This window comes from Podarcis muralis, chromosome 7, assembly GCF_964188315.1.
Source record: "Podarcis muralis chromosome 7, rPodMur119.hap1.1, whole genome shotgun sequence".
Lineage (NCBI taxonomy): Eukaryota > Metazoa > Chordata > Lepidosauria > Squamata > Lacertidae > Podarcis > Podarcis muralis.
In genome coordinates, this window is record NC_135661.1 from 84,014,662 (window position 1) to 84,085,636 (window position 70,975).

General features: G+C 49.4%; 1 protein-coding gene across 1 annotated transcript; it reads left to right on the forward strand.

Moving 5' to 3' along the window:
• Positions 1-4,219: 4,219 nt before the first annotated feature.
• Positions 4,220-59,195, forward strand: PRKD2 (protein kinase D2). The gene is made up of 18 exons (XM_028742146.2): positions 4,220-4,704; positions 26,120-26,258; positions 31,848-31,979; positions 36,238-36,392; positions 38,287-38,488; positions 38,931-39,011; positions 39,818-39,965; positions 42,005-42,122; positions 45,578-45,655; positions 47,461-47,719; positions 49,140-49,192; positions 49,342-49,414; positions 51,417-51,523; positions 51,667-51,828; positions 52,949-53,047; positions 55,430-55,697; positions 56,812-56,897; positions 58,716-59,195. The coding sequence occupies exons 1-18, from the start codon at positions 4,465-4,467 to the stop codon at positions 58,938-58,940; spliced, it is 2,625 nt and encodes an 874-aa protein (XP_028597979.2). The 5' UTR covers positions 4,220-4,464; the 3' UTR covers positions 58,941-59,195.
• The last annotated feature ends 11,780 nt before the right edge of the window (positions 59,196-70,975 follow it).

Genomic DNA, 70,975 nt, shown 5'->3' on the forward strand with positions numbered 1-70,975 from the left:
ACAGTTCAATAAAGATCAGGCTTACCAGCTGCTTTGCTTCTCAATATTCTCTGGTTGGCCTCTGTTCTTTTCTCCGACCGATGGAGAACCTGCAAAGGACTCTATAAGGGCTCTTGTGTCCCCCATAAGGGAATAAGGGCAGATTTTCGTTTATTACAGGGGAAACCCTTTCTCCTGCAGCAGCTCCACTGCAAGGAAGTGGACCGCGAAGACTTCCTCAAACCCTAGGAGAACTCTCCACTGCGTCTCGCCGCAAAAGGAAGAGTGTGTTAGAAAACAGGAAGCGTTTATTGGCATAAATGGGTATTGCTACATGTAAATGACCTGCTGCCAGATCAAGAGGTGGGCATTGCTGCTAGGTACTTGGGACACAGCCACCCCTCCAAAAATTTGCACATGCCAATTATAAACTTGGGCTGACTTTCAGAGTGGGTGGGGGGAACAAACTCTCAACCATGAGTAGGCAAAATAAGGTCCGGGGGGCGGATCCAGCCCAATCGCCTTCGAAATCTGGCCTGTGGACAGTCCGGGAATCAGTGTGTTTTTACATGAGTAGAATGTGTCCTTTTATTTAAAATCATCTCTGGGTTATATGTGGGGCTTGCCTGGTGTTTTTACATGAATAGAATGTGTGCTTTTACTTAAAATTCATCTCTGGGTTGTTTGTGGGGCATAGGAATTTGTTCATCCCCCCCCCAAAAAAATATAGTCTGGCCCCCCACAAGGTCTGAGGGACAGTGGACCGGCCCCCTGCTGAAAAAGTTTGCTCTTAACTATCAAGGCTTGCTTCTAAGAGGCCAGGAAGATTTTCTGTGCCCAGGACACTGGATATCAACATACGTAATTCAAGTCCTGCTGGGTCACACCAATGGCCCATCAGGATCCTGTTCTCACAGTGGCCAACAGATGCCTGTGAGAACCCTCTCCCTTACTATGTTGTTGTTGTTGAGTCGTTTAGTCGTGTCCGACTCTTCGTGACCCCATGGACCAGAGCACGCCAGGCACTCCTGTCTTCCACTGCCTCCCGCAGTTTGGTCAAACTCATGCTGGTAGCTTCGAGAACACTGTCCAACCATGTCGTCCTCTGTTGTCCCCTTCTCCTTGTGCCCTCCATCTTTCCCAACATCAGGGTCTTTTCCAGGGATTCTTCTCATGAGGTGGCCAAAGTATTGGAGTCTCAGCTTCAGGATCTGTCCTTCCAGTGAGCACTCAGGACTTCCTATAGCTTCCAGCAACTGAGATTCAGAAGTATTGCTGAATCTATCCAGCCATGGAGGCAGAGTTAGCATCATTTGAGAGCTTTACTGCTCTCCCGTGAATTTGACTATTCCTCTTTTGAAGCCACCCAGGTTGGGGGAGCCCTCCCTGCCTCCTGTGGCGGTGAGTTCCATAGTTTAACTACAAATTGCATGAATAACAACTTCCTTTCATCTGTCCTGAGTCTTCCAAGATTCAGTTTTACTGGATGCCTAGAAGTTTATAAAGTGGAGACAGAAAAGAGGAATATGCAGCTGCCCCATACAGGGATCGAACCTGCAACCTTGGCGTGATCAGCACTGCACGCTCTAACCCCTGAGCTCCCTTTGCCATTACATCGCCAAGCACTTAGGAACACAAGAATACAGAAAGTTGCCTTAATGAAGGACCAGGTGTGCAGCCTGGGAGTCATTCTGGACTCACAGCTGTCCATGGAGGCGCAGGTCAATTCTGTGTCCAGGGCAGCTGTCTCCCAGCTCCATCCAGTACGCAGGCTGAGACCCTACCTGCCCACAGACTGTCTTGCTAGAGTGGCGCATGCTCTAGTTATCTCCCGCTTGGACTACTGCCATGCGCTCTACGTGGGGCTACCTTTGAAGGTGACCCGGAAACTGCAATTAATCCACAATGCGGCAGCTAGACTGGTGACTGGGAGCGGACGCCAAGACCACATAACACCGGTCTTGAAAGACCTACACTGGCTCCCAGTACGTTTCTGAGCACAATTCAAAGTGTTGATGCTGACCTTTAAAACCCCAAACAGCCTCGGTCCAGTATACCTGAAGGAGCGTCTCCACCCCATCGTTCAGCCTGGACACTGAGGTCCAGCGCCAAGGGCCTTCTGGTGGTTCCCTCACTGCGAGAAGCCAAGTTACAGGGAACTAGGCGGAGGGTCTTCTCGGTGGTGGCACCCACCCTGTGGAAACCCTCCCAGCAGATGTCAAAGAGAAAAATAACTACCAAACAGGCAGCCCTGTTTAGGGAAGCTTTTAATGTTTAATAGGTTGTTGTATTTTAGTGTTTTGTTGGAAGCCGCCTAGAGTGGCTGGGGAAACCCAGCCAGATGGGCGGGGTATAAGTAATAAATTATTATTATTATTATTAATCGTGGACCATCTGTCTTAGTATTGTCTACACTGATTGGCAGCAGCTCTCGGGGTTTGGGGCAGGGGGTCTCTCTTAATACCTGCTGATGGCAGTGATTAAACCTGAGCACCATATGATCACAGGCTCTCCATCCGGGTGCAGAATGAGTGCATCGAAGAGAGAAAAGGAGAGAGAGAGAGAAAATCTTGACTGCAAAAGTACCTCTGGTTAACTTGGTGGCAGCATCGTACATTAAAATAATAATAATAATAATAATAATAATAATAATAATAATAATAATAATACAACAATCTTTATTACGGTCCAGAGACCCAACAAATCATTACAAAGCAATACACAACTCATACAGCCTACCTGCAGGTTAAACAAGCATTTTGTTCAGCATATAGGGATCATTGGTTCTTGCAACCACCAATAAAAACTTCGCCACTGCTAATGTTCAAGCGTTTGTCTGGTCTTCCAATAGGAACCTGACATGGTGAGCCTCTGATTTTCCCGGGAAAGGTACCAGCAAGGGTAGTATCAGTTCAGCCCTGGCTTGCTCACATTTTGCACAGTGCAACAAAATATGTTTTATGGAATCAATGTCTTGAGCACACGAGCAAAGTCTGTCCTGGTAGGGAACTCCTCTCAACCTGCCATCCAACACTGCAGAAGGAAAGACGTTTAGTCTGGCTTTGGTGAAAAGCCTTCGATAGTTTGGTATTGTCAGGTAATAATAATAATAATAATAATAATAATAATAATAATAATACTTCCCCCCCTGCAAACTGCAAGCGCAACAAGCTTTTAGTCCTCTGCGACTTCTTTCTCTAAGGCAGCCTCTACCTTGTTCTGAGGCCCTGTCATTATGCAGATTGGCATAGTGAAAATCTACCTGGAAATTCCTCCCTGGGCGGGGACCAGGTGAGGTTAACTCAGGTGAAATGTGAGCACTTTGTCCAGGCTCAGAGGTTCTCTTGGTTTTTTTTTAATCCCCGCCTTCCCACGCGGGTTGGGTTTTGGCATAAAGAACCGAAACAGGAGAGGCTGGAGGCCGGGGATTGCCAGCAGGGAGCGCTCTTGCACGACGTGCTGATCGAATGAGTGTAGCCGGCGAAGAAAACAGGGCAGCCTCCGGGGAGTCGTCTCCAGCAGCGAGGGAATTTTGGGATTTTCCTCATCCCAGCTGTCGTCGTCTCCCAATTAGGTTTGACACCTGCTGGCACGGTGTCGAAAGACAGGAAGAGGCTTCCACGCCCTTAGCCACAGCTGGAGAGGTTTGTAATGGCTACGGGGCAGAGACTCCTTTCAGCCTTTCCCGAATCCTGGAGAGAGGAGTCCTGATCTTCCTGGAAACTCGCTCCGACTTTGAGCAAAGCGTCCAGCCCCGACACCCACCCAGCGGCGCTGCAATGCAAACTGGAAGGATCTGCAACCCCTGCGGGGCAGAGACCGTCGCCTTTCTCTCCAACTTCTTAAACGGCGGACAAAATAAAGGCAGCAGCTACTCGCCTTTTAAAGAGAGGCGAGCCAGGGGGTCCAAACGAACTTGCAAACCAAATCTCCCCCCCCCCCGCCGCCCGGAATGAGTTGACTAACAGACGGCCGACATGCACTCTGCACGCGCTCAGGGGCACTCTTTCTCACATGCGCCCAAGGCTGGTTTTCCCCGACGCTCCCCCTCCCCCTGCGCTGAGCCCCCGTTTCGCTTGCCAGCGCCGCATCTCGCCTCCTTCTTCTCGGCGCGCTCCCCGGTGCCTCTCCAGCCGTTCCGGATCCACTCCGGAGCGGCGGGGCGGGGTGTCGTGACTTCATCGCCGCCGCCCGCCATTGGCGCCCTGCCTTGTCACTCAAGGCACTTCCTTCTCGGGGTGGGGGGAGGCGAGGGGAAAGAAAAGCGAGAGAGGGAGAGAAAAGTTTGTTGGCGCATCAGGAGCGCACGGTTTCGCCGGTGGCCTTTGGAGACGCGCGCGCAAAGCGCACGAAGGCGCACCGTCGGGCAGGCAAGCGGGCGCTCCAGCCTCCATCCATGTGAGACCCTCCCCGTTTTGCGGGGTGGGAGGTGGCGGGGAGACTCCGGCGACCGACGCCCCGACGCCACCACCAACAAACACCACGATGGCCTCTCCTCCCGGCCGCTCCTCGTCCTGCTCTCCAGCCCCAATGTCCCCGGCAGCGGGAGCAGCAGCAGCCCCCGAGCCGGCGCCGGCTCCGTCGTGCGCCCTGGCCGGCGCCTCGCCTTGCCACGGCGTCTCCTTCCAGATCCAGATCGGGCTGACCCGCGAGTTCGTCCTGCTACCCGCATCTTCCGATCTCGCCCACGTCAAGCAACTGGCGTGCTCCATCGTGGATCAGAAGGTGCGCAAGGCTGGGGGGGGGGTTGGCAGCAGGGGGTTCGCCATGGGGCTGTGGTCGGGGGAGAGCAGAGACCTCCGTCGGGGGGAGTCTCTAAAGCCTGGGGGGCTGGGATCGTGGATGCGTAACTCGTGCCTTTGTTGTTGTGTTATCTTTACTCCGGGTTAATAACTCCGGATTAACTGGAAAGGCGAGCCTATCGCTGCTGCGTGGATGCTTTGGGTTGCTTTACGTTTTGTATTTGGTCAAAAGCTGTCCGCAGCTCAGTCGGTAGAGCAGCCTTGAGTTCAGGGTTGGGTGTTCTAGCCCCATGTTGGGCGAGAGATTCCTGCCATTTGGGGGGTTAGACTAGATGACCCTCGTGGTCCCTTCCAACTCAGCAATTCTCTGATTCTATTGCAATGGTCTAAGGCAATATTTTGGATAACGCGTTATCCACGTGCTCCCTTGTTGGGTCATGTATAAAAGATAATGGACTGCTTTGCTTATTATAGCGTAACAAATATTTTTTAAAAACTGAAAGAACGCCAGGTTAGCTACTGCAGTTTTCGGCCACGAATGTGGATCTGCCTTCCGTTCCTGAAGTTTTGTGCTGGTAGAAAGGGCCGTGAGCAGGATGTGGGGAGCTTTTATTCCTCTCCGGTCGGTGAGCACTGAAGCGTGGTAAGAATTACGTGGTACTTTGGCATCGAAAGGGAAGCGTGGTACATGTCATGGCATCTGTTTGCAGTTCCTCCTCTCCTGGCGCTAGTCGAAGCCAGTTTGCTGGGTGGGAGCTGCCTCCGCTTTGAAAAAAAATAAATACTGTGGTACCTCGGGTTACAGACGCTTCAGGTTACAGACTCCGCTAACCCAGAAATAGTACCTCGGGTTAAGAACTTTGCTTCAGGATGAGAACAGAAATCGTGCAGCGGCGGCACAAGGCCCCATTAGCTAAAGTGGTACCTCAGGTTAAGAACAGTTTCAGGTTAAGAACGGACCTCCGGAACAAATTAAGTTCTTAACCCAAGGCACCACTGTAAATCCATCCCTGCTTTGATACAGGTGCCACAGAACATCATCACCACCAAGCCTGTGGCAAAGTCTCGTGAGACTGGATGAAGTCTCGCGAGATTTCTTTCTACGGCTTCTGAAGACTAGGGGGGAGCCATGCCACTTACGGGGCGGCCCTCCCCTCTCGGTCTGTGAGCGGTTCCTGCCTGGCTTCAGGCTCTGGCCAGCTCAGCCAAGTGCCAGTGGCCAGGGAGTGGCCGGTTGACCGGTAGCCGCTGCTCCCTTTCATTTCCATTCAGAGCACAGCCTTAGAAGCCATTGGTACTCCTTGGTCCAGCTGGCAGAATGCCAGCCTGGCTGCAGGGCACTGGGGCGGGCAGAAGCTATAAAGTGCCAAGGTAGAGCTTGTATGGGGGGGGGGGCACCAGTTTTGCTGCCCTTCCCAACCCACAACCAGAGACACACTGAAATTGCATGGCCTCCACAAGAATCCTGGGAACCGTAGCTCTGCAATTCCGGCAAACTACAGTTTCCAGGGTTGTCTGGGGTAAGCCATGCGCTTTATGCGATTTGATTGTGTCATGCTTCGTGTCTTCCCTCTCTTTTGTATTCTTTGGCAGCAAAATAAATTGCAGGCTCCTTGGGGCAGAGACCTTCGGGAGGCTTTTTTTAAAAAAAGAAGTGCATTTACTCTGCAAAGGCAGATGTGCTGCGTAAGATGAATAAAAAGGGAGCCTCGCGTCTGAAGGGCCTCAGTGTGGGTGCTGTGATTTCATTACTCACACGGCAACTGCGGTGTGGTGATTTGTGTGTGCGTTTTATTGTGTGTGTCGTGGGCCTGCCCGGCCCTTTGTGTATATTGGAGGCTGTTTGTGTACGGTTCATATCCAGCTGTGTGTTTATCTGTAGGTAAACACTGCTGTTTGTATGTGTACGACGTTGGAGGCCTTGTGCGCAGACACACTTTATCTGTCCCCACAAAGGTCTTTCGGGAACAAAAGTTGGCATTAGAATCATAGAACTGTAGAGTCGCAAGGGTCATCCAGACCAACCCCCTGCGATGCAGGAATCTGGGCTAAAGCAGCCATGACAGATGGCCCTCCAACCTCTGCTTAGAAACTTCCTTTTTTTAAAAAAGATATTTATTGAAATTTTAAACAATTAAACAAATTTCACAAACATTAAAAATACAAGAAAAAATACATAAAAATACAAAAGAAAAGAAAAACATAAAAATCCTGTTTCTTACTTATTACCTTCATAACCCTCTTTCCTGACTTCCTCTCATCTCCCTTTTCTGTGTTCCCTTTTACACAATCATATTCAGCAATATCTTACCCTCTTTCAAATCTTATTGTTTAGAAACTTCCAAGGAAGTCCACAACCTCCCGAGGGAGACTCTTACTGTCAGAAAGTTCTTCCTGGTGTTGAGTCGGAATCTCCTTTCTCGTAACTTGAAGCCATGGGTTCGAGTCCTACCCTCCAGAGCAGGAGAAAACAAGCCTGTCGCCCTGCAGGTGGCATTGGGCTCCCATCATGACTGGCCATGACTTGGGGGGGGTCACCGGTTTCCCTCTGCCTCGTGTGCTAATGTCTGTTGATCAAGCTGTTTCGCAAGGGCAGGCCGAGTAAAAGAATAATAATATAATAATAATATTTTTTTTTATTTATATCCCGCCCTCCCCAGCCGAAGCCGGGCTCAGAGCAGCTAACAACAATAAAGTAACACTTCATTCTAAAATCAATTCAAAATCAAATTAAGGGCAACCATTGGGCCAGAGTTCGGTGAGGATTACCAAAGGAGGGGGTCAGGCTGTGCCTTGGCCAAAGGCCTGGTGGAACAGCTCTGTCTTGCAGGCCCTGCGGAAAGATGTCAAGTCCCGCAGGGCCCTAGTCTCTTGTGATAGAGCGTTCCACCAGATCGGGGCCACAACCGAAAAAGCCCTGTCTCTGGTTGAGGCCAGCCTAACCTCTCTGTGGCCCGGGATCCAGGGACGCGGACTTATAAAAAATATTGGGGGGGCCCAGGAAAGCTCATGAATAATAAATAAGCTCATGAATATGCAAATAAAGTGGCGCCGCCTCCTCGTGAGCGAATAGGGGAGAGCGTGCTGCGCCTATTAATCAGCTCCAAAGGAAATTGGGTGGAGCTTTTGCTCGGGAGGGAGGGCAGGAGGCATGCAGCCCGCCCCTCCCTGTGCATTTTGGGCTGGGGGAGGGGCGGCGATGGCGCTCTGCTGGAGGGGCGCCAGAGATTATTGGGGGGCGGAGCCCCCCCAAACGAATTTTTGAGGGGGCTCGGGCCCCCTCAAGCCCCATGGAGTCGGCGCCTATGCCGGGATCTCCGAGTTGTTTTTGTTTGAAGATCGTAAGGTCCTCCGTGGGACATACCAGGAGAGGCGGTCCCGTAGGTACGCGGGTCCTAGGCCATATAGGGCTTTAAAGGTTAAAACCAGCACCTTAAACCTGATCCTGTACTCCACCGGGAGCCAGTGCAGCTGGTATAGCGCCGGGTGAATGTGATCCTGCAGCGAGGACCCCGTAAGGAGTCTCGCCACAGCATTCTGCACCCGCTGGAGTTTCTGGGTCAGTCTCAAGGGCAGCCCCGTGTAGAGTGAGTTACAATAATCAAGTCTAAAAGAAGTTTTCTCTCAGCCCTAAAGCCTGCCAGATGACTTTCTCCCAGCCTAATCTACTTTGCAGGGTTGATGGGAGGATGAAATGGAAAGGAGGAGAAGCATCTAGGCCACCTTGAGCTCTCTGGAGAAAAGGCAGGATATCGATGCAACGATAAAGTAATAAAATGATGTTGGCAGCCTTTGGGGGAATCCCAGTTTGGAGTCCTTGATTGGACCTGAATGCCAGCAGCTGAACTTCAGGGCAGTCATCCTCTGCTGGCCTGACCTATTCCCAGGGTTGTTGTACGTAGAAAATGGAGGAAGGCCTATATAGTGGTGCCCCGCAAGACGAATGCCTCGCAAGACGAAAAACTCGCTAGACGAAAGGGTTTTCCATTTTTTGAGTCGTTCTGCAAGACGAATTTCTCTATGGGCTTGCTTCGCAAGACGAAACGTCTTGCGAGTTTCTTTCATTTTTCTTAAAGCCGCTAAGCCGCTAAGTCGTTAATAGCCGCTAAGCCGTTAATAGCCGCTAAGCCGCTAATAGCCACTAAGCCGCTAATAGCCGTGCTTCGCAAGACGAAAAAAACCGCAAGACGAAGAGACTCGCGGAACGGATTAATTTCGTCTTGCGAGGCACCACTGTATTTCTGCCGCCCTGAGCTGTGGGGAGGGCAGGATAAGAACCAATTGATGGTCAATGTGTGTCTTGCTCCAGATTGTGTTGGAAATTTTGTTTGCGTGACATATTTTGAGGCAGCCTTCCCCTGTCTCCACACACACACACACACACACACACACACACACGGTACCTTCCAGATGTTTTGGACTACAGTTCCTATCTGGCAAAGCTGTTTGAAGTACCGTTCGCTTCTTAAGCCTTCTTTCGACAGCCCTCCTGCCTGTCCAGACTGAAGCCATGTTCACACCATACATATAAAGCACCCTAATATACCACTTTAAACAGCTCTGGCTTCCCCCAGAGAATCCTGGGAGTTGTAGTTTAAGGGTGCAGAGAGTTGTTAGATCACCCATATTCACAGAGCTGCAGTCTTCGGAGTTACCCGAGCAGAGGGAATTATCGATAGACCGCTCTGTGAATTGTAGCTCTGCAAACTCCTGACCCATTTCAGCTCCTTTAACAAACTACACTTCCCAGGATCCTTTTGGGCAAACTGTTTAAACTGGCATCGCAGTGCTTTAAATGCATGTGGCCAGAATCTAGCCCAGTTTTTAAAATGGGAGGTGCTGGGGCGCAAGGCCGCGCCTGACAGGCCCTCTTTCAAAATTCAGACAGGCATAGATTGGTGATGGGTCTCTCTGAGGTAGGTGAGAGGGACCTTAACGCATACTCAGAGGCACTCTTGTTTTGCATGCTCTCAAGGCTGGATGCGGCGGAAGTTAGTTCTGAGCTGTGTGGGGAACCCTGGTTAACCAATTACATAAATAAATGTAAAATACAAATTTCTAATCTTCAGGGGGTAAGTACCGCTAGTTTCCTAGGCCGAAAGAGCACCACCGTCCCATTTGTACGAGGCTGACACCTGCAAATTTGGGGGAACCCCTGGGGTTTGAGCAATCTTTATCTTGCGGGGGGAACCACCTCAAAGAGAGACAAAACCTCAAACTGAGAGGAAGGGAGCAAGCGATGGAGTCGCTGGAATCCTGCAGTAACTCAGCACTGCAACATTCTGTCGCAGTTCCCTTTCGCCGCAGCCCTAATATTTACATAGCTCTTTTTGAGTCGCGCTTTGCATAAATGATCTCGATAATCTTTGCAACGGTCTTGCAAGATAGGGTCAGGCGTGTTCCCGAAGCGAAGGGGGCGTGAGACTCATACCGAGAATAGCGGTTTCTCCAAAGGCCACGTACCGCATCTGTGGCTGAGAGATGGGTGGTGTGGCGATGTTGTGGCTCACGCCACTGCTGGCCACTGCACTGCCTGGACTCTTTCCCTTCCTCTCCCAGCCGGTCCAGGGCCCCTCGTGCTATATATACAAATATTTTATGTTTCAGCAAAGGAGCGGAAACAGCAGCCAAGACGCTGGCTGCCTCTCTCCCCTCTGAGCAGGAAAGGGAAGTGTCCCTGGTTCCGAGAGGCCGAGTGATAATCTTTGGGATGTCTCCCGGATGGGAGCGTCCCTCGTCCACATCCTTTAGGCCCGGGCTGGAGGAAACTTGGAAGCAGCCTTGCCAGGGAGAGTTAAGTCAAGCTGGGTATTAAGAGACAGGCAAGCCTCCTTCTCCGAGTCACACAGACCCCTCTGCCATCCCAAATTGCAGATTTGCAGCTGATAAACTGTGGAACTCCCTGCACCAGTTTTTAGAAACTAGAAGGAGTGGAGATTTGCTTGGGTCCTGCAAGCTCTTCTACGTTCTTAATGTCCATTCTGGTCTTTTTGCTCCAAACTATTCCGTAAACTTCATTCCCTAACACTGGGCTGTATTCCATACTTTAAAAAAAATCCATCTCGAATCAATAATATCAAAGTTCCGCCCTTAGGCAATCTGAACTCTGGGTTATGCAGATTGAGAGCCAATTTGCATAATCTTTTCTATTTTGCATTTTAACTTCCCTTTTTCTCGCTCATTCAATTCTGATTGTAGTTGTCATGGGGAGAGCAGAAGGCACCTCCTGCTACTACTAAAACTTGCTCATCCGCCTTCCCGGCTTTTGCAATGTCTATCAGCTTTCCATGAGGACTAGAAACCTGCTTCTTGTTGGCTTGAATTGAGGCTGAGGTTCTTGGAAAGCTGGATCCTGTCTCCGCTGCCACATTCTGGGCTCGTCTAAAGCCCCGCAGACAACTAAACTTCCTTAGTTCATTCTCTGCGTGGTCCATCTCTGCAATCTCTATTTCTGGGAGGCAAGGCATTCTGTAAATGTGAGCCACCACCAAGGAGGCCCTGTCGCCAGCACCTGTCAATCATATCTCCAGCGGAGATGGGGCAGGAAGGAGGGCCTTAGAAGCTCATCTTAACACCAGGGCAGGTTCACCCAGGCGAAAGCCAGTCCCTCTGTTCTTCAGTCCTGATCATTGCTTTGAAGCAAGCAAAACGGCAACGCAGAAGATGGTGCTTTTGAGCATGTGCAGAATTTTGGAGGGCTAGGCTTTGGGGAAATAGCGAGGGGCAGGAAGAGGTTTACAAACTGTCCTGGTCTGTTATTTTGCCCTCGGCAGCGTCCTTCCCCACACACTTGAATGAGGCAGGCTTATTCAGGGGGTGCCCAACAAGCTGTGGAGCACGTGCAGAGCTCAGATCTCCCAACTGATTGGCTGGAGGACTCGGGAGGAACAGCCAGGGAGCTGCCATCACCGTGTGCCCACTTCACATCTGTTTGAGCCCTGAACGTGTGGGAAGCGAATTCGAATCCTGCTTCCCCGTATATCATTTGGGAGGGCCGTGTCCCTACCATCCATTTAAAGCGCTCTTACCCTGTAAGACGGTTTAATAACCGTCGTGGAGAATCCTAGGATCTGTATGTGATGACCTTGCAGAGCTACAATTCCCATCACCCTGAAACTGCAGTTCCCAGGATTCTTCACAATGGCTAAAGTAGCATAAAGGTAAAGGGACCCCTGACCATTAGGTCCAGTCGTGGCCGACTCTGGGGTTTGGCACTCAACTCGCTTTATTGGCCGAGGGAGCCGGCGTACAGCTTCTGGGTCATGTGCCCAGCATGACTAAGCCGCTTCTGGCGAACCAGAGCAGCGCACGGAAACACTGTTTACCTTCCCGCCGGAGCGGTACCTATTAATCTACTTGCACTGGTGTGCTTTCGAACTGCTAGGTTGGCAGGAGCAGGGACCAAACAACGGGAGCTCACCCTGTTGCGGGCATTCGAACCGCCGACCTTCTGATTGGCAAGTCCTAGGCTCTGTGGTTTACCCCACAGCGCCACCCACATCCCTAAAGTGGCATAAAAGGGCTTTAAATTTGAGGTGTGGCTGTTCACCTTTGGGAGGGCTTTGTGAAGCATTTAAAATCAAAGGGAGATGGCATCTGCCAACAGCGGTCTTGCTGCTTTTAACACTGACAGCTTGGCTACGCTTCAAACCTCCATGTTGGGAGGCAGTCTACCTCTGAATTCCTGGCGCTGAGGACCCTCAGAGCACACCCACACCCCATGTTTCAAAGCGTGTAGTCTCCCCTTAGTCCTGGGAAGTATAGCTCATCCATCCCAGAACTACAATCCCCAGCGCCCTTAAGAAACTACAATTCCCAGGATTGGGGTTTTTTTTTGGGGGGGGGAGCTTTAAATGTGTGCTGTAGCTGTGACCCTTTTGTGCCTTTCTTCTCCTCCACTGTCTTCTCTGCTGGCCAACCACAGTTCTCTCGCAGAACTATAATTCCCAGGATCCCTGAGATTCCTGCCTTGCAGGGGGTTGGACCAGATGACCCGTGGGGTCCCTTCCAACTTGACAATTCTATGATTTTTTGGGGGGAGAAGCCGGATGCTTTATAACTGTATGCTGTGGACGCCGCCTTCATTTCACCCACTGAGGCAATGTTCCTGTTCCTGTGCCCTTTGTTTATTTTGGGATACGGCACCCCTATGACAACATGACGTCTCCATCCCTTTGTTGTTGCTGTTTAGTCGTGTCCGACTCTTCGTGACCCCATGGACCAGAGCACGCCAGGCACTCCTGTCCTCCACTACCTCCCGCAGTTTGGTCAGACTCATGCTGGTCGCTTCGAGAACACTGTCCAACCATCTCGTCCTCTGTCGTCCCCTTCTCCTTGTGCCCTCCATCTTTCCCAGCATCAGGGTCTTTTCCAGGGAGTCTTCTCTTCTCATGAGGTGGCCAAAGTCTTGGAGCCTCAGCTTCAGGATCTGTCCTTCCAGTGAGCACTCAGGGCTGATTTCCTTCAGAATGGAGAGGTTTGATCTTCTTGCAGTCCATGGGACTCTCAAGAGTCTCCTCCAGCACCATAATTCAAAAGCATCTATTCTACGGTAATCAGCCTTCTTTATGGTCCAGCTCTCACTTCCATACATCACTACTGGGAAAACCATGGCTTTAACTATACGGACCTTTGTTGGCAAAGTGACGTCTCTACTTCTCAAGATGCTGTCTAGGCTTGTCATTGCCCTTCTCCCAAGAAGCAGGCGTCTTTTAATTTCGTGGCTGCTGTCACCATCTGCAGTGATCACGGAGCCCAAGAAAGTAAAATCTCTCACTGCCTCCATTTCTTCCCCTTCTGTTTGCCAGGAGGTGATGGGCCCAGTGGCCATGATCTTCGTTTTTTTGATGTTGAGCGTCAGACCATATTTTGCGCTCTCCTCTTTCACCCTCATTAAAAGGTTCTTTAATTCCTCCTCATTTTTGGCCATCAAGGCTGAAATAATATGCGTCTTTCCCAGCCAGCCTGTTTCTTGATGTTTCTCGTCTTTCTAGAATTTCAGCTTGGACTGAGGACGGGAATGACCAGAATTGACTCATTAGAGTGTTTTCTTCTGTAGAGAAATTGTTGCTGAAATAATAGTGCATGTGAACTCCTTGGGGCAGAGACCTACCTCTGTCTCCCTCTGTTTCCGTTCCTTTGCATTGCTCTGTCTGGTTCCATGTGCGCCAAGGACCCTGTGTCAGCAGTAATGCAGGGTATTTTTAATTTTGGGGGTGGGCCATGCAGGAATAACATTGTCCCCTGGCTCTGGGTACCTGTTGCTTCGATGCGGGGAAGTCCTTGGGTTTTTTTCCTCCTCCTCCTCCTCCTCCTCCTCCTCGCACCTTGGGCCGCCTTGTCCCGCTCCATCTTGGCTCTCGCTTTGAATAGAGGGCTGTTCCCTCTTGCGTGACTCACAAACAGGCAGCTCTTTCTCTAGGGCTCACCCAGGCCTGGCTTGGCTGCCTTTATTGCCTGCTATTATTGAGGCCGTTTCCTGCCCGCCAGGAACACTTTGGGCTGCAGGGAGAGGAGGTTCAGGAGGGAAGTGCGTGACTCAGGCCCTTAACTGCTGCCTCGCTGGGCCCAGGTGCCCCAGGGTGGCGGATTCGAGAGCCGCTTCCACCCAGCCCTTCCCCCTCACCTAGGAAAGCCCGGGGTGGAGTTTCCCTGCCCCTGCTATACCTGAGCATACTGGGTAGACGAGCTCATGCAGAGTTTCATAAAGGCATAGACTGACCCCTTGCAGCACCTGAATAATAATAATTATTATATAATAATAATTTATTATTTATACCCCGCCCATCTGGCTGGGTTTCTCCAGCCACTCTCGGCGGCTTCCAACGGAACATTAAAATAAAATAACCTATTAAACTTTAAAAGCTTCCCTAAACAGGGCTGCCTTCAGATGTCTTCTAAAAATCTGGTACATTGGTACCTTGGGTTAAGAACTTAATTCGTTCCGGAGGTCCGTTCTTAACCTGAAACTGTTCTTAAGCTGAAGCACCACTTTAGCTAATGGGGCCTCCCGCTGCTCCTGCGCCACCGCAGCACAATTTCTGTTCTCATCCTGAAGCAAAGTTCTTAACCCAAGGTACTATTTCTGGGTTAGTGGAGTCTGTAACCTGAAGTGTATGTAACCCAAGGTACCACTGTAGTTGTTTTTCTCTTTGACATCTGGTGGGAGGGCGTTCCACAGGGTGGGCGCTACTACCGAAAAGGCCCTCTGCCTGGTTCCCTGTAACCTCACTTCTCGCAATGAGGGAACCGCCAGAAGGCCCTCAGCGCTGGACCTCCTCAGTGTCTGGGCTGAACAATGGGGGTGGAGACGCTCCTTCAGGCATATACAGGACTGAGGCCATTTAGGGCTTTCAAGGTCAGCACCAACACTTTGAGTTGTGCTCAGAAACATACTGGGAGCCAATGCAGGTCTCTCAGGACTGGTGTTATGTGGTCCCGGCGGCTGCTCCCAGTCACCAGTCTAGCTGCCGCATTCTGGATTAGTTGTAGTTTCTGGGTCACCTTCAAAGGTAGCCCCACGTAGAGCGCATTGCAGTAGTCCAAGCGGGAGATAACCAGAGCATGCACTACTCTGGCAAGGCAGTCCGTGGGCAGGGAGGGTCTCAGCCTGCGTACCAGATGGAGCTGGGAGACAGCTGCCCTGGACACAGAATTGACCTGCGCCTCCATGGACAGCTGTGAGTCCAGAATGACTCCCAGGCTGCGCACCTGGTCCTTCAGGGGCACAGTCACCCCATTCAGGACCAGGGAGTCCCCCACACCCACCCGCCCCCTGTCCAACCCTTTGGAGCAATGAAAGAGAATCACAGAATAAGAAGACCCAGCTGGTTCAAACCAGTCTCCTGTTCTCACAGTGGACAACCAGGTGCCCATAATGGGAAGCCACCCAGATTGGTGGTCATCGCTGCCTCCAGTGTGAGTGAGTTCCATGAGTTAACCATGCGCCGTGTGAAAAAGGATTTCTGCCCCGAATCTTCCAGCATTCAGTTTCATTGCATGTCCACAGCTTCTAGCTTTAGCAGAGAGGGAGGAAAAACTCTGCCCAGTTTCTTCATGCCAGGCATAATTTTATAAACTTCTGTTACTTCTTCCTCGCCATCTCTCCAAACCACTGGTTCTCAGCTTCTCCACCCCACCTTTGGGCCACACTTTGAGAATACCGTGTTTTTCCGTGTACAGTGGTACCTCAGGTTAAGTACTTAATTCGTTCCGGAGGTCCGTTCTTAACCTGAAGCACCACTTTGGGGTCTCCCGCTGCTGCTGCGCCGCCGGAGCACGATTTCTGTTCTTATCCTGAAGCAAATTTCTTAACCTGAAGCACTATTTCTGCGTTAGTGGAGTCTGTAACCTGAAGCGTATGTAACCCAAGGTACCACTGTATAAGACTAGGCTTTCCCCTTAAAAAATAATGTCTAAAATTTGGGGGCGTCTTATACACGGGGGCTATCTCCCCCCATTTTCTTAAATCAGAGTGCCCCAAAATAGGGATTTCTTATACATGGGGGCATCTTATAGATGGGAAAATACGGTAATTATTTTACTCCAGCCACACCCATTTTCAATAAAAATATTCCTTTCAGTAGCACCTTAGAGACCAACTAAGTTTGTTATTGGTATGAGCTTTCGTGTGCATGCACACTTCTTCAGATACACTTTTTCACACTTCTTTTTCAATCAATAGCTGTGCTTGATTTGCAACCTAGAGCACAACTGCTTTATAAGAAAACGACACGTGAGCCTATTACATACGTACCTTAAATATCTATACAAACTCAACGTGTGAGCTCGCAGTATCATCCCTTGATGTTCTCGCCCTCATTTTGAAAAGATATTGATCCATTTTTTGCAGATTAAAAACAAATGAACATTTTGATACTAGACTATACTGAAATGATTAAACGCCACTTTTGTCCGTGGCTGAATCTTCCTGCCACAACTTTTGAGAACTAAAAATAAATACCGTATTTTTTTCCTTCCTAAAAAGTAAGGGGAAATGTGTGTGCGTCTTATGGAGCGAATGCAGGCTGCGCAGCTATCCCAGAAGCCAGAACAGCAAGAGGGGTTGCTGCTTTCACTGCACAGCGATCCCTCTTGCTGTTCTGGCTTCTGAGATTCAGAATATATTTTTTCTTGTTTTCCTCCTCCAAAAACTAGGTGTGTCTTGTGGTCTGGTGCGTCTTATAGAGTGAAAAATTCGGTAAATCCCAAATGCTGCAACCTTTGTTAATAGGGGAATCGCTCCATCCCCTCGATCAGTCATTTCCTGGAAGCTGACTGCAGTCTTGATCTGAATCAAAACCGGAGGCACTCTTAACACCACCCCAAGGCTTTGTACAGATGTTGTGCCCAACTCGCGGCTGGGTATCCTTTGCCCTGAAACCTGGGCACATGACCCGCAGCTGGAGAGCTGGGTGGGAAAGCCCGTCTCAGCGCTCTCCTTGCAGCAGCTACGCCCTCATGCCTGCCCCTCTTGCCCAGTGTTTGGTGGTAAAGGGACCCCAGACCATTAGGTCCAGTTGTGGCCGACTCTGGGGTTGCGGCGCTCATCTCGCTTTACTGGCCGAGGGAGTCGGTGTACAGCTTTTGGGTAGTGTGGCCAGCATGACTAAGCCGCTTCTGGCGAACCAGAGCAGCGCATGGAAACGCCGTTTACCTTCCCTCCGGAGTGGTACCTATTTATCTACTTGCACTTTGACGTGCTTTTGAACTGCTAGGTTGGCAGGAGCAGGGACCAAGCAACGGGAGCTCACCCCGTCGCAGGGATTCAAACCGCCGACCTTCCGATCGGCAAGTCCTAAGCTCTGTTGTTTAACCCACAGCGCGACCCGCGTCCCTGTTTGGTGGTAGGGTGCCCCTGTACGGGGCTAGACATCAGCCAGGTGAGTTTTGGGGCTAGTACATGTCCCATTGTGACCACAAAGAGATCTCTGGCTGCCGGGATGGCGACTGGGGAAGGCCAAGTGCAGGGGTCAGCAAACTTTTTCAGCAGGGGGCCAGTCCACTGTCCTTCAGATCTTGTGGGGGGCCAGACTATATTTTGGGAGGGGGGAAAATGAACGAATTTCTATGCCCCACAAATAACCCAGAGATGCATTTTAAATAAAAGCACTCATTCTACTCATGTAAAAACACCAGGCAGGCCCCACAAATTATCCAGAGATGCATTTTAAATAAAAGGGCACATTCTACTCATGTAAAAACACGCTGATTCCTGGACCATCTGTGGGCCAGATTTAGAAGGCGATTGGGCCGGATCCGGCCCCCCGGGCCTTAGTTTGCGTACCCATGGCCAGGTGTGTCACCTAGAGAAGAATCTGAAATATTTCCCTCGAAGCTTGGATTCGTTTTGTTCCGGATGGTTTGAATGTGTTGCGAACCGCTTTAAGATTTGTTCTTTAAAAGACAAAGTGATGTAGAAATATTAATAATAAATTGCATTGCAAAAAATCAACAACCTAACAGTGCCGGGAACAGGCATCCCCAACCTTCGGCCCTCCAGATGTTTTGGACTACAATTCCCATCATCCCTGACCACTGGTGCTGTTAGCTAGGGAACATGGGAGTTGTAGGCCAAAACATCTGGAGAGCCGAAGGTTGGGGATGCCTGGCCTAGGCATTCCGTTGTGGTAACCGCAAAGTAGGCCGATTAGATTATATATCTTGAGTTTCTCCCCTGTACCTGGAGCTTCCATTCCTGGTGGCATAATGAGACCAGTATCTGAATTTTAGTATATTTATTTTGCTTCATCCCTTCTCAGTCTGATGAGGTTTATGCCGCTGTGGTAGGTTAAGGATTAGATTTTCAATATATATAACTCTGTGGGAAGCCTTGTGTTTTTTTGGAGACAACATCCAGGGGCCCCATTTCCCGCACCCAGGGCACATTAAATTGTGATTAATTTGAAAGGCTAAAAACAATTAGCTTAATTTAAATGCCTGCTGATCACTAAATTAATTCATATGCATATAGTTTTCTTTCAGAATCAAGCGCTGCACATTCCTTATAATTGGAATTTATCTTTTATAATGCATAAGGGTTTTTTCCGGTAACTATTTTTTAAATTACAGTTTTATTTTAGAAATCATTCCGGGCTTGCATATTTAGAAGTATTTCAGCTCGATTTGATGCTGAGGCTCAGTTATTTGAATAATAAATCATTATGTCCCTTCTAGCTGATCAGTCATGGAACAGCTTTGAATTCATTTGCATAATGGAATATATTAGTGTTTCCTTCATGTCAGTGAAATCATGGCGCCGCCTCACGCATCCTCTTATGTTTTGTTGTGAACCTCCCTGTGATCGTTGGATGAGGATGGTGTACAAATTTAGTAAATCGTAGAATTGCTCGGGATGTAAGGGACCACGGGGGTCATCTAGTCCAGCCCGCTTCAATGCAGGGACATTTTTGCCCAATGTGGGTCTCAGACCCACGACCCTGAGATTAAGAGTCTCATGCTGTACCAACTGAGCTATCCCAGCAGACTGCTGTTAATAATAATAATAATAATAATAATAATAATAATAATAAATGTTTTAATACAATTAGAATTCTAAACTATTATCATTCATGTGTTTTTAGGTTTTATAGTATTTTGTGTTTTAATTTGTGTCAGCCGTCTTGGGTGACTGGGAAGAGGGCAAGATGTAAATAATAATAGTAATAGTAATAATAATAATAGTAGTAAATTAAATTATTATTATTATTATTATTATTATTGTTGTTGTTATATTTTTTATTCATTTTTTAATATATCATTTTCAACAGTCACTCAACATAGGTCACATCTCATACAGTTTTTTTTGGACTTCCATCAACCACATCTGAAATTTTTCCAATTTTTTCACTTAAAATTAACATTTCTTCGTTTCACTATTGCTTTTAATTATCTTATCTATTGACTCTCTCATCATAGCCTTCCTTACAATATTTCATCTATTCCTCCTTACAGAACGTCTTGCAGTCCTGCTAGCGTCATCTGTCAATTACAGTTGCTTTTCAAATAGTTTGCATATTTATTCCAGTCTTCTGAGAATCTCTGGTCCCGCAGGTTTCGAATCCTTCTTGTCATCTTGTCTAATTCTGCATAGTCCGTTAATTTCGTCTGCCATTCTTTTTTCGTCGGTAATTCTTCTTGTTTCCATTTCTGTGCCAACAATACTCTTAGTAAATTAAATTATCTTGTGCCTGCTTCGTCAGAGATAGGTGAAATTTGCTTTCTGGGCAAAGAGTGTTTTTTTCTGGGATGTCCCCACTAACCCCTATTTCCTGTAACATACAGCGGAAGCTGCACTGGGGGATTATTGCGTTCCCTTACTCCACCCTCCGACTGCCTATATGTATTGATTATTATTATTACAGTGGTGCCTCGCAAGACGAAATTAATTCGTTCCGCGAGTTTTGTCGTCTTGCGATTTTTATCGTCTTGCGAAGCACGGTGTCGGGAAAGTTTTGGAAAAGCTTCAAAAATCACCAAAGTCTTTAAAAACCTCAAAAAAGGCTACCACACCGCGTTCTATGAGTTGCTCCTCGAAGTCAAGTCGCAACTGTATTAACGGTGTTAAGAAAAAGGAAACAAACTTGCAAGACGTTTCCGTCTTGCGAAGCAAGCCCATAGGGAAAATCGTCTTGCGAAGCAGCTCAAAAAACAAAAAACCCTTTTGTCTAGCGAGTTTTTTGTCTTGCGAGGCATTCGTCTTGCGAGGTACCACTGTATTATTGGTGATGGAGGATCAATGCTGCTCAACACTCCAACAGATCAAATAATGGCGGGTGTGTGCCAACCGGGAGCCTTTGAGGAGCACATACATCCTCTCTCTACATCCTCTCTTGGCTTACGGCTTGGAAACTGACTTCTGGGAGAGTTCCCCCCCCCCCATGCAATTTTTACGATGAGGTCTTAAGTGTGTTTATCTGTGCCGCTTGGGCTTGCCAGTCGAAAGGTCGGGGGTTCGAATCCCCGTGACGGGGTGAGCTGCCGTTGCTCGGTCCCTGCTCCTATCAACCTAGCAGTTCGAAAGCACACCTGTGTAAGTAGATATATAGGTACCGCTCCGGCGGGAAGGTAAATGGCGTTTCCGTGTGCTGCTCTGGTTTCGCCAGAAGCGGCTTAGTCACGCTGGCCACATGACCCGGAAAAACTGTCTGCGGACAAACGCCGGCTCCCTCGGCCTGTAAAGTGAGATGAGCGCCACAACCCCAGAGTCGTTCACGACTGGACTTAATTGTCAGAGGTCCTTTACCTCAACAAAGGTCCGTATAGTTAAAGCCATGGTTTTCCCAGTAGTGATGGATGGAAGTGAGAGCTAGACCATAAAAAAGGCTGATCGCTGAAGAATTGATGCTTTTGAATTATGGTGCTGGAGGAGACTCTTGAGAGTCCCATGGACAGCAAGAAGATCAGACCTCTCCATTCTGAAGGAAATCAGCCCTGAGTGCTCACTGGAAGGACAGATCATGAAGCTGAGGCTCCAATACTTTGGCCACCTCATGAGAAGAGAAGACTCCCTGGAAAAGACCCTGATGCTGGGAAAGATGGAGGGCACAAGGAGAAGGGGACGACAGAGGACGAGATGGTGGGACAGTGTTCTCGAAGCTACCAGCATGAGTTTGACCAAACTGCGGGAGGTAGTGGAGGACAGAGGTGCCTGGCGTGCTCTGGTCCAGGGGGTCACGAAGAGTCGGACACGACTAAACAACTAAACAATAACAACAACAAAAGTATTTGCCGCTCTTTTAATGACACCCCCACCAAAGCGGCCGCTTGAGGCAGTTGCCTCACTCTGTCTAATGGTGGGGCCGGCTTCGTGTGGAAGCAAGACGTTCTGAAATCTGTGGTCAGTCTGTCTAAGGGAGCACCTTGGACTACAACTCCCCATCAGCCTCAGCTAGCGCAATTGGGAGTTTTAGCTTGTGGTGGGTGATGGGAGTTGTAGTCCAAAACAGACCGGCAAAAGCCAGAGATCACACAACTGAGATTGGACCCCTGTGGTTCCTTCTGCATTCACAACTGCAATTTCTGGTGGTGGGTTTTTAACCCTTTGTGGGTGCGGCTCTGATGGGTGCCATACCAGTGCAATTTCCCCGTGGCTGTCCCCAAAATTCTTTGGCGTCTAAGGACTCCCTGTTATAGAGGAACTGAATTTTTGAAAAATAAAGATCTTGCAGCAGTGGATTCCACAGTTTCCCCGGCACAAGACATGGCTTGTTTGCTTACTTGTTTATTGCATTTCTATCCTGCCTTTTCTTCAAGTAGCTGAAGGTGGTTCTGCCACTCCTCATTTAACCCTCACAACGACCCTGAGAGGTAGGTTAGGCTGAAAGGGATGTTGGTCACCCATCGATCTTCATGCCTGAGTGGGGATTTGAACCCTTGTCTCCCAGGTCCTAGTCCAGCTCTCTAACCACTGAACCACCCTGAGTCTCACTTGCACTGTTTCAGAGGATCCGAAGTGAAAATCTTGTGGCAGTGAATTCCATAGGCTCCCCAGGATAAGGGTCGTTCTTATGCACATCATTTTTTTAAAAAAATGGTTAGGGGGGAAGGAGCAGGGATAGGAGCCAGTTCCTCTCACTTGCGATGAAATCATAAAGACCTCTCTGCTTTAAGGAGGAAGGAAGGAGGAGTTCAGAGGTCAAGTGGAACGAACAAAGCGTTTCAGATGGGGTACCTTTGAGAGTTAAAAATAACTGCCGGGATTTGCATAGCGTCTCACTACAACCAGAAAGCTTGAAAGGCTGAACGTTGCTCCTTCCCTGAGCTTGTGCGAAACGTCTCTTCTCTTCGGCTGTCTTCCCTTAAAAAACACACACACGCCATCCATCTTTGCAAGACAGGTGTTTGTCTGTTGTCTGACAGCCTTCTCTATTCAAGATGAGCCACACCTGAAACATTTTCTTGGTGCCTGAATATATGCATGCGTGCATGTGTATATATTCCTTGCCGCTGACAACGAATTACTCCAGGAGAGCAGCAATCTTTTAAGGAAATATGGGTATATTTGGATAATTGAAGTGATTGCCAGGAGCGCCACCCCCTACCCCAGAAAGAGAGAGGGTTAATTGTTAATTGCTCAGCATTACAATAAACAGTGAGAGATCGTAGAAGTTTTCTTAGGCCTACACAGGAGAAGGATGTGTGTGGTTTGGGAGCTGCACGGCCAGGGAAAAAACAATGCTGTCCAGGGTTGTAAAGACTGCGGAGAGAATAACTGGGCGCACTCTTCCCACCTCGGATCAAATCTATGCTTCCAGGTGCCATAAGAAAGCGGCAGAGATAGCGCAGGACAGTGCGCACCCCGGAAATGATCTCTTTCAGCTTCTGCCTTCTGGAAGAAGGTACAGGGTTATAAAGACTAGGACTAGCCGCCTGAGAAAGAGTTTCTGCCCGAATGGGATTTTGGTTTCAACGCAGTGTAAGGTAGTCTCTGTGGGAGTATATTGTATTTAATTATGGGGTATCAGAGTTTTTAGGGGGCTAACCAGGCTGGGATAGCTGGGATAGCAGGCTTGTTGGTTTTTGAATGTCTGATGTAGATTTTTTCAATTTCGTTGTTCTGTATGGGACAATGACAATAAAGATGATATCGTATCTGCCATGGATGCTTTAGCTGAGATTTCTGCTTTTTAGGGGGTTGACCCTTGGAGTTCCCTTCTGACTACAGTCGTACCTCGGGTTAAGTACTTAATTCGTTCTGGTGGTCCATTCTTAACCTGAAACTGTTCTTAACCTGAAGCCCCACTTTAGCTAATGGGGCCTCCTGCTGCTGCCGCGCCGCCGGAGCACGATTTCTGTTCTCATCCTGAAGCAAAGTTCTTAACCTGAAGCACTATTTCTGGGTGAGTGGAGTCTGTAACCTGAAGTGTATGTAACCCGAGGTACCAATGTATATGATTCCATGAGCTGGGGGAAGAAAAGCTCTGTTTTAGCAGCAGTTTTTCCATGGAAACCGCTTGGCGCCACAGGAGCAGCCCAGCACCTTGCGCTGCGGTTCCCAGGCGCCCGACAAACCAGCTGGCTGCCGGGCGCTTGGGACGTGCTGCTGGCGGAACGACCCACCCATCAATCACATGGCCTCATAGTGACATTGGGTGACTGGTTGCCCCACTCACCTGTCAAAACCAGCCTGCGGGGCGGCGACGGATGAGGATCCAGCCCACTGGCACAAAATAAAGTTTCTCCACCTAACCAAACTGTCATGCTTTCGACCCGTTGCTTCAGCCGAGTCGCTGCCCAATCAGTGAAGCTCAGGCGAGCTGAAATCTCGTCGGCCCGCATTTTTAAGACCTGCCTCGAGTACTGACGCATCAGTGACTCGCCCCGAAGAAAGGACCATCTGTCTTTCGGTTTCTGAAAGTTTCCCCGCCTGGCTGCCCAGAGCACATTGTTACTCACTGGGGAGCAACCCTGTTTGTAGCTTTCTGTCAGCGCAGAGTATTGCTTTGGATTTTAAAAGTTTGCCGCTGCTGCGATTGACCTCCGGGTACACAAAGGGCTCGAACCTGAAACCACCGCCAACTTGCAGCGACTTGTCTCTCTTTCCCGTTTCCCTGCGGTGTCCCAGGAATGAACCTGCATCTTTCACCGCAACCCTGTTCAAACAGCATTCCGACTGCGCTGGAGTTAACTGAGCAACACCCAAGTGCATTGAAGTGCATAGAAAGGGGAGGGGTGTCTTATTACACCAGTGAAATTAGCTAAAATAAATGTTGGAAATGTAAAGAAAAAGAAGGATCTTTTTATCGCATGTGGTGGGAATGTAAGAAAGTGAAAAGCTTTTGGGAAATGATATATGATGAGATGAAAAAGATGTTGAAATATACAATAAAAAAAACAACAACAACCCAGAAGCATTTTTACTTGGCATTGTAGGGGAGGATATTAACAGACAGGATAGTAAACTGTTTTTATATGCAATAACGGCAGCAAGAGTCTTATTGGCACAAAAATGGAAACAAGAAGAATTACCGACGAAAGATGAATGGCAGGCGAAATTAATGGACTATGCAGAATTGGATAAACTAACAGGAAGGATTCAAAACCTGTGGGACCAGAGATTCTCAGAGGATTGGAGCAATAATCCAGTACAGAGATTTTCATCAAAATCTGAGATGTAGTAGCTTTATTTTTTTTAAAAACAACAACAATTGTGATGATCTGGAACAAACCCATTGGAGAAGGTAGCAGTGGTTGCCCAGACCTTGATGCCGGTTGCAAATGGGACCCCAAATCAGTTCAAGCTTTGGGGACCCCAAAATGTAGGTCCACCACCGCTCCCACCCCTCCTCCCTGAAACCTTCAAAGTCCCTTTTTGCTCACCTGGCGCCCTCCAGATGTTTGGGACTACAATTCCCAGCAGGCTCGGGCTGGTGGGAGTTATAGTCCAAAGCATTTGGAAGGTGCACCAGGCCAGGAAAGCATGCTTTGTAAATTCTCCTTCTTTTGATATACAGTGGTACCTCAGGTTACACACGCTTCAGGTTAAATACGCTTGAGGTTACAGACTCCGCTAACCCAGAAATAGGGCTTCAGGTTAAGAACTTTGCTTCAGGATGAGAACAGAAATCGTGCGGCAGCGGGAGGCCCCATTAGCTAAAGTGATGCTTCAGGTTAAGAACAGTTTCAGGTTAAGAACGGACCTCTGGAATGAATTAAGTACTTAACCTGAGGTACCACTGTATACTGATACACACACACACACCTTAGGGCAGTTCACAAGATGAAAATACAGGCATACCTCGGGTTTAAGTAGCTTCGGGATAAGTATTTTCGGGTTGCACGCTGCAGTGACCCAGAAGTAACAGAGCGCATTACTTCCGGGTTTTGCTGCTCGCGCATGTGCAGATGGTCAAAATGGCGTCACGTGCATGCGCGGAAGTGGCGACCCGCGCACGCGCAGATGTGGGTTGCGTTCGCTTCTGGGTGCGAACAGCGCTCCGGAACGGATCCCGTTCGCATCCAGAGGTACCACTGTAGAGGATAAAAACACAAAATACCGTATTTTTTGCTCCATAAGACTCACTTTCTCCCTCCTAAAAAGTAAGGGGAAACGTGTGTGCGTCTTATGGAGCGAATGCAGGCTGCGCAGCTATCCCAGAAGCCAGAACAGCAAGAGGGATTGCTGCTTTCACTGCACAGCGATCCCTCTTGCTGTTCTGGCTTCTGAGATTCAGAATATTTTTTTTCTTGTTTTCCTCCTCCAAAAACTAGGTGCGTCTTGTGGTCTGGTGCGTCTTATAGAGCGAAAAATACGGGTAAATAGTTAGAGCAAAAACAAAGAGTGCCATGGCAACCTCTGCAACACAGTGGGAACTTTTTGCGTGCCAACCTTATGCCCACTCTGATCCCATGTTGTTTTCCCTGGCTCTCCCTATCCACCTCTGTCTCTTCCTTTGCAGTTCCCCGAGTGCGGATTCTACTGCCTCTACGACAAGATTCTGCTCTTCAAACACGACCCGTCCTCGGCCAACATCCTGCAGCTGGTCCGAGCTGCCAGCGACATCCAGGAAGGCGACCTGGTGGAGGTGGTGCTCTCAGGTGAGCTGGCTTAGCGGAATCGTGAACTGGCTCGGCTGCGGGTCCCATGCAGTGGCGGGTTGGGCTAGATGACCTTTGGGGGTCTCCCTTCCCAATTCTATGATTCGAAGGGAATGTGCATTTACTCCTTGTTTACTCCCCACAACAACCCTGGGAAGTAGGCTAGGCTGAGAGGCAGCGGCCGGCCCCCCAAGGCTGCCCAGTTTTCATCCCCAAAAAGTTTTTGATTTGAGTTTCTACAGAAATTAGGCTGCATGTTGTATTTTAATCTTGTTTTTAAGTTGTATTTGAATCAATTGTTTTTATACCTGGTGTTCACCGCCTTGAGCCCTTTCTTGGCTGGGGAAGGCAAGGTGATAATAATAATAATAATAATAATAATAATAATAATAATAATAATAATAATAATAATTTTTTATTTATACCCCGCTTTTCCCAGCCAAGACCGGGCTCAGGGCGGCTAACAACCAATAATAAAAATAAGTTGATTAAAATACAATTTAAAAGATTAAGATACAATATTAAAACAATTAGGGAGCAATCTCATCATAGGAGGAAAAAGGAAAAAGAAAGAGAGGGAGGGAGGGAATCAAATTGGCTCCAAGCCAAAGGCCTGGCGGAACAACTCTGTCTTACAGGCCCTGCGGAAAGAGATCAGATCCTGCAGGGCCCTGGTCTCATGAGACAGAGCGTTCCACCAGGCTGGGGCCAGTGTTGAAAAGGCCCTGGCTCTGGTTGAAGCTAATCTTACTTCCTTAGGCCCGGGACCACTAGGGTGTTGCTGTTTATGGACCTTAAGGTCCTCCGTGGGGCATACCGGGAGAGGCGGTCCTGTAGGTATGAGGGTCCTAGGCCATGAAGGGCTTTAAAGGTCAAAACCAGCACCTTAAATCTGACCCTGTACTCCACCGGGAGCCAGTGCAGCTGGAAAAGCACTGGGTGAATATGCTCCCATGGCAAAGACCCCGTGAGGAGCCTCGCTGCAGCATTCTGCACCCGCTGGAGTTTCTGGGACAGCTTCAAGGGCAGCCCCGCGTAGAGCGAATTACAGTAGTCAAGCCTGGAGATGACCGTTGCGTGGATCACTGTGGCCAGGTCGGGGCGGGAAAGATAAGGGACCAACTGCTTGATGCGGCGAAGGTGGAAAAATGTCGCCTTGGCTGTTGTTGTAACCTGCGCCTCTGTGGAAAGGGAGGCGTCAAGGATTACATCCAAACTCTAATTAGTTAGCTTCATGGCGGGATTTGAACCCTGGTCTCTGCCAAGTCCTGGTCCAGTGCTCCAACCGTTTCACCACCCTGGTTCCTTAGCAAAGGCTGGCACAGTCCTCTCTGTCTCTCTGTATTTTTCTCTCTCCTGGCCTAGATCTCTTGCTTGCTTCTGGAGGCAGGTGATGTTTTTGAATCCGACGCCCAGGCAACGGAGCAGGATGTGGGTTTTGGGTACAGACAACCCCTTTCCTCCGCTTGGGGGAAGGGCGGTAGAAGGTGCTTCCTGGCGGATGTCCTCTTGCACCCGAGGGACCTGGGGCACTTCCTGCGTACCTGGGTGGGGCTAGGGAAGCCCCCTAAAAACAGCTGCTTCTTCCTGGGGCGAAAAGGGTGGCCACAAGGGTCAAAATCAGAGGAGCCCAGGGGCATAGCTGTCAACTTACAGATTTGAAAATAAGGAACCAGCAGCCTTGAAAATAAGGGACCAGCAGCCAAAATAAGGGATTTTAGTCGACCAGTTAAAAGGGACCAGATAGTTTTGGAGAGCAGTGCCAGTTTTTAGCCCTTCGTTCCCAGAGGTTACTGCTCAAGACACCAGCTGATGAAACACTGCAATTAAATAACTACAAGCAGCAACGACTTTTTGCGCAAAACGAAGTCCAAGCTACGAAGATGCTGCTGCAGTTCTGTATCTTTTCTCTTGTGCTCCATCTGCAGCGCTCAGTTTCATCAGGCGGGGCGGGAGGAAGGGGGGGGGGAATAGCGCCTGAAGTAAACCCGCAGATCAGACCATCTATGCTAGTCTACCACTACAAATCTATGGGAGAAGCGCTTGCGGTCCTTCCTCCGCTTTCCCCCTCTATGCTTAGCCCTTGGCACACCTGCTCGCGCCTCCTCCTCCTCTCTCTGAACTGCTTTCTCTATGGTTGCCCTCGCTCTCCTCTCAAGGCTCCTCAACAATTCATAGACCATGCCAGGCTGCCCATCTCATCTGGTTCCTTCGGCAGCACAGCCGCAGTACGGCCTAGCGGGAGCGGGCACGGGCAGAGGGGAGGCCCCAGGCAGAGACGCTCAGTTCGGCGGCCGCAAGGAGGATGGTGGTGGAAGGGCCCGAGGCTCCCGCCAGTCCCGGCGGGGAGGGGTTCCCGGGGGCCAAGGCTGGTGAGAGGAGGCCGGAGGGGGGCGGGCCAGGCAGCCAAGCAACACAGTTGGAGCCTCCCTCCTCCCTGGCCGGCAGGGAGGGAGGGAGAGGAGCTGCTTCCTTTGAAACCCAGGAAATTTAAGGGACATCCATCAATAAGGGACAGCAGCGGGACATGGCGCTGGGGTAAGGGACTGTCCCTCCAAATAAGGGACGCTTGACAGCTATGCCCAGGGTGGGTTAGCCTCCAGCTGCTCCCTCACTTCCACTTCACAACAACCCTGCGAGGCAAGCCAGGCTTGAAACATGGCGACTAGGACAAGGTCTCCCAGAGGCCACTCATTTCTAAACTATTTCAGCTGGGGCATGTGGACGGGCTCCTAAACAGGGACAGGCAAGAGAGTCTCTGAGAGAGTACAGAGTGCCTTGTTTCCCTGTCCGCTTTTAAATGTCCGGCCTGGCAGCCCTTGATAAAATGATTTGCAGCAGCCTCGTGAGATACCAGGTTAGACTGGGAGTGGAGTTCAGTCAGTGGCACCCAGCTAGCCTCGTTCCTGGAGGCAGGATTTGAATCCGGGTCTCCCAGGACAGATGATTTAACGCAATGCCCGTCAGATAACCTGCACTATTCCAGCCTCTCAATCTAGAATCTCCACTTCCTCAAGGGTGCTTAAATCACCCCCTGTGCCTGTTTTCATGCAACGGTAAGTCCTAAAGAAGCCTTTGCCAGATGTGTTGGACTACAATTCCCATCAGCCATAGCCGCTGCAACCGATGGTCAGGGATGATGGGAGTTGTAGTCCAAAAAAATCTAGAGGGCACCAGGCTGCTGACCTAAACAAACCACATTCAGCTGAGAACAAAACATTGGCACTTTTGTAGACTCTTATCTTCTCTTTATGTGGCAGATTATCAGAAGAGTCATAGCTCAGCGTTACAGCATCTGCCTTGTGTGCAAAAGCTTTTTCTACCCTGAGGGCCAGATCCCCTCCTGGGGAAGCTCCTGGGGGCCAAATGTCAGGTGGGCGGGGCCTGGGACAAAAGTGGGCGGAGCAATTGATGTGACTCCTCCCTTTGCCTCATTCCAAAGCCCTTGCAAAGGGCCAGGCAGGGGTGGTCTGGAGAATGTTATGGAGGTCCGGCAATGATATTGGGAGGGCTTTATTTCCCCCCTCCCTGCTTTGAAATTTCCTAGTTCCACTGTGCTCCGTTAATCCTTGAAACTGAATTGCTGCTCCCTTTTTTAAAAACCCCTCTCTCCTTCTGAACATGGCAAGAATTAGGGCAGATAAAAGAAGGGGCTTATTCACACATGAACTACGGAACTCCTTCCTGCAGGAGGCTCTGATGGACACCAGCTAAGATGGCTTTAGAAGATAAATTCATAGCTATCAACTTTCAGATTTGAAAATAAGGGATCAGCAGCCTTACCTGTCCCGGGGACAGTCTACGGGATATCTAACAATCCGGGATAGCAGCGAGAAGCAGCGGGAAACGGCACAGAAATAAGGGAATTTCCAGCAAAAAAAGGGAAGGTTGACAGCTATGGAGAAGAATTTGTGGCTACATGCCATGGATCATGGGACCCGGGGGGCGCTGTGGGTTAAACCACAGAGCCTAGGACTTGCCGATCAGAAGGTCGGTGGTTCGAATCCCCACCACGGGGTGAGCTCCCGTTGCTCGGTCCCTGCTCCTGCCCACCTAGCAGTTCAAAAGCACGTCAAAGTGCAAGTAGATAAATAGGTACTGCTCCGGCGGGAAGGTAAACGGTGTTTCTGTGCACTGCTCTGGTTTTCCAGAAGCGGCTTAGTCATGCTGGCCACATGACCCGGAAGCTGTACGCCGGCTCCCTCGGCCAATAAAGCGAGATGAGCGCCGCAACCCCAGAGTCAGTCACGACTGGAACTAATAGTCAGGGGTCCCTTTACCTTTACCTATACTGCGTTTAAAACCAGAATTGCATTTGGGTAGAAACTGTTTCTCAGGCGGCTAGTCCTAGTCTTTATAACCCTGTACCTTCTTCCAGAAGGCAGAAGCTGAAAGAGATCATTTCTGGGGTGCGCACTATCCTGCGCTATCTCTGCAGCTTTCTTATGGCCCCTGGAAGCGTAGATTTGATCCAAGGTGGGAAGAGTGCACCCAATTATTCTCCGCAGTTTTTACAGCCCTGGACAGCATTGTTTTTTCCCTGACCGTGCAGCTCCCAAACCACACACACAGACCATAAGTTAATACACTTTCCACAGTACAATGGTAAAATGTGATCAACAGGTCCTTTGAGAGATTGTTTTTCCGGAGGATTCTCAGAAAATATAACCTCTTCTGTGCTCTCTTCATCAGGTCTTTACTGTTTTCTCCCCAGGTTAGGTCATCTCTCAACTCCATTCCCAGAAATCGAAACACGAGACCTGTTCCACGCACTTCCCCTCAATAATAAGTGGCTGAATATTCAATTTACATTTCCTAAAGTCCACAATAATCTCTTTTGTTTTCTTTAAGTGAAGGAGTAAGTTGTTTTTCCTGCACCACTCCCCCAACTGCTCAACTTCCTTCCTATAGGCCGCCTCCCCCTCTCCAGCCGTGATTAAACCAACCACCGTTGTATCATCTGCGAACTTAATGATCTTATTACTGGGGTATTTGAGGGCACAGTCAGCTGTATAGAGCGTATATAAAAGCGGGCTCAACTCGCACCCCTGCAGCGTCCCCGTATTCGTGATGAGATCTGCAGAGACCTGGGAACCCAACCTGACCCTTTGGGAACGGTTTTGATAGAAAATCTAATATCCACCTGCACAAACACGGTGGAAGTCCCAGGTCTAATAATTTAGGCACCAATCTATGCGGAAGAATAGTATTAAATGCAGTACTCTAGTACAGTGGTACCTCAGGTTACGTACGCTTCAGGTTACATACGCTTCAGGTTACATACGCTTCAGGTTACAGACTCCGCTAACTCAGAAATAGTGCTTCAGGTTAAGAACTTTGCTTCAGGATGAGAACAGAAATCGGGCTCTGGCGGCGTGGCAGCAGCAGGAGGCCCCATTAGCTAAAGTGGAGCTTCAGGTTAAGAACAGTTTCAGGTTAAGAACGGATCTCCGGAACGAATTAAGTACTTAACCTGAGGTACCACTGTACTCTCATCCTGCTCTGTGTGGGCCAGGATACCGGACTGGATGGGCCAGGGGCCTGATCCTGCTTATTCTAAGCGCCTTCCTTCTTCTCCTCCTCTCCTAGCTTCCGCCACTTTTGAGGACTTCCGGATCCGACCACACGCCCTCAACGTGCACTCCTATCGCGCGCCGGCTTTCTGCGACCACTGCGGCGAAATGCTGTTCGGATTGGTACGCCAGGGTCTCAAGTGTGATGGTAAGGCTCCCTCTTTGATTTGATTTTTTTTTTTGCGGGAAGGTGGAGGGTTTTTGGTTTGCCAAGACCTGGCTTGGCATTTCCTCCCAAGGCATAAAGACTGATTTGGATCAATTGCTCATTTTGTCCCTGAAGACCTCTCCCCTGGGGGTGGGGAACATCTGTGCCCTCTCCAGATGTTGCTGGACTCCAGTTCCCATCAGGCTCAGGCTCAGCCAGTTTGGCCTATGCTCAATGGTGATGTCATGGGCATTGCCAAGAGGGGGCAGGAGGGACAGCTGCCCCCCATAGATCAAGCAAAACAATAGAAATACGTACCGTATTTTTCGCCCTATAAGACGCACATTTCTCCTCCTGAAAAGTAAGGGGAAATGTGTGTGCGTCTTATGGAGCGAATGAAGGTGGGAGGCTCTGCTCAGAGTTCCCTTTAAAGAGCCGCGTGGAGCGTGTGGGCGGCTCTTGGGGGCTTTTCCCCGAGGAGGGAGAAGGGCAGCTCACTAGTCTCTTCTCCTCCTCGAGGAAAAGCCCCAAAGAGCCGCACACATGCTCCACGCGGCTTGTGAAAGGGAGTGCTGAGCAGAGCCTGGGATGCATACAGGCTCTGCTCAGCGCTTCCTTTAAAGAATATTCTTTTCCTTGCATTTTCCCCTCTAAAAACTAGGTGCGTCTTATGGTCAGGTGCATCTTATGGAGTGAAAAATACGGTAACTAACGGACCAATCATCTCGGTTTTGCCCCCCCCCAACAAAAATCCTGGCTATGTCCTTGGATGATGGGATTTGGAGTCACGGGCTCCCTCAAGAGTAATACACGTGCTGTTTTCTATTTTTTATTTCACTGCAAGAAAACTCTGCATTAAATTGTGGAAACTGAGCCACAGTTTGCTTACTTACCTCACAAAATATCTGCTTTTTTACCTCGCATATTCTACTCTGCTTTTGCTAGCTGTTAGAGAGGAAGGCGAGGCAAGACTTTTCCCTCAATGGCCGGGAGCCTTCTCTTATTTGGGTGCCCTGTCAGACGCCCAGCGATTTTCTTGCCGACACATTTTCAAGGGTATCATGAGGTCTAGAAACATCCTTTTTTTTAGGGAAAAAAAAAGGACAGCTGAGAATCTCTGCTACCCAAAGAAAAGGAAATAAAATATTTGGTACCTGTAGAAAAATGTTATATCGGGGAGAAGAGGACGGGGGACACCCTCTCCTTGAAACATTAGGTTTGCTTTGCCCCCTGTTAAGTGTGCCCCCTCCTGCCATCCCTAGTGGCGCAGTCCGGACGCAGCCTGGCCACTTCGCCTGCTGTTTGAGAGCAGCGGCCCGGAGCGTTCCAGTCTCCCACGCAGGGGCCGCTGCCCTTGGGCTCTTGCTGTTGACCTCCAAAGCCACGTGAGCCTTTGAGCCACATGCTCTCGCTCTGCACCTGCCCCCGGGCCCTGGCAGGACACGAAGCATCGGGCTTTTAGGCCATTACGGTGCTTAATGCTTAATCGAAGGCGGAAAACCTCGCCCTCCGCTCCCACCAGCCCCTTCCACTGCTCGCTTCCCACGCGGTTTGCAAAGCGTTTGGGAACGCAGGGAGATGCCTTTATACTGAGTCACCTACTTCAGTATTTCCTACGCTGGCTGGCAGCAGCTCCCCAGGGATTTCACGCAGGGGGGTTCTCTTCCAGGCCTGCCTCTCTGGGGATCAAACCTGCAACATCCTCTTTGCAAAGGACCAGGTGCACAGCCTGTGAGTCATTTTGGACTCAGCTGTCCATGGAGGCACAGGTCAAATCTGTGTCCAGGGCAGCTGTTTATCAGCTGCATCTGGTACGCAGGCTGAGACCCTACCTGCCCGCAGACTGTCTCGCCAGAATGGTGCATGCTCTAGTTATCTCCCGTACTGCAGTGTGCTCCACGTGGGGCTACCTTTGAAGGTGACCCGGAAACTACAACTAATCCAGAATGCGGCAGCTAGACTGGTGACTGGGAGTGGCCGCCGGGACCACATAACACCAGTCCTGAGAGATCTGCATTGGCTCCCAGGACGTTTCCGAGCACAATTCAAAGTGTTGGTGTTGACATTTAAATCCCTAAACGGCCTCAGTCCTGTATACCTGAAGGAGCGTCTCCACCCCCATCGTTCTGCCCGGACACTGAGGTCCAGCACTGAGGGCACCCTCCCTCCCCCCAGATGTCAAAGAGAAAAATAACTACCAGACTTTTAGAAGACATCTGAAGGCAGCCCTGTTCAGGGAAGATTTAATGTTTGATGTATTACAGTATTTTAATATTTTTTTTGGAAGCCGCCCAGAGTGGCTGGGGAAGCCCAGCCAGATGGGCGGGGTATAAATAATAAATTATTATTATTATTATTATTATTATTATTATTATTAAGCAGATACTGGTGCCCCGAGCCTTTTCCCGCATCCGAACAGTATCTGGCTCAGTATTCCCTACACTGACTGCCAGCAACTCTCTGGGGTTTTCAGGAGCCCGCCCCAGCCCTGCAGGTGCCAGGGTTGGAACCAAGGGCCGCTGCCAGTCAGTGTAGGGAATAGGGAGCTACATAGCCCCCAATTCCTCTTCTCTCGGTTATCAGAATAACTAAATGGTTGGTGTTTGTACCCCGTGGATCTGACTGGGGTTGCTCCAGCCACTCTGGGCAGCTTCCAGCATAATACAGTGGTGCCCCGCAAGACGAATGCCTCGCAAGACGAAAAACCCGCTAGACGAAAGGGTTTTCCGTTTTTCGATGCGCTTCGCAAGACGATTTTCCCTATGGGCTTGCTTCGCAAGACGTTTCCGTCTTGCGAGTCTTGCGATTTTTTTCGCCCCCCCCTTTTTCTAAGCCGCTAAGCCGCTAATAGCCTTTTAGCCGCTAAGCCTTTAATAGCCGCTAAGCCGCTAAACTGCTAATAGCGCTAAGCCGCTAATAGGGTTGCTTCGCAAGACGAAAAAACCGCTAGACGAAGAGACTCGCGGAATGGATTATTTTCGTCTTGCGAAGCACCACTGTATAAAAACACAACAAGGCTTCAAACATTAACAACAGATTACGCTAGTAGGATTGCAAGAAGTTTTGTAAGGAGGACTATGTGAAATATTGCAGAGAAATGTATGAAGAGAACTATTAGTGAAGGACTATTAAAAATAATAGTGAAATTAATGAAATGCAGATTAGGGGATAAAGATTGAAAAATCTTCAGATGTGGTTGAGGGAAGTCCAAAACACTGAATAAGATGAGAAAATACGTTGTATTTATTTATTTTTTCGGAAATTTCATGTAAAAATTAATAAAAATACATTTTTAAAAAAAGACTTCAAACATTAAAAACCTCCCTACACAGGGTGACCTTCTAAAATTTGTATAGTTATTTATCCCCTTGACATCTGGTGGGAGGGCGTTCCACAGGGCGGGGGCCACCACCGAGAAGGCCCTCTGCCTGGTTCCCTGTAACCTCACCTCACAAGGAGGCAACTGCCAGAAGGCCCTCGGCGCTGGACCTCAGTGTCCGGGCAGAACGATGGGGGTGGAGACGCTCCTTCAGGTCTACTGGGCTCAGGCCGTTTAGGACTTTAAAGGTCAGCACCAACATTTTGAATTGTGCTCAGAAACATACTGCAAGACAATGTAGGTCTTTCAAGACCGGTGTTATGTGGTCTCGGCGGCCGCTCCCAGTCACCAGTCTAGCTTCCACATTCTGGATTGGTTGTAGTTTCTGAGTCACCTTCAAAGGTGACCCCACGTAGAGCGCATTGCAGTAATCCAAGCAGGAGTATAAAACTATACTCGGGTTAAGTAATTAATTCGTTCCGGAGGTCTGTTCTTAACCTGAAACTGTTCTTAACCTGAAGCACACTTTAGCTAATGGGGCCTCCTGCTGCCGCAGGAGCACGATTTCTGTTCTCATCCTGAAGCAAAGTTCTTAACCCGAGGTACTATTTCTGGGTTAGCAGAGTCTGTAACCTGAAGCGTATGTAACCTGAAGCGTATATAACCCGAGGTACCACTGTACATAAAATTTCAATTATATCAGCATTTAATTGTTCTTTAATGATTGTCCCTGCATCCCATGTTTCTAGCTGTTCTTATTTATTTTATCTGTAAGCCACCTTGAGTCCCTTGTCAGGGAAAAAGGCAGGGTGTAAACAAATACATAATAAAAAGAATAATTGATGATAATGGGCTTAAGGCGGCTTCCTCTCTCCTGTGCTGTTTCTGCTGCCAACCTCGTGACCCTGCCGTTTTTGACGTTCCTAATCTTCCTCCCAGGTTGCGGGCTGAACTACCACAAGCGCTGTGCCTTCAGCATCCCCAACAACTGCAGCGGAGCCCGGAAGCGCCGCCTCTCCTCCACCTCCTTGGCCAACTCTCAGTCCCTGCGCCTCTCCATCACGGACTCCTTGCCCTCCAGCTCTGAAGATCTGGTGAGTGCACATGCGCCCCCTGCTGGCTGGGAGTGGGTCTGCTCTGCCCGCCTCCCCACCTGGTTCTGGGGCGAACTTGTCTTGGCATCCCTCTGCCTCCATAGCTGTCAACCGTCCCTTATTTGGCGGGAAAGTCCCTTATCCCAGCGCCGTGTCCCGCTGCTGTCCCTTATTGATGATGTCCCTTAAATTTCCCGGGTTTCAAAGGAAGCAGCTCCTCTCCCTCCCTCCCTGCCGGTCAGGGAGGAGGGAGGCTCCAACTGTGTTGCTTGGATGCGTTGCTCACCCAATAAGAACGACTGGGGGGTGGAGCTTGCATGCCTTGTGCCGATCAAATCGGCCGCGTTGCCTGGGGACTCGCCTTTGCTCAGCGCTTCCCAGCGGAGAGGTGATTGTGGTTTTCCTTGCTGCATCCCCTTTGCCGGGTTGCTACGCTGTGGGAACCACCGCTTGAAGCTTCGTTTGGCTTCTGGCTGGGCTTTCTGCCTTTGGCTCGGAGGGGCTCAGAAGTCGAACATACCTGTGCTCTGAAAATCCCTTATTTTGGCTGCTGATCCCTTATTTCTGAGGCTGCTGGTCCCTTATTTTCAAATCTGTAAGTTGACAGCTATGTCTGCCTCGAGAGACAATGGAGTGCACCTCCAGGGTGAAGACGTGATTTGCTTTAAACTGCGTTTTAAATTGTACAGGGAAGTTTTTATTGTTTTATGTCATGTTGTGTTTTAATTTGCTGGAAGCAACCCAGAGTGACTGGGGTAACCAGTCAGATGGGCAGAAAATAAATAAATAAACAATCAAATAAATATTATTACAGTGGTACCTTGGGACACAGGTGGCACTGTGGGTTAAACCACAGAGCCTAGGACTTGCCGATCAGAAGGTCGGCGGTTTGAATCCCCACGATGGGGTGAGCTCCCATTGCTCGGTCCCTGCTCCTGCCAACCTAGCAGTTCGAAAGCACGTCAAAGTGCAAGTAGATAAATAGGTACCGCTCCGCCGGGAAGGTAAACGGTGTTTCTGTGCGCTGCTCTGGTTCGCCAGAAGCGGCTTAGTCCTGCTGGCCACATGACCCGGAAGCTGTGCGCCGGCTCCCTCGGCCAATAAAGCGAGATGAGCGCCGCAACCCCAGAGTTGGTCACAACTGGACCTAATGGTCAGGGGTCCCTTTACCTTTACCTTGGTTTACTAACTTAATCCATTCCGGAAGTCCGTTCTTAAACCAAAGCGTTCTTAAACCAGGGTGTGCTTTCCCATAGCAGCGGGGGACTCAATTTACAGATGCAACACACTCAATGTGTTCTGCTTCCAAGGCAAAGTTCACAAACCAAAACACCTACTTCTGGGTTTGCAGCGTTCTTAATCCAAGTTGTTCATAAACTAAGCTATTTTAAACCAAGGTACCACTGTACTATGACGACGACTTGAAACAACATTAAAAACAGTTTAAAGCAAAGCACAGTCCTGGCTGTGGTGCGATGGATCAGTGCGAGTGGTTATTTAATCAGAAGGTTGGTGGTTCGAGCCCACCCAAGGATGGCATTGCAGGGGGTTGGAATAGATGACTTTTGGGGGTCCCTTCCCTGAATTGTACAGGCTTTTTTCTCCTCTCCTTCACCCCACGCCACTGCTGCTTACTTGCTTAAAACAGAAGCGTGGAGCTACTTCAAAGAGCGCTTTTGCAAAGGGCTTTAACCTCCATGCTCATCAGCTGATGAGTGGAGATTAAATCTTGCCTTGGCTGCACAATCCTATTCCCTACTGAGAACAGGGCACTCAGTGAATCGGGTGGGTCCCAAACATAATGCCTCAGGGGAGAGATGGTGTTTTTCTATGCCCTGGGGCTTTGCTCACAGCTGATCCTTCTCCCTCCGGCTCCCCTTTCACCTCCTCACAGACCCGGAGCCTGATAGAGACCTTCCCCCGCCGGCTGACTTCCTCCACCTACATCGGCCGCCCCATTGAGCTAGACAAGCTCTTCCTCTCCAAGGTCAAAGTGCCCCACACCTTCCTCATCCACTCCTACACCCGGCCCACCGTCTGCCAGTACTGCAAGAAGCTCCTCAAAGGCCTCTTCCGCCAGGGCCTCCAATGCAAAGGTGAGGAGGGGGGGATGGGACGCCAAGGGAGGGCTCTGGGCCTCCCATCTGCCTTGTGTTGGAGATCTTCAGCTGTGGTTCTTCAGGACTTGTTGGACTGCAGCAATAAAACTTCCAGCATGTTTGCAAAGCTAAGCAGGGTCCGGTATTTTTCCAAATTGGGTGGGAGACTGCACCTTGATATTCCTGCATTCTTCTTTGACTACAACTCCCACCATCCCCAGCCAGCTTTGCCCCATGTTCAGGGATTATGGGAGTTGTAGTCCAGTAACACCAAGGCAGGACATTTGCATTTCCTTTATTCCAAGTCTGGCCATTGGTCCATTTAGACCAGTATCCTTTGCTCTGCTTGGTAGAGGCTTAGTTGTAGGTTCCAGTTGAAACTTTTTAACCTGCTGCTGATCTTCCACCCCGCCTTGCCTCCTGCCCCAACTTCTTCCAGATTGCAAGTTCAACTGCCACAAACGTTGCGCCACTCGGGTGCCTAATGACTGCCTGGGGGAGACGCTGTTTAATGGCGGAGGTGAGTGACGGCCGCTGTTCTCGTTGCGTGGAGGTGGCTGGAGGGGAGGGACCTGGTTTTAACTCTTGAGATGGGTGTGATTTAGCTTAGGACCCACCATTTCAACGTGTGTAGATCATCTGGGTAAGGCTTCTGTTTGAGCCTCCAGAAGCTGAAACAGAAAGGTTGGGTTGGCTCAAAGCTCTTTGCAAAAGTACTCTTTGAAGAAGTTCTTTGTAGCCAAGGAGGCAAAGAGACGAGAAGGAAACCCTGAATTGTACAAGCTTCTTTCTCCTCTCCTTCACCTCGCGCCACTGCTGCTTACTTGCTTAAAGCAGAAGCGTGGAGCTACTTCAAAGAGCGCTTTTGCAAAGGGCTTTAACCTCCATGCTCATCAGCTGATGAGTGGGGATTAAATCTTGCCTTGGTTGCACAATCCTGTTCCCCACTGAAAACAGGATTGTAATTAATGAATGAATTAATTATAGTAACAACCATCGTGTCTTCTCGCCCATCATCTGTCATCATCAGTGATGCCGGCTGATTGACAGGTGGGTGTGCCTTGAGGGGGAATAGCCTTGTGGGCCAAATTGAACTCCCAGGCATGGCAAGATTGGCCCAACGGCCGGGTGCTCCCTACCCCTGGTCTACCCTGGCTGGCAACAGCTCTTTAGAGTGTCAGTCTGGAGTTTCTCCCAGCCCTACCTGGAATTGAACCCGGAACCTTCTGCACGCAAAGCCAGATGCGCTACTAGTGAGCTACGGCCTTGCCCCAACGATTGGAGAAGTCTTGGATATATTTTATTCCTCTCCTATGACCCTCCCAGATGTGCAGATGGAAGAAGCCAGCGACCTCAGTGAGGCCGACAAGAACTCGCTCATGGATGAATCGGACGACTCTGGGATCATCCCCGGCTCCCATTCAGAGAACGAGATGAGGATGGGCGAGGACTCTGACGACAGCAAGTCCCGGGGGTGAGGAAGGGCCAGCCCTGAAGCCACAGCTTCGTTTTCTTTCCTTAGGTCCTGTATGGGGTTTCCCTTCACGGCTGGATCCAACCTTTCACTCCCCTTACAGGAGCTGCAATGTTTGTTAACGTTCCGTTGCTACTGATCTGGCAATGAAAATGAATGGCTTTCATGGTCTAGATTTCTTCACTAGGCTGTAAGGCAAAGATAACTCGCATCCTCTCTCGAAAAGGTTTCGCGGTTTCCCCATCCACCTCTCCCATGATTTCATTACACTTTCCTTTTTTTCCTTCAAAAGGAAAATTTTTCTAGCACAACCTCTGTCCTCTACCAGTGTTAAGACTACAATTCCCATAAGAACAGGCTGGGGGTGATGGGAATTGTAGTCTTAAACCTTTGGCATGGCAATTTCTGCCCTGGCGTTCCCAAGAATCCCATTTTTTCTAGTATTTTATTTGTTCATGTCGTGTTATAAAAATAGCTATTGAGGCTCGGTCCTAGAGTCCCCCTTTTCCTCTACGCTCATGCTGCCGGTGGCACCAGAGGGCTGTGTTGACTTAAGACTCGGAGACCTGGGTTTGAATCCCTCACATAGCCGCCAAACTCACTAGGTGACTGTGAAGCTGTCACCAATTCTCAGCTTAACACTACCTTACAGGGTTGTGGGGAAGATAAACTGTGGTGGGGCAAATCTCACACATGCCACCCAAACCAAGGGAAGCTCAACAGGGTGACTGTGGGCTTGTCACCATTTCCTAGGCTAGCCTACCTCACAGGTTTGTTAGGAAGACAACATTGATCATTTGGTCAGGGAGAAGACCAAGAATAAAACATAAGGTCTTAATAGATACTAAAGAAAGGGGAGGCGCTTTGGTCTCCCCGACTTAAAATTATACTATGAGGCTGCTTGTTTCTCATGGATGAGGGACTGGTTCCTTTTAAGCAATACGGATGTACTAGATATAGAAGGGCATGACATCCGATACGGGTGGCATGCGTACTTAAATTATGATAAATATACAGTGGTGCCTCGCAAGACGAAAAGAATCCGTTCCGCGAGTCTCTTTGTCTTGCGGTTTTTTCGTCTTGCGAAGCAAGCCCATTAGCGGCTTAGCGGATTAGCGCTATTAGCGGGCTTAGCGGATCAGCTGATAAGGGGCTTAGTGATCAGCTGTTAAGCGGCTTAGCGGCTTAGCGGATCAGTTGTTAAGCGGCTTAGCGGATTAGCTGATAAGCGGCTTAGCGTCTTGGGAAAAAGGGGGGGGGAGGAAAAAAACCCTGCAGGAACTCGCAAGACATTTTCATCTTGCGAAGCAAGCCCATAGGAAATTTGTTTTGCGAAGCACCTCCAAAACAGAAAACCCTTTCGTCTAGCGGGTTTTCCGTCTTGCGAGGCATTCGTCTTGCGGGGCACCACTGTAGAGTACATAAGAGTTGGAAATTATATTATAATATGCCCTGTAATGTAATATGATAATGTATACATATGTGACATAAGAACGTTAATTAAAAGGGAAAAAAAGAAGAAGACAAATTGGGGCTGGGGGAAAATTCACGGTGTGAAGGGCAGGATAAAAAATTTGAGGAACAGTCATTATCTCCCGATCCTCACCTGCCGCTTTCATGGCATAGCTTTAGGCTCCAGGCAAAAATGTTTCTCTTCATCCAGGCGTGTTTATTATCTTGTATTTTTATGTTGCGGGCCTCCTTGAGGTTTACGGATGAAGGGCGGTAAACAAATTCAAGTTTTTAAAAAAGTTCTATTGCCTTTTAACTGTGGGTGGGAGAGAGAAGTTGCTGTTTTGCTTTTGCTTGTATTTTTGTTTTATTGTGTTTTCATTTTGCATTTTTGCCTTGTGAACTGCCCTGTGGTCTTCAGACGAAAGGCAGAATACGAGTTCAATAAATAGTTGTTTAAAATATCCCGAGGGGCTTCCCATGAGCACACGCACCCAGTTTTAGTTGCATCTGTTGTGGCTCTCTTCCCCCTCCCAGCACTTTCAGACCCACCAAATTTAAAGCGCACCTCCTGCCTCTTCTTCCAGATCCATGGGCTACATCCCCCTGATGCGAGTGGTCCAGTCGGTGCGGCAAACGACCCGCAAGTCCAGCACGGCTTTGAAGGAAGGCTGGGTGGTTCACTTCAGCAACAAGGACACCCTGGTGAGTTGGAGGTGTGGGGAGAGTGGGGCGAGACTGGGGTGGGTGGGCATTGAGGCTGGGCCTCTGGAACAAACCCCAGCCTCTGAGTACTGCACGGAAATAATAATAATAATAATAATAATAATAATAATAATAATAATAATAATAATTTATTTATTTATATCCCGCCCTCCCCAGCCGAAGCTGGGCTCAGGGCGGCTAACAACAATAAAATAATACAACATTCTAAAATCATTTCATTATAAAATTAATGCAAATCAAATTGATGGCAACCATTGGGCTAGAGTTCTGTGAAGATTGCCGAAGGAGGGAGTCAGGCTGTGCCCTAGCCAAAGGCTTGGTGGAACAGCTCTGTCTTGCAGGCCCTGCGGAAAGATGTCAAGTCCTGCAGGGCCCTAGTCTCTTGTGACACAGCGTTCCACCAGATCGGGGCCACAGCCGAAAAAGCCCTGGCTCTGGTCAAGGCCAGCCTAACCTCCCTGTGGCCCAGGACCTCCAAGATGTTTTTGCTTGAAGACCGTAAGGTCCTCCGTGGGACATACCAGGAGAGGCGGTCCCGTAGGTACGAGGCTCCTAGGCCATATAGGGCTTTAAAGGTTAAAACCAGCCCCTTAAACCTGACCCTGTACTCCACTGGGAGCCGGTGCAGCTGGTATAGCACCGGGTGAACGTGATCCCGTGGCAAGGACCCCGTAAGGAGTCTCACCGCGGCATTCTGCACCCGCTGGAGTTTCTGGGTCAGTCTCAAGGGCAGCCCCACGTAGAGCGAGTTACAGTAATCCAGTCTGGAGGTGACCGTCGCGTGGATCACAGTGGCTAGGTCAGGGCGAGAGAGGTAAGGGCATTGGATTGATTTTATTTCATAGCACCATCAGTCATACGCTTGCTTATGCTTATCCTCGCTCCTCCAGCAAAATGCAGGTTTTGTAAGCTCCTTGGGGCATGGGCCTTTCTATTATTCAGAGCTCTCTTGCTCTCTCTCTCTCTCTCGCTTGCTGCTTCTAGCGATGGAGCGATGCAAGCAAGAAGAGTTGGCGCCTTCCTTTCTTGCCTATTGCTCTGATCTTGATTATTATTATTTTTTTATTAATAATATTTATTACTTTTACAAGCTCTGATCTTGATTATTGTTTGTTATTTATTTCTTGCCCCCCACCTTCATCCGAAAAAGATCCCTGAGTGGCTTACACAGAGTCAACCAAGATAAATCCCCACCTGCAGGCTTACAATCTTTAAAAAAAAAAAAAAGACACGGCACGCAAGGAAAAAGGGACAGGGAGGGAAGAGGAAGATCAAAATCGAGACTCGGGTACCGATTTCTAAGCAGCTGTTCCTATAATCACCAGTTGGCATAGTTCAGGGTAAGAAGGAGACTGATGGAGCTGAGCTAAGATAAAAGATAAAACTTTATTCACATTAGCCAATGGCCATGCAACAGTAAAACATTACAGTATACGCAGAAAAGGAAGTTTGATATAAGAGCACAATTTAAAGGCCTGAATCAGCCGTCAATTAGTGGCCCTTAATTCTGATTGCCCCTGCTATGAACCTAGCAACCTTTGCTGTTATCTGCTCATTTTGATCTGATAGAAGGACATTGTGGCAGTGGTTGAGCGCCCTGGGATGGTTAGGACGAGTGGGGCGATGATCTCGTTCCTCAGGTCTTTGTAGAGAGCGCAAGACAGGAGGACGTGTGCCGCTGTTTCGGTGCTACCGTCTCCACAGGGGCAAAGGCGTTTCTCAGGCGGGATCTTTTGGAATCAACCCTCAAGTACCACAGATGGCAAAACATCCAGTCTTGCAAGTGTAAAAGCACGTCTGTATTTTGGGATAATAAGTTTGTGCAGATATGGGGCCAGAGAATCAAAATGGAAAGGTGGAAAATGAACATACCAAGGGCATAATTTCCTTATAGTGGCCGAGTTGTTCTGATGCTCGATATCTTTCAGACGTTGACCAATTAGACTGTTTGCTTTAGTAGGGCCCATAGTGAGTAGGTGTTGTGGGGATAGGCCACAAGAGTGAAGTTTTTGATAGACGGTTTTAAGCCAGGCACTTGTATGGGAGTCTTGAAGTACTAGGGATAGCTGAGCTTTTGGACGAGCCGATGAAGTGAGCCCTGCTGTATAACCCACATTTCCTCTTGGATGCTCTAGGGGGCAGTACCTAGAATTTTATTAAAATGCAATGCAATGAAACCTAAAATAAAACAGCAGGCATCCTAAAATGGCCGCCTAGCAGCACAGAAGCCAATTATTTCATGGAACTTTGAAGTGTCAGGCATAGCCCTATTGGCTTTAGCCCAAACGTAGCAGAGTTTTCCTGCACAGCGAGGAAGCTAGTTGCGGCGGTAATGACTAGTCAGCTAGACTCAGAATAACTATTTACAGGATTTACTAAAAAAGAAAAAATAAAACCAGCAGAGTTTCTGCATACAAAACAAAGCAAAATAAATCCTTCCTTTCTCTCTCTCTCTCTTAACCATACACAGCACTTCTACTCCTAACACACCTCACACCAAACTGTGCTAGCATTCCTAGATAACAGAGTTGAGTGCTGGTCGTTAACCAATCAGAGTAAGTAGTTTCTAGGTCAAGCAGACCTGGGCTTTCTGCCAAGAGTAAATTGACACTGCCTTGAGTTAATTGTGCGAAGCCAGAATCTGCAAGTTTCCCACGAGAACCAATTAACAGAAACTGAACATTATTCACCTCCGTAGACCTGCGAGGGAAAAGACAACATTCCATCTTGACGTCACAGATCTGTGAACATGGTGGGGGACAACTGTGTCTCGAATGGGAGGGACTCCTACGTCCGGGGTGCCACCTCAGAGAAGGCCCTGCTCCGTGCTGTTCCACAGCAGACCTTAGGTGCTGATGGAGCTGCAAACAGAGCCCCTCCTGCAGCTCTTAGCATGTTGGGCGGCAGATAACCAGATGGCGCATGTCAATGTATGGAATTAATGCTCTGCGTGTGAAAGTATGCGTGTGAAAGTCTTGCATTGGGCCCTCAAGGTGCTTTTAAGGCCTCCTTCAACCCCTGGAAGGGACACGGGTGGCGCTGTGGGTTAAACCACAGAGCCTAGGACTTGCCGATCAGAAGGTCGGCGGTTCGAATCCCTGCGACGGGGTGAGCTCCCGTTCGGTCCCTGCTCCTGCCCACCTAGCAGTTCAAAAGCACTTCAAAGTGCAAGTAGATAAATAGGTACCACTCTGGCGGGAAGGTAAACGGTGTTTCTGTGAGCTGCTCTGGTTTTCCAGAAGCGGCTTAGTCATGTTGGCCACATGACCCGGAAGCTGTACGCCGGCTCCCTCGGCCAATAAAGCGAGATGAGCCCCGCAACCCCAGAGTCGGCCACGACTGGACCTTATGGTCAGGGGTCCCTTTACCTTTTACAACACCTGGAATGCCATGACCTGTAAAAACACTCCTTTTCTCTCTTCCCCATTCTGCAGCGGAAACGCCATTACTGGCGACTGGACAGCAAATGCCTCACTCTCTTCCAAAACAACACCAGCAGTCGCTACTACAAGGTAAATCGGCCATCCCCTAATATTCAGGGTCCCCAGTGTGGATGAGGATGGGGAAGCTGGAGTGGGGGGTGGGATTTATGGGCAGCAACTGCCCTCTTGCAAATATTTTCTGAAGCTGAGCCAAATGTCCTAAGGGGAAGAAAGAACTCTGCCTGCAAGGAAGGCTCCGGGGTGGGGGGCAAAGGTTTGATTGATCCACAGCTGTGGGGCTCTTGGGAGTTATAGTTCCAAACATCTGGAGGGCACCAGGTTGGCAAAGGCTCCCCACCTCTTCTTTGCTCCTCCTTTGCGGTCCGAGACGATAGTGCAGTTGAAAGTTCAGAAATGCAGAGTCCCTGCATGATAGGCTCACAGCCGTGCCTCTTCTAAGATTATGTGATAATCTTATAATTATGCAATTATGGTTAGGGAGGCATTGCAGCGATCGATGCAGCTCTCCCAAGCTGCGTCTTTCAACCAGATCTGCTATTTTCTGTGCATTTACATGGGCAGACGATTAGGAGTGCTCCAATGTCTTCTTTTGGAGTGGCTTGAGTTGTGTTTTCCATTGCACATAGAATCATAGAATGAAGAGTTGGAAAGGGACCACGAGGGTCATCTAGACCAACCCCCTGCAACGCAGGTGGTTTTTTTGCCCAATGTGGGGCTCAAACCCATGACTCTCAGATTAAGAGTCTCAGATCAAGAGTCTACTGACTGAGCTATCCCAGAGCCACATAACAGAACGTGCACCGTTCTCCTGAAACCGGAGCACCTTGTGCTTTCATTGCTCCTAAATGCTTAGCTTTGGAGCCCACCGTGGCTAAAAACCTCCCCTTTCACGCTCTAGGGGTGCTCGAGACAGGGACCCCACAGCAGAAATAGTTGTGGGTCTTTGTCCCCCTCCTCTGTGACCCCGGACCATGACACCATTGGCCCTAGATCGCAGCCAAGATGGCATCCCCTGCCGCTGACCAACAGATGCGCTGGAGTGAAAGCAGGAGACTTTGCCCTTGCTCTGGCTTGGCTTAATGACTACATCACTTAGCGCAGCCTTTCTCCACCTGTGGGTCCCCAGGTGTTGCTGAACTACAACTCCCATCACCCCTGGCTAGCAAGGCCAGAGCTCAGGGATGATGGGAGTTGTAGTCCAACAGCACCTGGGGACCCACAGGTTGAGAACCGCTGACTTAGCATCAGATGGGATGCGTGGTGTTCTCATGAAATCAGCTTAGGGCGAGGAAACCGTGAAAGAAGATTGCAGTATTTGGGACTTCCTAGTTTAGAGAAGAGGGACGTGGGTGGCGCTGTGGGTTAAACCACAGAGCCTAGGACTTGCCGATCAGAAGGTCGGCGGTTCGAATCCCCATGACAGAGTGAGCTCCCGTTGCTCGGTCCCTGCTCCTGCCCACCTAGCAGTTCGAAAGCACACCAGTGCAAGTAGATAAATAGGTACCGCTCCGGCGGGAAGGTAAACGGCGTTTCCGTGCGCTGCTCTGGTTCGCCAGAAGCGGCTTAGTCATGCTGGCCACATGACCCGGAAGCTGTACGCCGGCTCTCTCGGCCTATAGAGCGAGATGAGCGCTGCAACCCCAGAGTCAGTCACGACTGGACCTAATGGTCAGGGGTCCCTTTACCTTTAGTTTAGAGAAAAGGCGAGAAAGAGGCAACATGATAGAAGTTCATCACATTATGCCTGGCATGGAGAACGCCATCTGAACGCCAGTTGCTGGAAATGCCAAGGGGGAGAGTTGTTGGTCTTCCCTGATTGCCATGAGATCAGGGGCTGAGCAATGAAGGCTGATTTCCATTTCCTTTTCCTGTAGGAGATTCCGCTCTCGGAGATCTTGGCCGTGGGTCCGGCCCAGGACTTCTCCCTGCTGCCTTCGGGCGCCAACCCTCACTGCTTTGAAATCATCACGGCCAAAGCCACCTACTACGTGGGGGAAAGCGGCGCCCCCAGCAACCACCAGCATGCCGGTGACAGCCTGGAGAACGCCAGGACGTGGGAGAACGCCATCCGGCAGGCCCTCATGCCGGTCGTCCTCCAAGGGGCTCCGAGCGCCCAAGGAGAGGCGCCCCACAGTGAGTGTCTGTCCTGGACTGGTGGGACGCAGAGGAATGCTGGGAGGCGCCACCTGGGGGACCCCCGAGGGAAGAAGGCTCAGCGCCCAGGGGAGAGTGGTGGTGGGATGACGATGAGAGGGAGCGGACTGGGAGGAGGAGGTGTCAGAAGCTGGAGTGGTAACAGGATTTAGTGAGCAGGAAGAGTCGGTGGCAGAGAGCAGTTCAGAATTGGAGGCAGATGCAGAAGCTGGAGAGGAGGGAGGCCGAAAGGCAGAGATAGGCTGGTGAAGGGGCCAGGGGGGTCTCCCCTCCCTGCTTCAACCAGCTCCCCTCCCTGCTGGTCTCCCAGAACCCAAAGAGGTATGAAGAGGCAGATCAAAGACAGTCAAGATGGTGGTGCCTCAGATTGTTTGGGAAGCTATCAGGGTAGGAGGAACTTTAGGGTGCTGTGAACTTTAGGGTGAATGACCGTATTTTTCGCTCTATAGGACACACCCAACCATAAGACGCACCTAGTTTTAGAGGGGGAGAACAAGAAAAAAAAAATCTCCCCCTCTCTGCTCAGCGCCCCTTCAGTGAAGCGGCAGGAGAAATGGAGAGAGGGAAAGCTGCGCAGCGCCTCTCCAGTGAAGCGAAGCCAGGAGAGCAAGAGGGATTGGTGCGCACTGATCCTTCTTGCTCTCCTGGCTTCAGCGAAAGCAACGCGAAGCCATGGAGCCTGCATTCGCTCCATAAGACGCACACACATTTCCCCTTAATTTTTGGAGGGGAAAAAGTGTGTCTTATAGAGCGAAAAATACAGTAACTTCACCTACTCCATGTGATTTACTCGCTTCTGACAGTGTCCGACCCATGCCTACCCCCTCACACGCAGGAGTGGGGATCTTTAACCCCTCAGATGCCCGAATGCGCCCTTTCAAGCCTCACTCTCTGGCCCCAGTCCATGATATCTGGAGAGCCGCAGACAGTACTAGCCTAGGTGGGCCTTGTAGGGACACGGGTGGCGCTGCGGTCTAAACCACTGAGCTTGGGCTTGCCGATCAGAAGGTCGGTGGTTCGAATCCCAGCAACGGGGTGAGCTCCCGTTGCTCGGTCCCTGCTCCTGCCAACCTAGCAGTTCAAAAGCATGTCAAAGTGCAAGTAGATAAATAGGTACCACTGCAGCGGGAAGGTAAATGGCACTCTGACTTCCATCGTGGTGTCCCGTTGCGCCAGAAGTGGTTTAGTCATGCTGGCCACATGACCTGGAAAGCTGTCTGTCCCTCGGCCTGAAAGCGAGATGAGCGCTGCACCCCATAGTCGCCTTTGACTGGACTTAGCCGTCCAGGGGTCCATTATCCTTCTACCTTACCTAGGTGGGCCTTGTCCCCTGTACAGCATTGGCATGTGATGCATCAGGAGATGGGCTCAGCGCTGACTTCTGCCTTCCTCTTTCCAGGGCAAGCGTCATTACGAATCTCTGTGTCCAACAGCCAGATCCAGGAGAACGTGGTGAGTTCTGGGAGCACTGGGTCTCCGGGTCTCCTTGCCTGCTCCTTCTCCTTGCCTGCTCTTCACCCCTAACTTTGGTTTGGGGGGAGTCCCTCACCCACAAAGGTTGCTTTTTTAAAACAAAACACAATTCATTTGTACAACTGCAGGATATCGCCACCGTCTACCAGATCTTCCCGGATGAAGTTTTGGGCTCTGGGCAATTTGGCGTCGTCTATGGAGGTGAGTTAAGAGCTTGGCTAGATTCTCTTTCCCAGATATGAGTCTACCTGGAGTGGTGATGCCATAACACCTCTCCACCTCTAGAGGACGCTGGTTGCTAATCTAGCCTGGCCTCTAAAGCAGGTTGGAGCAGATCCCACCGCTCTGGCCACCAGTTGTGGCGGATCCGACACTCTATAACCACCGCAGGTTATCTTACTTTTTTTTTTTTTTGCATGAGGTAAAATTTTGATGCTTGGAGACTCAGGCAGAAGGTGAACCAATAAAAAAACGTTTTATTTGACGGAGCAAAGTTGGCAAAACAAATGATGTGTCAGGAAATCAAGTTCTTTTAGGAAAGAATTAACTAATTTATAATTATACTAAATCTACTGGCTTCTAAACAAGGTAGTAAATGCACAGCTTCTTTTGAGCTTTAATTGCTTATTTTCAGTTGTTTCTCTTCAGTCACATGTTGCAGATTTCTAGATGGTAAATGCTCAGCTTATTTCAAGTTATTTCACCTCAGTTCCTTAACTCATAGGTGTTACAGCTTTTTACTTTGGATCTTAAACAAGGTGGTACTTTCTGTCAATTTCCTAGTCTTCTACCAATTGGATCACCACATTCGTTTTTTCCCATATATATTCATACATTGTTTTCTTTTCCTCTGCACATTTTGGTACCTTTTTCTTTTCTTCTTTGTATCACTTTATTTCTTCATAACTGAAAAATGTTCGTTAAAATATTCAAGCCAAGATCCGTCCTAACTGGAAGGAGACCCAAGGAGACTTTATCCTCACAGCTTCTACTTCTCCTTGTTCAAACTCAGCCCTCCAGTTCGCTCCTGTCTAAATGCCCTCGCAAGACACAAAACACTGTCCTCCTATGTAAACTCAGAAAGATTTGCCTCAGAGCAAATGTTCCACACACAGACCAGAACCAAACTCTCCTCTCCTTCCCGCTGTCTCTTAAACCCTCTGAAAACTCCCTCAGAAACGGCTCCTTTTATTTTCCCTCCCAAAGTGCTGGCTCCACCCCCTTCTGACTCGCTGTCTTGGTAACCAATCAGAGAGAGGCTACAGCCCTCTGGTGGAATTTCAAGGTACTGCCACGACAGCAGCCAGGATTATTTGTGCTCATTAAAATGGAAATAAGATTCTGTACTTGGCAAGGAGGAACGGCAGACTAAATTAATGGATGGTGCCGAAATGGCAGAACTTACAGGAGCAATAAGGAACCGGGGGGGGGGGGGACGGGACTTTTATAAGAGATGAGAGAAAAGTCATGGATTATCTGAAATGTCGTTGTATACATAAAAGTTCTTTAGCAGGATTAAAAACGGTTCAAATTAATGTTAAAATATAACTAGGGAGTAATTATTAATTGGAGTAACAAAGGAGATGCATTGTTGTAAATTAAAAAATGTAAGAAACTGCAAAAGGAGGGGGAGAAGTTAAAATACATATATTTGTTGGGAAATACAGTGGTACCTCGGGTTAAGTACTTAATTCATTCCGGAGGTCCGTTCTTAACCTGAAACTGTTCTTAACCTGAAGAACCACTTTACCTAATGAGGCCTCCTGCTGCCGCCGTGCCACCGGAGCACGATTTCTGTTCTCATCCTGAAGCAAAGTTCTTAACCTGAAGCACTATTTCTGGGTTAGCGGAGTCTGTAGCCTGAAGTGTATGTAACCCGAGGCACCACTGTACTGGATAGTATTTATGTCAAAATATTTCTGAAAAATAAAACTAATATAGAAAAAGGAATTTCGAGGGACTGTGTGTATCACCAGACTATGGTCTAGCTCAGCTGTCCGTCACCCAGAGACAGCCAGGTGTTGTTGGTTCTCGGACTCCCAGTGTCATAGCCCATCGGGATGATGGGAGTTTTAGCCATCATTTCGTTTGAGGGGCGGCTGCTGCTGACCTAAACCCAACGGTTGGGCCGGTACCTTCTGCCTTCTGCCAGCCAGCAACAGCCCCTTCCTAAAATTTAGGCTTCCCTTCTTGACGCCCCCAGGGAAACACCGGAAGACGGGCCGGGACGTGGCGGTGAAAGTGATTGACAAGCTCCGCTTCCCCACCAAACAGGAGAGCCAACTGCGCAACGAGGTCGCCATTTTGCAGGTGAGCGGGTGGCGGCGGCCATTTTGTGGGTGTTGTCGCGGGAGGGCTGGTGGGAAAAGGGGTCTCTTAAGTCCCTCTGGACTCTATGAGCCTCATCCTGACACCTCACCTTGTCTGTGTTCTTCTTCTCCCCCACCCCGCAGAGCCTGAGGCACGCTGGGATCGTGAACCTGGAGTGCATGTTCGAGACTCCGGAAAAAGTCTTTGTGGTGATGGAGAAGCTCCACGGAGACATGCTGGAAATGATCCTGTCTTCGGAAAAGGGCCGGCTGCCCGAGAGACTCACCAAATTCCTCATCACGCAGGTAAGGAACATGCCAGCTAGCCCTGGTGTCCAGAGGAGGGCAACCAAAATGGTCAAAGGCCTGGAAACGATGCCTTATGAGGAACGGCTAAGGGAGCTGGGCATGTTTAGCCTGGAGAAGAGGAGGTTAAGGGGTGATATGATAGCCATGTTCAAATATATAAAAGGATGTCATATAGAGGAGGGAGAAAGGTTGTTTTCTGCTGCCCCAGAGAAGCGGACACGGAGCAATGGATCCAAACTACAAGAAAGAAGATTCCACCTAAACATGAGGAAGAACTTCCTGACAGTAAGAGCTGTTTGACAGTGGAATTTGCTGCCAAGGAGTGTGGTGGAGTCTCCTTCTTTGGAGGTCTTTAAGCAGAGGCTTGACAACCATATGTCAGGAGTGCTCTGATGGTGTTTCCTGCTTGGCAGGGGGTTGGACTCGATGGCCCTTGTGGTCTATCCCAACTCTATGATTACTGGATGGATTTCCCCCCTAAATTGATTTTTGAATTCTAAATATTCACGTTTTACACCGTATTTTAAGCTTTTTTTGTTGCATTAATTAAGTGTTTTAAATTGGCTGTTAGGCGCCCTGAGCCCTGTTTTCTGAACCGGGAAGGGCGGGGTATAAATAAAATTTTATTATGATTATTATTAAACATACACCTTCCAAAGCCAGAGAAGGTGCAAGTCAACCAGTGCCCACCAGGTGGCAGCAGAGCCTTGCCTGAGGATGCGCTTCCCCTACAAATTCTGGGATTCGGAAAATCTAATATTTGCTAGCGATGCCTAAAGGGCAAAAGAGGAGCTTTGCCTGGGTCTCTGAAAGCAGGAGGTGTGACCAGCCAGCAGCAAACAGAGAGCAGCTTTCGGCAAAATGGCCCTCGCCGGAAATTTCAGACTACAACTCCCATCAGCGTCAGAGCGGATGGGAGTTGTAGTCCAAAAACATCTGGCGGGAAGGCTGTTGTAACACGTTGCAGTGAGCAAGAGACCCCCTGGGACCTCTGTGATAATTCATGTAATGCGATCTGTGGGAGGCTGATATGGGTAGAATCCTGACCGGCCAGGATTTGGGGGCTTTCTGCTCCTTGCCACCTTTTGCCACTGCTGTTTCCGTCTTTTCTGCTCAGATCCTGGTGGCTCTGCGGCATCTGCATTTCAAGAACATCGTGCATTGCGACTTGAAACCCGAGAACGTCCTTTTGGCTTCGGCCGAGCCGTTCCCTCAGGTAAGGCTTCCTCTTGCGTCTGAGAAAGAGCTGGATGCATCCCAAATGGCGTTCGGGATTTTAGAACCAAACTGCTCAAAACTGAGAGATCCAGGCAGTGTTCCTTGCTGGTTTTCTTAAAGATTCGTTTAGGGCAGGGCTGGGTCCCCCATGGACCTCCAGATTTTTTTTGCTAGATTGCAACTCCTATTATTATTATTATTATTATTATTATTACAGTGGTGCCTTGCAAGACGAAAAGAATCCGTTCCGCGATTCTCTTCGTCTCTTTCGTCTTGCGAAGCAACCCTATTAGCGGCTAAGCGGATTAGCGCTATTAGCGGTTTAGCGGCTTAGCGGCTATTAAAGGCTTAGCGGCTTAGCTGCTAAAAGGCTATTAGCGGCTTAGAAAAAGGGGGGGGGGAGCGGAAAAAAAAATCGCAAGACTAGCAAGACGTTTCGTCTTGCGAAGCAAGCCCATAGGGAAAATCGTCTTGTGAAGCAACTCAAAAACGGAAAACCCTTCCGTCTTGCGAGGCATTCGTCTTGCGGGGCACCACTGTATTATTTTGTGTGTGTGTAATAGTTAACAGGGACGCGAGTGGCGCTGTGGGTTAAACCACAGAGCCTAGGACTTGCCGATCAGAAGGTTGGCAGTTTGAATCCCCGTGACGAGGTGAGCACCTGTTGGTGGCCCCTGCTCCTGCCAACCTAGCAGTTCAAAAGCACGTCAAAGTGCAAGTAGATAAATCGGTACCGCTCTGGTGGGAAGGTGAACGGCGTTTCCGTGCGCTGCTCTGGTTCGCCAGAAGCGGCTTAGTCATGCTGGGCACATGACCCGGAAGCTGTACGCCGCCTCCCTCGGCCAATAAAGCGAGATGAGCGCCACAACCCCAGAGTCGGCCACGCTCTGCACAGTGCTTCAGGTTAAGAACTTTGCTTCAGGATGAGAACAGAACTCGTGCTCCGGCGGTGCGGTGGCAGCGGGAGGCCCCATTAGCTAAAGTGGTGCTTCAGGTTAAGAACAGTTTCAGGTTAAGAACAGACCTCCGGAACGAATTAAGTACTTAACCTGAGGTACCACTGTAGAGGGAACGTACTTTCATATGTGGTGGACTTGTAAAAGGCTAAAAGGGTATTGGGAAATGATCCATAATGAATTGAAAAAACTGTTTAAAGCTGTTTAAAGCCAGAGTCCTTTCTGCTGGGGATAATTCAGACTGAAATTCCCAGGTGTCAAAAAAGGTTATTTATATATGCTACTACTGCGGCCCATGTTTTGTTAGCCCAAAAATAGAAAATGAGTGAAGAAGAATAATGGCAACTTAAGTCGACAGAATATGCACAACTCGCAGACTTAATCTATAGAATAAGAGAACAAGTAGAACATATGTTTAAAGAAGACTGGAAAACATTTATTGAACATATGGGAAATAATTGTGTATAGGTGAAAATGCTGGGAGCGTTAAGATAAATTCGACAGTGCAAACAAGTTTTGGTGGATGCAATAATGGAATACTGAATGGTATTGTTTTTGTAAAATCTGCAAGGATTTATGATATGTAAAATGAACCGTGGAAAGAGAAGAAGGGGAGTCATTTATATCTTAAGGATGTAAAATGAGTATTGTAAAACAGAAAAACTTAGAAGACTGGAGTGCCTGGCGTGCTCTGGTCCATGGGGTCACAAAGAGTCAGACACGACTAAACAACAACACCACCACCACACACACACACACACACACACACAATGTGAGCCACCCAAAAAACCACTACATATAAATATAAAAGAGCTATTAAAAACATGCAGATAATTACAATAGAAACAGCACAGCACCAGCCCGTTCATTAAAAGCATTCAGTTCCCAAAAGCCTGTTGTGATAAGAAAGTCTTCACCTGCTGACAAAAGGACAACAAGGAGGGAATAAGTCTTAACTCCTCTAGGGAGGGAGTTCCAAAGTCGGGGAGCAGCCACCGAGAAGGCCCCGCCGTTATCCCTTTGTTGTTGTTGTTGATGATGATGTTGATTAAATTTGCATACCTTCCTTCATCCGAAGATCGCAGGGCGGTTCACAGCATAAAAATATACAGTGGTACCTCGGGTTACATACGCTTCAGGTTACATACGCTTCAGTTTACAGACTCCGCTAACCCAGAAATAGTGCTTCAACTTAAGAACTTTGCTTCAGGGTAGGAACAGAAATCATGCTCTGGTGGTGCGGCGGCAGGAGGAGGCCCCATTAGCTAAAGTGGTGCTTCAGGTTAAGAACAGTTTCAGGTTAAGAACGGACCTCCGGAACGAATTAAGTACTTAACCTGAGGTACCACTGTACGTCGGAATGTGTTTTGCCGCGTCGCATGGCGGCTTGTGGATCGTAATTTCCTTGCTTTACAATCCCGCAGGTGAAGTTGTGCGACTTTGGCTTTGCCCGCATCATTGGCGAGAAGTCCTTCCGCCGCTCGGTCGTGGGCACCCCGGCCTACCTGGCGCCTGAGGTCCTGCTGAACCAGGGCTACAACCGCTCTCTGGACATGTGGTCGGTCGGAGTCATCATGTACGTCAGCCTCAGCGGCACGTTCCCGTTCAACGAAGACGAGGACATTAACGACCAGATCCAGAACGCCGCCTTTATGTACCCGGCGAACCCCTGGCGCCAGATCTCAGTTGGCGGTAACTATCCAAAGGAGCTTGGTGGGATGGGGAGAGTCTGCCCTCGGAAATCGGCTGGCTTTCTGCTACAGTCATACCTCATGTTACGGTCGCTTCAGGTTACGGGTTTCTGGGTTGCGGACCGCGGGAAACCCGGAAGTACTGGAATGAGTTACTTCTGGGTTTCGTCGCTTGCGCATGCGCAGAATAATAATAATAATAATAATAATAATAATAATAATAATAATAATAATTAATACCCCGCCCATCTGGCTGGGCTTCCCCAGCCACTCTGGGCGGCTTCCCCAAAAGCTTCCCTAAACAGGGCTGCCTTCAGATGTCTTCGAAAAGTCTGGTAGTTGTTGTTCTCTTTGACATCTGGTGGGAGGGCGTTCCACAGGGCGGGTGCCACCATCGAGAAGGCCCTCTGCCTGGTTCCCTGTAACTTGACTTCTCGTAGCGAGGGAACCGCCAGAAGGCCCTCAGAGCTGGACCTCAGTGTCCGGGCAGAACGATGGGGGTGGAGACGCTCCTTCAGATATACTGGACCAAGGCTGTTTAGGGCTTTCAAGGTCAGCACCAACACTTTGAATTGTTCTTGGAAACGTACTGGGAGCCAATGTAGGTCTTTCAAGACCAGTGTTATGTGATCTCGGCGGCTGCTCTCAGTAACCAGTCTAGCTGCCGCGTTCTGGATTAGTTGTAGTTTCCGGGTGACCTTCAAAGGTAGCCCCACGTAGAGCGCATTGCAGTAGTCCAAGCAGGAGATAACCAGAGCATGCACCACTTTGGTGAGACAATCTGTGGGCAGGTAGGGTCTCAGCCTGCGTACCAGGTGGAGCTGATAAACAGCTGCCCTGGACACAGAATTGAGCTGTGCCTCCATGGACAGCTGTGAGTCCACAATGACTCCCAGGCTGCGCACCTGGTCTTTCAGGGGCACAGTTACCCCATTCAGAAGCGCTAAATCATGCCAGCGCAGACACGGCGCTTCAGGATGCGAACACTGCAGGTTGTGGACGTGCCTCCATCATGGATTATGTCCGCAACGCGAAGTTCCATTGTACTTGGATTCCCGGCCGGATCCTGAAGGGTCTTCTTATATCATTTCCTTTCTCCCTTTCCTCCTGCCCAGCCATTGATCTGATCAACAACCTCCTCCAGGTGAAGATGAGGAAACGTTACAGCGTCGATAAATCGCTCAGCCACTCTTGGCTACAGGTATGCAGAGATGGGGCTGGAGTCCAGACTCACCGTGGGCCCTGCTGGCTGGGGATGATGGGCTTTGTAGTCCTAGGCATCTGCAGGGAACTGATGCTCTTTGATTTCAGGGCCACCTGGTCTGACATTCCTGTTGTTGCCATTGCTCTGGTTCCTTGTGGTTCCGCTTGTGGGTTTCCCTTTAGGGAATCTGCTTGGCCGCTGTGAAAACGGGATGCTGAACTTAGATGGTCCATAGTCCTGAATTTGCAGCCTCTCCTTACGTTCTTCGTCCTTCTTACGTTCTTAATGTGAATTTCTCCTAATATGTTTCCCCAAAGCAATTTTGCGCTAACAGGAAGCAATTTTGTCCATTGCATTTTTTCAACGCACCTGTTATACCAGGCTTCCTCAACCTCGGCCCTCCCGATGTTTTGAGACTACAATTCCCATCATCCCTCGTCCTGCTAGCTAGGGATCATGGGAGTTGTAGGCCAAAAACATCTGGAGGGCCGAAGTTGAGGAAGCCCGTTATACAGTCAAACCTCGGTTGTCGAACATCTTGACTGCTGAATGTTTTGGAAGCTGAACGCCGACAACCTGGAAGTAACTGCTTTGGTTTTTGAACGTTCCTTGGAACCTAAACAGCTTCCGAGGCGCACCAAACCTATTGGTGTTTCGCAACTTTTTGACTAGTTGCAGGACCTTAGCCAGACCTAGCAGTGTAAATGCAAAGTTCACGAAAGCAATTGGCAACTTGGCTGCAGACAGGATGGACGAAGCAGGAACCAGGAACTTGTAGTTCGGTGTTTATTATATACAGCGGACTATTTACAGGAACAGAACAGAACACAGATCTTTGACTAGCTCTCTCTTACACAACTCTCAACTCCTACACTGACTCGTAGTAACAGTTAGTAGGCCATTAATCATTATTCCCGTGAGAGAGCTTGACCAATCAGGGAGCTGTCTCCATGCCTCTGTATCACCAGGCAGATGTACTCCTTCACATTGCCTCGGTTGTCAACCCTAATTGACTCTGTGTGTGTAGCTGCACGTATGCAGATTTCCCAACACATTTCTCATTTTTTTTCCAATTAGATTTGCTGCCCTCCCTTTGATCCTCCCTTTTTTCAAATGTTTCAGAAGTCAAAAGGACTTCCGGAACAGATTACGTTTGAAAACCAGGGTCCTACTGCATATTATTGTACGCCTGGCTCGGTTGGAGTGCTGCATTGCAAAATTCAGAGCGGTGCAAATTTCAACAGGTGGCTGCAATATGCAGTTCCCGTCTTGTTTTGGGAAACACAGATTGAGCAATTTGTCTCTGAATATCTCCCCATCCTTTGGTGTGACCCATGGCAGTGCACAGAGCAGGGGCGGCAGGAGTTTTTGGCCCTTTGGGCGTTGCTGAACTACAACTCCCAGCGCCCAGCAAGCGTGGCCAACGGTCAAGGGTGTCAGGAGTTGCATTTCAGCAACATCCGGAGGACCACAGGCATAGAGAGCAACCGACAAGCATCTCCTTCAATTCACGAATTTACCGTATTTTTTGCTCTATAAGACTCACTTTTCCCTCCTAAAAAGTAAGGGGAAATGTGTGTGCGTCTTATGGAGCGAATGCAGGCTGCGCAGCTATCCCAGAAGCCAGAACAGCAAGAGGGATTGCTGCTTTCGCTGCACAGCGATCCCTCTTGCTGTTCTGGCTTCTGAGATTCAGAATATTTTTTTCCTTGTTTTCCTTGTCAAAAAACTAGGTGCGTCTTGTGGTCTGGTGCGTCTTATAGAGCGAAAAATACGGTACATTTCAGCTTCTCCTCTTCTTCCTTCCCCTCCCAGGATTATCAAACTTGGCTGGATCTGCGGGAGCTGGAGAGCAGGATGGGCGAGCGCTACATCACCCACGAGAGCGACGACGCCCGGTGGGAACAGTTTGCGGCCGAGCACAGCGTGCCGTACCCTGACCACTTGCGGGTCCGGCGGCTGCACGAGGAGGAGGAGGAGGACGAACAGCAGCGGGAGGTGGACATGAAGGGCTTGACCGAGAGGGTCAGCGTGCTCTGAGTGCCTCCTGCTTACGGGAAGCTCAAATGAAGGATGGACAGGCACGCAGAATCTCGCACATGGCGTCGGCTCCGCCCCCTGGGGCGGGGCCTTGTTCTGAAGGAGGCGGCAGCTCCCCCTGCTGGCAGTGCCAGGGAAGATGCTCTCAGAACTTTGCTCCACTTCACACCCCAAGTTCTCCGATTCTCTTATTTCGGGGAGGCGTCATTGCGAGAGATCAGAAGCTGCTTAAGTAGAGGGAATGAATGTTGGGTGTCTTGGGAACAGGTGGGGCGGGGGAGTGAGCCGGGCATTGTTCGGGTGCCTGAGGAGGGCGTTGCAAATTTTGACGCAGGAAAAAATGTTGGGGAGCGCCATCAATAGAGGTTATGGGGGTGTTTAGGTTCTGAAATCATCTGCCTCTTGTTCTCCTGCTGTTGGGGGACTGGTTTCCAGTTTGGAACAGGATTATGTCTCTTGGGTCAGCCGCAAAACTGACTTTGAATATTCCAGTGGAGCACAAAGACTACCTCCATCCTCAGCTTTTAAAAGAGGTGGGCTCTGGAAAACCTCTCTCCAGCGACTTGCTCCTGAAACCTTGTTCTGCTCGGCAAACCTGGATTATTTTCTCTCTCAGCCCCCGACCCCCCCGTCTCTGCCCCCCTCCCTGCCCCCAAAACATCCCACCCGCTCCATTCCTGTTTAAAAACTTGCCGGCTGAAACAACCCAGAAGGAAACAAGACTAGTCCCTTGTGCACGCGAGAGAGACAAAGCCGACTTTTCTTCTTCCAGCCCCAGAGTTAACGGCCAGCCTTCAGCACGGACATCTTGGCACCCAAGACCTTCGCAGCGGCCAGAGGCGATTCATTGAAAGGGGGGAAATCGCAAGAGGTGGTTAAGTTTCCGGCCTCTCACTCACTTCTTAAAGGGGTGTGTGTTTGTGTAGCCCTGGTGTCTGCCTCTCCTGAAATGACAGCTGTCTTTTGCGAGGCTCAAGTGAAGCCAAGGATTAAAAAAACTGATTTAGTTTTCGGGGGTTTTGAAAGAGGGGAGGGAAGCATCTACAGAGCAGCAGCGATTGAAGTTTCCGCCTTCAGATGACCCTGTTGTGTGTCTTTGCCGCAGACAAAAGTCAGCCTAGATCAGTGTTTCCCAACCTTGTGCCTCCAGATGTTTTTGGCCTACAACTCCCATCATCCCTGACTAGCAAGACCAGTGGCAAGGGATGATGGGAATTGTAGGCCAAAAACAGCTGGAGGCACAAGGTTGGGAAACACTGGCCTAGATTATTGTGGTGTCTTCACAAACACATACACACTTCCCAACTGGGACAAAGTCCTTGCCTGCCCAATATTGACAGGTCTGGAGCCACATCCGACGCCCCAGCCCTGTGCGATCGGCTGCCTTCCTCCCCCTGGCAGAGGACATCGTGTGTCTCCTGGACTATGCTCCTGGGTTTTCCGGCAAAAGCGAGGCACCTCGTTCTAGATCTGCAAGGATACCCCCCCTGCCTTAGCTCTGGACTCCCTTAACCTGGGCAGCTGCAACGCCTTGAATGTCTCGTTCGGGGGGAAACAGGGTGGGAACCACCAAATGTTGTATTGTAAATAAAAACGCACCGGAAGCACAGCTTAAAACCAAACGCACAGAGTGAGGCTCTTGATATGCACAAATGGGTGTGTGGTCCAAATATATCCATGTACTGATGGACCTACTAGATCAGAGAGTGGGGGGGGGAGGGAGGGTTGCCTAGCCTGGGGCACATTTCTGGGTAGGTAGCACATGGCATATGAAAAGTGGGCAAATATTTTTCTCCCTCTCACAATATTATTATTATCCATGTCCGGGGCAGCTGTCTCCCAGCTCCATCTGGTACGTAGGCTGAGACCCTCCCTGCCTGCGGACTGTCTCGCCAGAGTGGTGCATGCTCTGGTTATCTCCCGCTTGGACTACTGCCATGTGCTCTACGTGGGGCTGCCTTTGAAGGTGACCCAGAAACTACAACTAATCCAGAATGCGGCAGCTAGACTGGGGACTGGGAGCGGCTGCCGAGACCATATAACACCTACATTGAAAGACCTACATTGGCTCCCAGCACAATTCAGAGTGTTGGTGCTGACCTTTAAAGCCCTAAACGCCCTCAAAGGCCCAGTATACCTGAAGGAGCGTCTCCACCCCCATCGTTCTGCCCGGACACTGAGGTCCAGCTCCGAGGGCCTTCTGGCGGTTCCCTCACTGCGAGAAGCCAAGTTACAGGGAACCAGGCAGAGGGCCTTCTCAGTAGTGGCACCCGCCCTGTGGAATGCCCTCCCACCAGATGTCAAAGAGAACAACTACCTGACATTTAGAAGACATCTGAAGGCAGCCCTGTTTAGGGAAGCTTTTAATGTTTCATAGAATCATAGAGTTGGAAGAGACCACAAGGGCCATCAAGTCCAACCCCCTGCCAAGCAGGAAACACCATCAGAGCACTCCTGACATATGGTTGTCAAGCCTCTGCTTAAAGACCTCCAAAGAAGGAGACTCCACCACACTCCTTGGCAGCAAATTCCACTGTCAAACAGCTCTTACTGTCAGGAAGTTTTTCCTAATGTTTAGGTGGAATCTTCTTTCTTTTAGTTTGGATCCATTGCTCCGTGTCCGCTTCTCTGGAGCAGCAGAAAACAACCTTTCTCCCTCCTCTATGTGACATCCTTTTATATATTTGAACATGGCTATCATATCACCCCTTAACCTCCTCTTCTCCAGGCTAAACATGCCCAGCTCCCTTAGCCGTTCCTCATAAGGCATCGTTTCCAGGCCTTTGACCATTTTGGTTGCCCTCCTCTGGACACGTTCCAGTTTGTCAGTGTCCTTCTTAAACTGTGGTGCCCAGAACTGGACACAGTACTCCAGGTGAGGTCTGACCAGAGCAGAATACAGTGGCACTATTACTTCCCTTGATCTAGATGCTATACTCCTATTGATGCAGCCCAGAATTGCATTGGCTTCTTTAGCTGCCGCGTCACACTGTTGGCTCATGTCAAGTTTGTGGTCAACCAAGACTCCTAGATCCTTTTCACATGTACTGCTCTCAAGCCAGGTGTCCCCCATCTTGTATTTGTGCCTCTCATTTTTTTTGCCCAAGTGCAATACTTTACATTTCTCCCTGTTAAAGTTCATCTTGTTTGTTTTGGCCCAGTTCTCTAATCTGTCAAGGTCGTTTTGAAGTGTGATCCTGTCCTCTGGGGTGTTAGCCACCCCTCCCAGTTTGCTGTCATCTGCAAATTTGATCAGGATGCCCTTGAGTCCATCATCCAAGTCGTTGATAAAGATGTTGAATAAGACCGGTCCCAAGACAGAACCCTGTGGCACCCCACTAGTCACTCTTCTCCAGGATGAAGAGGAACCATTGATGAGCACCCTTTGGGTTCGGTCAGTCAGCCAGTTACAAATCCACTGAGTGGTAGCATAGTCAAGACCGCATTTAACCAGCTTCTTTACAAGAATATCATGGGGCACCTTGTCAAATGCCTTGCTGAAATCAAGGTAGGCTACATCCACTGCGTTCCCTTCATCTACCAGGCTATCACAGAAGGAGAAAGGAAAGAGGGGGAGGGGATCAAGTTGATTCCAAGCCAAAGGCCAGGCGGAACAACTCTGTCTTACACGCCCTGCGGAAAGAAATCAGATCCTGCAGGGCCCCGGTCTCATGAGGCAGAGCGTTCCACCAGGCTGGGGCCAGTGTTGAAAAGGCCCTGGCTCTGGCTGAAGCTAATCTAACTTCCTCAGGGCCCAGGACCTCTAGGGTGTTGCTATTTATGGACCTTAAGGTCCTCCGCAGGGCATACCGGGAGAGGCGGTCCCGTAGGTACGAGGGTCCTTAAAGAGGACTGGGCAAATTCACGGAGGAGGAGAGGTCTGTTGATGGATACTAGATATAAAGGCCCTGCTCTGCATCCATAGTCAGAGGCAGCAACGCTTCTGAATCCCAGCTGCTGGAAGCCACAGGAGGGCAGAGCTGCTCTTGTGCTTGAATTCTGCTTGGAGGTTCCCCACAGGCATCTGGTCGGCTGCTGTGAGAACAGGGTGGTGGACTGGTAAGGCCATTGGCCGGATAAAGCAGGCTCTGTTCTTCTGTTATGAAACAGAAGGTGATCCGAGTAGGATACAGTGGTACCTTGGGTTACATACGCTTAAGGTTACAGCCTCCGCTAACCCAGAAATAGTGCTTCAGGTTAAGAACTTTGCTTCAGGATGAGAACAGAAATCGGGCTCCGGCGGCGCAGCGGCAGCAGGAGGCCCCATTAGCTAAAGTGGTGCTTCAGGTTAAGAACAGTTTCAGGTTAAGAACGGACCTCCGGAACGAATTAAGTACTTAACCTGAGGTACCACTGTATATATTGGTTAACACACAAAAAAGGGTTCTTTAATCAAATAGCATCTTCTTATTTGCTTAAATTGGGCAAGCTGAGAATGTGTGTCCCATTTTTGGTGCGATTCACATCAAGGCAAGTTGGGAAACTTACCAAATCCCCCCGCCCCCTTAGCAAGCGTCTAAATGTGAGTAGGGACGCGGGTGGCGCTGTGGGTTAAACCACAGAGCCTAGGACTTGCCGATCAGAAGGTCGGCGGTTCGAATCCCCACGAAGGGGTGAGCTCCCGTTGCTGGGTCCCTGCTCCTGCCAACCTAGCAGTTCGAAAGCACGTCAAAGTGCAAGTAGAAAAATAGGTACCACTCCAGCGGGAAGGTAAACGGCGTTTCCGTGCGCTGCTCTGGTTTGCCAGAAGCGGCTTAGTCATGCTGGCCACATGACCCGGAAGCTGTACCCCAGCGCCCTTGACCAGTAAAGCAAGATGAGAGCCGCAACCCCAGAGTCGGCCACGACTGGACCTAATGGTCAGGGGTCCCTTTACCTTTACCTGAATGTGAATGAGGCCTTAGGTGAGCCTGAGACCTTGGCCAAAGGACCATCCATTTTTTTCTGGGGAACACAGAGTGCTAAAGGAAGCAGCTGAATCATGTACAGAAGTACCTCGGGTTACAGCCACTTCAGGTTACAGACTCCGCTAACCCAGAAATAGTACCTCGGATTAAGAACTTTCTTCTGGATAAGAACAGAAATTGTGCGGTGATAGCGGGAGGCCCCATTAGCTAAAGTGGCACCTCAGGTTAAGAACGGACCTCCGGAACAAATTAAATTCTTAACCCAAGGTACCTCTGTATTAGTATTTGGGGAGGGCTGGGGGAGGAATAAACAATATTTTGTTCCAATTTGTGTAAGCTGCCGTGAGTCCTGATCTGGCCAAAAGGCAGGATATAAATTAACATCATGGCCATCATTCACTGTACTCATTTTGGCACCTGCGAAAAACATTCAGGTTTGGCTTAAAAAACCAATGCTTAGAAAGTGGATGTACAGTGGTGCCCCGCAAGACGAAATTAATTCGTTCCGCAATTTTTGCTGTCTAGCGAATTTTTCTTCTTGCGAAGCACGGTTTAAACGGTTTAACAAACTCGCGAGACGTTTTCGTCTTGCGAAGCAAGCCCATAGGGGAATTCGTCTTGCGAGGCAAATCGCGAATGAAAAAACCTTTCGTCTAGCGAGTTTTTTGTCTTGCGAGGCATTCGTCTTGCGGGGCACCACTGTAACTTTAATCTTCCTTAGTATTTTAACTTCTGTATGTTTTAAAGGAGGGTTGTTGATTTTTATTGCTTTTTCTCTCCCCCCCCCTTTTTTTGTAATCCACTTTGAGGTTTGTTTGGTGTGATTTTTTAAACCATCAATAGTGTATAAATTTTACGTAATAAATAAATGAGGCCACTTTTTCCGGAGGAGATGTGAGGGATAATGACTGGGGCTAATTGACGGGTTTGGCGTCGCAACATGTCCTGCTCAATTAGGAGTTAAATGAATGGAGTAGGAGCTAATTTGGGAGGGGGTTAACAATCAATTTAATTGGGTAATTTGGGTGGGGAATTGGCTGGCTTGCCTTTTGTGACTTTTAAATTCCACATTTGCACATTGACATAGCAACAAGCATGTGCCAGTTTTATGCAAATGTTATCTGTGAGCCCACATCTTTTAAAGTACAGTGGTACCTCGGTTTACAAACTTAATATGTCCCGGAAGTCCAAAGCGTTCTTAAACCAAGGCGCGCTTTCCCATAGAAAGTAATGGAAAATGGATTAATCCGTTCCAGACGATGAAAAACAACCCCTAAAACAGCAATTTAACGAGACCATTGATCCATAAAATGAAGGCAATAATCAATATACTGTACTATAAAATAAATAAGACATTATTGTAGATGATAAAAATTAAAATTAATTTTTTCTCCTTACATGCATTTCTTAACAAATCAGAAAGAGAAAGACCAAGAAAGGAGGCACAAAAAAGAAAAAAAAGAGAGGGAAAAGAAGAGGGGGAAGTGGTCTCTTAGACAACCTTAAACTATTTCCCATTCTTTTGTAACGTTTTTGTCCTCTTGGTTCCTGAGTTTTCCAGTCAGATTTTCCATTTCAGCATCGTCCATCAGCTTGGTTTGCCATTCTTCTCTGGTAAGGAGCTCCCCTTCCCAGGGGTGGAGCTTCAAGCTCTGGCGGGGGGGCACAGAGAGCAGGCGGAGGCGTGGCTGGCGGCGTCCCGGAGGCGTGATGCATGTCCCAGGGCCATGGCGCGCCACCTGCACCCCTGTTCCTCCGCCAGTGCCCCTTCCTCATTTAACCTCCTCCCCAGTGGCGTAGCGTGGGGGTGCAGGGGGGGGGCCGGCCGCACCGGGTGCAACATCTGGGGGGGGGCACGCTCGCACTCGCAGCTCTCTGCCCCTACCTGGCTCACTCACTCTCTCTCACTGCAGTGCTGGCTGTGCGAATCCGATCCGAGCCGCCGGGTCGCCGCCCACTGTGGAGGGGGTGGGTGCCAGGCGTGCGGTGCAGAGAGAGAGCGAGGGACTATCTGGGGGAGGGACAGTGCAGTGGCCGCCCAGCTCAGCGCTGAGCGGGGGAGAGAACCACACCAGACCAGACCAGGCAGCAGCAAGAAGAAGCTGGCAGCGGCGGCAGGTTAGGGGTTAGGGGGCGCAAATTACTTGCCTTGCCCCGGGTTAGGGGGCGCAAATTACTTGCCTTGCCCCGGGTGCTGACAACCCATGCTACGCCACTGCTCCTCCCCAACCAGTGAAAATGCTGGTGGACTTCAACCAGGACTTCATAAAATCAAAATAAAACCACAAGCTCTTGTGGAAATGCAGGGAACTGATCTTAAGACAGGGAGCTGGGGGAAATTAGAAAGCGAGAGGAACAGATTTGCCTGTTCCAAGGCACGCATTCAGAGACTGCGGTTGCCGTTAATGTCTGCTCAGTCATTCCTAGGCAGCTCTCATTGCATGCCAGCCCCAGTGGATAATTGGGTTTTTTCTTGGCTTGAATCATTCTAGGAAGTTCCACAAAGGCAGTTTCTGCCTCTCTGTTTTTCCACCCTGTGGTTCCTTTACAGCAGGGGTCAGCAAACTTTTTCAGCAGGGGGCCAGTCCACTGTCCCTCAGACCTTGTGGGGGGCTGGACTATATTTTTTGGTGAAAATGAATGAATTCCTATGCCCCACAAATAACCCAGAGATGCATTTTAAATAAAAGAACGCATTCTACTCATGTAAAAACACCAGGCAGGCCCCACAAATAACCTGTATACCTGAAGGAACGTCTCCACCCCCATCGTTCTGCCCAGACACTGAGGTCCAGCGCCGAGGGCCTTCTGGCGGTTCCCTCGCTTCGAGAAGCCAAGTTACAGGGAACCAGGCAGAGGGCCTTCTCGGTAGTGGCACCCGCCCTGTGGAACACCCTCCCTTCAGATGTAAAGGAAATAAGCAGCTATCTTATCTTTAAAAGACATCTGACGGCAGCCCTATTTAGGGAAGTTTTTAATATCTAATGCTGTACTGTTTTAAACACTCGATTGGAAGCCGCCCAAAGTGGCTGGGGAAACTCAGCCAGATGGGCGGGGTACAAATAATAAATTATTATTATTATTATTATTATTATTATTACCCAGAGATGCATTTAAAATAAAAGGGCACATACTACTCATGTAAAAACACGCTGATTCTCAGACCATCCGCGGCCCGGATTTAGAAGGCGATTGGGCCGGATTCGGCCCCCGGGCCTTAGTTTGCCTACCCATGCTTTAGATATCACTCATCAGTTTAAGGGGTGGGTGTTGGCCTGTTTCCTGCAGGGTGATGTTGCAACTGTTAACGGAGAAATCCGAGGGCTCCCTTGGAGAAAAAAACAAGGACACCAGCCAGGAATACCAGAGCAAAACAGCAGCCAGTAGGCTTGGTCTTTATTGAAGACTGTCGCCACAGGACTCCCACCTGCCACAAGGTGGAACAAAATGGAAGCCCAGAACAAAAGAAGACCCCAACTTTTATCAGTTACTAATCCCCCAAACTACACCCCTAGAACTACATCACAACTACATCATGACTACATCATTGACACGTCACAAAAAGGAGGGGTTGAGGGAGGAGTTGTGGAGGTAACCTGAGTATCTTGTCACCTGGCTGGTTCCTCCTTTCCCCCTCCCCATGAGTCATTTGTAGAGGACAAAGGGGAGCTGGCAGTTTTCTGCCCCCAGAGGGAAGATCTGATCATTGCCCTTTGTTCCAGTCCATGTTGAATCCACTCCCATATGCAAGTCTTCTGTCTGGGACCATCAAGGTTGTCATGCCAACTGGGCAGGGCTCCTGTGTATGTGCTGGTATGCTCAAGGGATTATGGCTGGCCTGTATCAAACATTCCCCATTTTGTAGTCCTTCCTTCATGGAGTAAAAGAAAAGTGGAATGGTGCAGATCCGACGTATGGTTGATTTTCTATGAATTTATAACAGAAGCGTAGTGTATGTCGTATGTGAGTGTGTGTGTGTGTGTCGAGTTTGTACAAGCTGAATGATTGGGGTGGGGGGCGTTCCTGCGACACAGCGAGGCGACCACGGCTCGCCTACAAGATACTTGCTGCAGCTCTCTGAAAATGGACAGGTCTTTAGCAGCCAGCAGAGAAGCCAACTCAACGGGCAGCAGCCTTTCGTAAGGACAGCATCCTCCTGCACACCTGAGGGCTGCCAGTTGGTGGGCAGGCCATGCGGCTCACGCATGGCTCCACCTTCCAATGGAGGCGAACGGCCAAGGGCTCAGGGCGGCTGACACCCAGCATCTACCGCCTGAAGCAGATGCCTCACACTAGCCAATGGTAGGGCCGGTCTTCCTGGCTGAGTCCTGGAGCCTGGCTCTAAATTCAAGACGCTGCCTGGGTTCACCTCACGTTGGGCTGACAATGTTTGCAGATGTTGGTGATAGCGCACAGATGATCAGATGTGGAGCTGAGTGCGTCACGGGCCTCTGGGGAGTCCCTCTTTCCGCAGTGCAAATGACGTGCGTTTGTGTGTGTGTGAAAATCTCAGCTTTTCAGAATCTCACTAGCTCAACTATTAATAGTGGCAGTAGTCACTCTCTATCTCTCCTTCCCTCTCTCTCTTTTTCTCATCTCTCTGTCTGCTGGCTGCTATCACAGAGTCGGGTGCAACAGCCTGCGTCTCAGAAAGAGAGAAGTGCGGAGATCTCCTGGGCACCCTCTCTTCTTTCAGGGGAGCCCAAAGATGTGTCTGGATTACACCAATGCCAGCTCTGCCCTTTCAGGTGGGGCAAACAGCAGCTCCCCAGACGTGCCACTTTTGAATGGTAAGTATGCGATGACACAGACACACAGACACACAATTTACAGAACTTCAATATCAAAAGAAAAAACAGAGGAAAGGGGGGAAATAGTTTTTTAAAAGAGTAAGAAAATTTTTCACAATTGCCAATGAAGAATCCTAGGATATAGCTATGTGATTTACAGTGGTACCTTGGGTTAAGAACTTAATCCGTTCTGGAGGTCCGTTCTTAACCTGAAACTGTTCTTAACCTGAAGCACCACTTTAGCTAATGGGGCCTCCTGCTACTGCCGCGTCGCCAGAACACGATTTCTGTTCTTATCCTGAAGCAAAGTTCTTAACCCGAGGTACTATTTCTGGGCTAGTGGAGTCTGTAACCTGAAGCGCCTGTAACCTGAAGCATATGTAACCCAAGGTACCACTGTACTAAGATGATGATGATAATAATAATAATAATAATAATAATAATAATAATAATAATATAGTAAAACATACCAAGAGAAGAAGGATGCATCGTCTATAATGGGTTTGTGGGCTCAACTAATTTTTATCTTGAAAAAGAGATGAAAAAATAACCTTGGGCTGCATTAATCCCAGACACTGGCATTGACCAGTAGGACCTGATGCTCACGAGAAGCTGTATTGGTGTATACAGTGGTACCTTGGTTCTCGAACATAATCCGTTCTGGGAGTCCATTTGACTCCCGGAACCATTTGAGGGCACAAGGAGAAGGGGACGACAAAGAACGAGATGGCTGGACAGTGTTCTCGAAGCTACCAGCATGAGTTTGACCAAACTGCGGGAGGCAGTGGAGGACAGGAGTGCCTGGCGTGCTCTGGTCCAGGGGGTCACAAAGAGTCGGACACGACTAAACAACAACAAATCTTGAAACACCCCCAAGAAATCTTGGCTCCCAACTCTTTGCCATTCTCTGGCCACTAAACTTTCCCAACTTGGCAGGGCACGGGGCTCTAGGGAACGGGTGGCACAGGGATGTTGGTGTATCTGTTATTAATCACGGCCCTTTTGTGGGGCATCCATCAACTGGCTGCAGCGGTTGGCACGGGAAGAGAAAGGGAGAGGGAAGGAATCTGCCTCAGCCGCTGTTTGAATTAACAATTAGCAGAGTTGAGCAAAACTGAGAGCGGTTAACCCAGCAAATGCATAGCTCTCCACATCCCAAACCACCACTTCACAAGTTCGGGGCTTTTTAGGGGGATGCACAAGGGAGGGTGTTGCTGAGCACCCCCACATTCTCAGCTCACCCTATAGCTAGGATTGAGCTCACATTTTAAAGGTAAGCCTGTGTAGTCCACACTTTCTTTTTTTGTTGCTGTTAGAGCGTTTATTAATTTTCCAATAAAAAACGTCCAATTTACAAATCATATCATAATCCAATAAAAATAAAAAAGATCAAATTGTCTTCCGAATTGTAATTCTGATTTTACGACTTCCCACAGTCTGAACGTCAAAGCATATCCAAATCTCAGGCAGTCTCATGATGTTTCCATATTTCCAGATCCGATTTTATCTCTCCATAGTCGACACTTTCTGAAATAACCAGCAAAATGCCCGCCATCCTTTGAAATCACAAAATTGCATCCCATTGCCTTGCCTCTTCGTCTTGGCAGCCTAGAGAGCACAGAGCCAGGGATGGGCAGCCCATGCCTTTCCAGATGTTTCCGGACTACATCCCCCATCATGCCCCTGTCCATCGGTTACGCTGGCTGCAGGGGCTGCTGGGAGTTGGAACACAGCAATATCTGGAGGGCCGCAGGTTCCCTATCCCAGACATGGAGGAAAAGAAGAGCCCTTACTGGCCCTGAGGAGACACAATCATTGAGTGGGAAGGGGAACCCCAGGATCATCTAGTCCAACCCCGTGAAACACGGGAATCTTTTGGCCAACGTGGGACTCGAACCCACAGCGCTGAGATTGAGAGTCTCGTGCTCGATCAACAGAGCCATCCCTTTTCATCCAACCCAAGGAGCCCAAGGTGGTGTATATGGTGCTCTTCCTCCCAACAACCCTGTGAGGTGGGTTCAGGGCTGGATACCCAGCTCTACCTCTCTTTTAAATCAGAACCAGTGAAGGCGGTGAAGGTCCTGTGTGAGTGCCTGGAGGCGGCTGGAGGATGGATGGCGGCTAACAGATTGAGGATGAATCCTGACAAGACAGAAGTACTGTTTTTGGGGGACAGGGAGCAGGTGGGTGTGGGGGACTCCTTAGTACTGAATGGGGTAACTGTGCCCCTGAAGGACCAGGTGTGCGGCCTGGGAGTCATTTTGGACTCACAGATGTCCATGGAGGTGCAAGTCAATTCTGTGTCCAGGGCAGCTGTTTATCTGCTCCTTCTTGTACC

Excerpts from the sequence above, each read along its gene's own strand:
- PRKD2 (XM_028742146.2), top strand. The coding sequence starts at position 4,465 with ATGGCCTCTCCTCCCGGCCGCTCCTCGTCCTGCTCTCCAGCCCCAATG. Across the intron at positions 45,656-47,460 it reads CCAGCAGTCGCTACTACAAG|GAGATTCCGCTCTCGGAGAT; the intron begins GTAAATCGGCCA and ends CTTTTCCTGTAG. Across the intron at positions 51,524-51,666 it reads ACGAGGTCGCCATTTTGCAG|AGCCTGAGGCACGCTGGGAT; the intron begins GTGAGCGGGTGG and ends CCCACCCCGCAG.